We start from the raw sequence: 72,089 nt of genomic DNA on the forward strand, positions 1-72,089 counted from the left end.
TTACACAATCTGAGTTGAACGAACTTTACTACCACTTTCAAAACTACATCAATTTTTGGCGCCGCTGCCGGGGAATTCTAGGAAGACTAAAGGAAAGAAACTATTCCTTAGATAGATATGTATCTTTCAGAAGAGTTTCTTGCCTTTAGTATTCCTAGAATTCCAAAAATAAGTCATACAGAGACCCGTGCAAAACCTGACTTCTATTTCTTTTTCCGGCTATTCTAGCCAATTTGGGTTCAAACAAAAGACTTCACCAGGCCTGTTTAGGCCTAGGGAGTAATCCCAATCAATTTTAGCCATTGAATCACTCTGGAAAAATTGATCGAATTCAATCCCCAACTCTGCCAGTTGCATGCATATTTTTCCCGCCAAAAACTATAAAACTTGATTCATCTCCTGCAGATTGTCTAGCCAATTCTGGGCAAAAATAAGACCATTACCAGCCCTGTTTAGCCAAGAGGGACAAACCCATTTGATTTCAGCCATTGAATCTCCCTAGAACACCTTCAATTCTTCAACCCTAATTTTGTTCTTATTTTCCCTCCAAAATTCAAATTTCAAATGAAGAAGATGACCTCCCCTTATCCAAAGTGAGAGTCTGTATAGTAATTTTCTCCCACGAGCGCAAAAACCACTTTTTTAGCCAATTTCGCCGCAAAAGCTTATTTCTCCAAAAATACCTACAGGGGCATAAAAATAAATAATAAATATAAAATCGAGCACTAATATATATACAATTGAGATTATATAAGACACAAAAATGTGCCTATCAGATACGTATATCGATCAAATGCTAGTGAATCTTCCAATCGAATTTTACGAAAAATGAAAAATGATAATGGGAATGGGATCTTGCATTAAAATGATTGTATATTGACCCTGCAGCGAGATTATCTTGGAAGAATCCTACTATGAACAATCACTTTGGATCAACCATCTGGGAGTCTTCTCATGAACCATCATTGCTCGTCTAAGGAAGCTATCTTGGAACAAATAGTTCAGGTCAATCAACTCGGAAAGCAAGGAAGTAGTATCTGAAGCTGCAACTACTCGCGCTAGATCACATCGGGGCACATACAAACCACTCGGATTCCAGCCAGTAACGTCTGTAACCAGCATATATCGGGCATTCATCATTTTCGGGCGATAAGCGAGAACACTTCTCCTAACTAACGCATCCCAGCACACAAAAGCTCGCAGAAGTTTGAAAGGCCAATAAGAAGACTCTAATCACGTGGAGAATCTACACAATGGAGGCACGACCAAATTAGACAGTCCGCTTAAGTCTGCGAAGTTCATTAGGATATGCCAGTCGGACTATGAACAACAATCAGTCATCTCAGGACAAAGCAATATACCAAGCTGTTGCGCTTACTCGTGCCAACTCGTATTGGGGCATATCCAATCCATTTCGGGTCCTAGCAGTGAACACTTCCTCGCAGCGAATGATCATAGGGATATAGCACCCGATCAAAATGATGATGGTCAACAGACTCGATTGAAACAACCACTTCGAACAATTTCGTCACAACAGTCAACCAAGCTTCATCGAGATATATCAATCAGTCGGAACTTTGAGGTTAATCGGGCGAGATATGACGGCAGCATGATGGTGAGCATCGATATTGGAGTGGTCGTGAACCGAAATAGCAGCTATCACTTCTCTTCCCAATTAGTCTACAAGCGTGGGAGATTCGGTGATACATGGAGCAATGTGTGACTGAGATATTCCTCTAGCGTGTGACGCAGAATGGGCAAGGAGCAAATGTTGTTCCGAAGATAATCACTTGGACCGCAAGGCTATGCCAACTACGTTCAGTACTCAGGTACTTCGGTCCAGAAACGCCACAGACCAGTGTATATAAGGCATCATCTATTTCAGAACCTACTCGCGACTACTTACTTTCCGTTTTGATGAGTTGGGAGCGACTCAGTTAGGGTCAACATGCAATGACTTGGACGCACCCTCGATCGGTGGACAGTGAATCATCTCGGGCACCATAGGTATGAAATTGATTATATCGCAACAACAGCCGACTAAATGAAAGGACTTGCAAGTTGTGGCAACCAAACAGGACTGAAAGTGAATATCTGTGGAACATAGTATATTAAATGAAACGTACAACGATAAGGCGATAATATGACAAACGCAACGATATACCATTCGTACTCAGGCCATCAAACGGAATGGCCCGGGATGGTCTAAGACTTATGACTCCAACTTAGACTAGCAGACTTTGGTAAATAATAACCTGGGGGACGCCTTGGGTTGTTAGTGTACTGTAACACACAGGTCATTCGTACTCGGGTCATCAAACGGAATGATCCTAGGTGATCTAACTTGTCATTTATTTCTTTAAAACCGTGAGGGGCAGGAAATATGACATGAGCGACTAATGGTCATTCGTACTCGGGGCAATGCCAGTGTGGAAGTACCGAGGTGACTTACACTCAAATGGTTATTCGTACTCGGGGCAATACCAGTGTGGAAGTGCCGAGGTGACTTACAGTCGACTGGATATTCGATACTCGGGGCAGTGGCAGTGTGCAAGTGCCGAGGTAGCCTAAGGGTTCTGGTGGTTGGAAACCAGTAAACGATTATCAAGGCACGAATACTTGATAGTCGAGCATACAACATTTCTCCCATCGCAAGTGTGATCGATTATCAAGGCATGAGTACTTGGTAACTCACTTGATCCGGGATAGTCGTTTGATGGCACCCAGGATATCGAGCTATAGATCTTAGGAATGACTGAATCCCTTCCACTAGATCAAAATGACGCTGATGAGATACCTCAATCGGGACATGGCATTGGGCCCGATGACCCTCCCTGTTGAGTGTGTTCGACAGATATGGAATATTAACTAATGCCTACTCTGAAATGATTAGTATTGCAGGAATATATATATGCAAAGACTATGAGCGGTTATACATGAAAAGGGGCAACACAATGGGGACGACGGATCTGTCGGGTCATCAGCGTGTGAGACTTGAATAAAATACGTACATGGGTTTTACAAGTCGTCAGTAGCAGAGGCTACTTCTAAGCACATGGGCGAAAAATCAGAAGTTTGTATCATACCGAGACACATCTTTCAGCTCGTGAACAAACAACCTCAATAGGGAAACTTCAACAGGGAAGCTTTCTTACCTCTTCGCCTTCAATGTTAGACATTGTCTAGTGGCATTTACCATAGAAACTCATGAGAAAGCACAACAGATGCAATGAATATTTGAAAGTCGGAAAAGCATGTGACTGATAACGTATTTTTATTTAAAAAATTGTAAGCATTAGCAGGAACGTTCGATGGAAACCGAATTTATGCCAGAATAACACGTATAGGGATAAATAGTGCATGGAGGCTACATACAGGGGCACGAAAGCTAGGGAGAATAACTGTCTTGGTTATGATCGTGTCCAAGAATTGTCAGCAGCAAAGCTACGGACCGAGATCACAAACCAAATGAAGGAGGCGACGACATCATGGAGTCTCACAAGTTTATGAATCAAGTAAAGAGTTGCAGGAACGAACCGTACCGTATCAACATTACTGGCAGCAAACAAGTTCCCAAGCAACTATGCAGTCCAATTATGAAGCAAGTAATGTACGAGTCCATCCTACAATGAGCCTTTTCACGCTGTTGTAGAGTATGGCAGAACGGTGTACTCGAATGTATTGACTTCAGCATCTTTCAAAGCCAAAACTTACCGCCGAAAATGCAAGGCTTAAGTGTCTCATCCCACAGGTCCGAGGCATGATTGTTGTCTCGAGACTCCGCAAATGAACAGGGGCAAGTACGCGTACTAGGAAGGTGCTGATGGTATTCCTTTGCGCAGTCCCTTCAACAACAATCATATAATTACAAGACTGACGCAAGAAAAATGCTTGGGAGTGGCACGGGAACACCTTCACCGTTTGAAGCAAACCGGGGATGCTAAGACTGTCAGCCGATTAACAAGAAAGATAAGTATCATCCATATCGAGAATTGTCTATTGTGTGCATTCAGTGGTTATTCATTTGCGTAATCACAGTGACTAAGGCACTCGGATATTCGAAAACTTGACAGGCCATGTTGGGTCGCGCATGCCTTTCTACTTTGGATACATAGTGTCTTGTTGACGCATACCGTGATCATGCTTAGTGAACAGTATTGCAGGAACCGAAACAATCGTTTACATCCTTACAATCGCACAGTAACATGCTTGGCCGTAGAAATGCTATATCTAGAAGACCCTCTCCTTCGTATTGAAGTTAAATATGAACTTCTCGAGGCTTATCGTGAACCTTGTGCAAAATGGTTAAGACGGAAAACCCTTGACAAATAGGACAGTAAGGGACAAAGCCTACAACTTTACATTTCTCTTTCATTCTTGAACTTTAGTAACCAGTACACAGCTTGATTTAACTCTATGAAAGCATTGGACGTGAATAGTACTCCGCTCCTGTCCTAATCTGTGAACAGTCTGTCATGTCATTATGATAGACGCATTTATGTGTCTAATTTGTCCTCAATGTTTCATATTGTTAGTACTCGGTTTCGTACTTATTATGGTGTTTTGTGTGTTTATAGGTATTTTTTGGAAATAAACATTGTTGGAAAATTCGGCTCGAAAAGTTGCTCGGGACACCTCCGAAGAACATTTGTTATACGGATCCCAGATTTGGATAAGGGGCACCCATGGTTATGTGTAGCCCAAATTCATCTTCAGCACCCAAGGCTATATGTAGCCCAAATTTGTCCACATCTCCCATTTTTTATTGGCACCCAAGCAGCTGGTTAAGGGGCACCTTCATCCCCTTCGTTTGAACTGAATATTGGCGGGAAAATATTTTTATTCACTGTCTGATTTCAATCAAGGATTTGGAGGTGTTATAGGGAGACTAAATGGCTGAAAATTTATGGGATTGTTCCTGGGACATATACAAAGCTATTACAAGTGTTTTTGGTCTATCAAATTTGGCTGAAAAATCCGTGAGAAGAAATCAGGGAAGCACGTGCATGAGAGGGACAGTTCACGGGATTACATGAGTTTTGGAGAATTTAAACGTGTTCTGCTCATGTATGATGACTCTAGCAACACTTTGGACCTTGAAAAAGATAAATAAGGAGATTTTGCAGCTGTAGAAACGCGTGAGAAGCTAAATCAAGGAAGAAAATATTCCCAAAATATTTTCTTTACTGCCCGAGTTCAATGAAGAATATTGAGAATCATGGCGTGATTAAATGAGTCTAAGAAGTATAAATAGGTGGATGGGATCATAGAAAAGGGGTGTCGAGAGTTTGGGGGGATGAGGAGAGCCAGAGAAGAAGAAATTCGAGTTTTCCCAAACTCGGTTTCTGCTGCTGCTGCTGTTGATGAACATGAAGAACACGAAGAACGGACCATCCAAGACCGTCGTTTTCCAACAGTAACAACGAATCACAGCCGTGGGTCGTACATCATAGGCAGACTTATTTGTCAGCATTTGCGACACAGAGCCGTGGGTCTTAGAGCAACAGTATCAATGACACATACTGTGGGTCGTAGTTCTCTGGTTTGTAACAAATATAATTGTTACAAACCCGGTTTTGAATTATTTCTCCATTTTCATCATTTGTAAACACCCTTTGAGCAATAATAATGATTTTGGAGCGTGTTTCCAACATGATGAGCGGCTAATTCTCCCACAACCAAGGCAATGAGGAAGCTATTTACGCATGAATAATTGGTAACTATTTTATTTTCTCTAATATTTAATTATAATTCACTCAATCACTGCTTTTGCAGAGTTTTAAATTGTTTTTGTAATTTTCCTAATCAGTTGTGATTCAATTAGATAGGTTATGCTTTGTTTAGATAATCTATGATTAAGGGATACAATTGATGTTTGAGAATTTGCTTGATTATTAGTGAGTTAAGATATAAAGGACTTAAAAGATAATTAGAGTTTTGGATTATTTACCATCATTAATTTATGTGTAATAGTGGAATCAGTGTCTTGGTTATTTTCTCATACCTCTCGCCCACTTTGTTAATATTTTTGTATATAATTTTATGAAATCTATAAATTTAATCTTCACAAGTCCGAGAGTTTGAACCTCATTACTACAACATCATCAAAAAAATATTATCACATTATCACTTGATTCGCTGTGAACTTTATGCTAATATTAAGGTTTTTGAATTTGTATCATAAATGTACTTGAGAAATGGCAACTACCACCTTCCTTCATGAGTAGCAGGTACCCTCGTTCCTGTAAAGAGCTTCAGAAACTATTATTTGTTAAGAACTGACGACGACTGAACCGGACAAAGAGTTGAGCATTGACTACCAAGGCGTGATCGTGACAACTTCGAACAGGATGAGTGCATGACCATATTTTCAAGTGTCTGGTCAGTTCAAGAATGCTTCATATACTTCAAAAAAGAAACTATCAAGCATCTCGGAGCGAGCTCCAACAATTACCGAGGGAGATAGATAGCTCGGGGCAAATGTAGTGATCCGCAATTGTTAGTGGAGCCCAGCCAGTACGATCCTACAGTAGCGGAGTTACAAGGAATATCACGGCATGACAACAACAATCAACAATTTTTGATCCAAGAATTGCTTTGAAACTTCGCACAAGAATAGGGGCAAGTATGCATACTGCAGACGCATTTTGTATTCTTCTGCTCAGTTCCTTCAGCAACAGTGAAAAGCTCACTGCAAAGTACATCCGATGCACAATTCAGCCAACATTATCAACTTAACCAAACAAAAGCATACACCACCGGACTCGTATCAGAAAAGGAAGCCCGATAAAACCAAAAAGAGCTGCTCAACAGCAGAATATCCCAACAAGAATGCAACATAGAAGCGATAGTCAGCAGCACCGAGAGACCTTATCACCAACTGTATTCAGCTGTTTCGAACCCAACCCATCAAGACACTCCAGACACCAACACCACCTTGAGCAAGTGTTAAAACAGCTGTCACGAAGAGAACTGCTACCATCCAAGAATTTCAACTCCAGATGCAAGTTTAAGCCGAGCCAGAAGTATACCCAAGAAGTTCAAATCAACCAAAGTGGATAGATCTTACAAGACGAGGCACTTGGCTCCGAGCCGGCATAACAACACTAATCGTCTGTAATGTCAAAGAAAGCCAGAGCCGAGTAAAGAAGAAATAAGTACACGACATCGGGTTAAGTGGAAACATAAGAAACAATCGGGAAGTACAACCTAGTCGGGAGGCATGCTTGTAAGAATCCCAAATTCAGACAACTCGCAGCCCAACGAAAAGCCCAAGTCGCTACAAGTTGATAGTCCAGTAACAACCAGTTTGGGTACACATAGAATCATCACCAAGCCAAGACCCGAAGCAAAGATGTCAGAAGAAAGCGATCAACAACAACGCAGACCTAGTATTTTCTTAAGGATTGCTTTTCGCAAACCTCAAGAAAATGGGCATAAATATAGGAGCAGAAAATATAACCGATGTGTGTCCTTAGATTAGAGCGGGAGTAGCTTAATTAGATATAATTGTTTGTAGGGAATAAGACCTTGCTAGCTCTTATCCTACCTAGTCAGCCCTATGGGCATTATGATAACTTGGTGTGTATCCCTACCCTTTATAAGGGAAAGAGAGAGACGTTTTTAAGGGGGCTTCTTCTTCTTCTTTCGAAAATTTAGAGCTCGAGAAGAACTCAAATCCCTTTTAATGAAGTTTAGTGTAATTCTTCCGACTTTATAACAATTCCGATCATAGTGATACCCGTGGAGGTAGGCTTCATTAATGGACGAACCACGTAAAAATCCTTGTCTCCGTATTTACTTTGATGCACTTCATTTCTTCTTTGTTGAGTAGATCTTCATCTTAGGTGTTGGATTTCATGGGGATGGTTGTTAGGATTTTAGCAACTACAATTTGGATGAGATAAATCTCTCAGTTGCATTAAGTGTTCATATGTATAGTCACTGGGCTGAGAGTAGAATACAGAGAGATTCACATCCACACATTTTCCTAGATTAGATTCGAGCAAGACTTTAGAAAAATGAAAAGAATACAAAAACGATATAAGAACAAACAAATGACATCAACGTTTTTTACGTAGGAATATCTCATCACCTATGAAAAGAAAAAGCAACCAGACAAGAGTCAAGCAAGACTTAATTAAAAATAACGGTCCACATAACTTCAAAGTCATCACTATCCATCCACAAAAAGCCCATCAAAATAAAAGTAACACAAAAACCCCATCAAAACAAAATTGATACAAAAACTCCAAACCAAATTTTGAAAATTGGGGTTTTTGTATCAATTTTGTTTTGATGGAATTTTTGTATCGATTTTGTTTAAGATTAAGTTTTAATGGTTCCCAACATTTGAGTGGGATTTTTGTATCACAAATTTGGTTACCTTGATTTTTTGTCAGTAGTTTTGTAAAAATAAACAAAAATTTTCTCCATGGAAAAATGCTAACAACCACACACACTTGAATCTTATCAACCAATGAAGATTTTGATCGGGACAGTGGAATTGGTTGTCTGCCCCGGTGAACACGGCGTGGACCACGTCCATGGCTCCATCAACTACTTACGTATCAATCCAGTCCTCCTAACGTATACACTGGATGATGAACTATTATTTCAAAGTTTTAATAGCGTGCGAATAGTCAATGGTGGACATACCCTTGAATGAGCTAGCGGTTGGACCTTTTCCACTGAGAATAGAACCGCTTTAGAAGGCGAGAGCTCTGGGTCAAGGCGATATTTCGTGCGACGTAGACTTTTGTCAACTCTGAATTCTCTTCCATCTTCTTCGATCAATTCTTTCCATGTTTATCAAATTCTTATTAGTTCTTATAATTTTCTAAGCTTCTCCTGTTTCTAATGGCTGTTAATTTATAAACTAGTTCCTACTTTTTCTGCTTCCTTTTGTAGCTTTTTCAAAAAACCCTAATTTTTAATTTTGGGTCGAATTCTTTAGGCTTTATGGATGAATCAATTAGGTCTCGAAAATTGAAGCTTTCAAAATCTTTTGCTCTCTATTTTAAATGTCTAAATCAATTTTTTAACGTATAAATTTCAATTATTTTTTGTGATAAATCTTGTAACTAACTGTTTAAGTTTTCCCTTTTTTGTTTGTCCTTAGATTAGGTCATGAGCTAAAGGAGGTAGCATTCATAGGGTCCTACTAGTTCATCATCGTGAGATTATTTTATGAAAGAAGATATGGAGTTTTTGGTCTGTGTCGCTGCTTGGTTTAATTTTAATTTTCATCTTCAAAGGATCTCTTAATATTGGATTTTGTCAGAGATGCTCAGCTATGTCAGGATAAATCAAAGAAGAATGGTCTGAATTGGAACTGCTCTTTAGCGTCATGAGATCCTACTTAGGTAGGGATTTGTTATTCTACCTAGATTTTGTTTCTTCCTCTTGAGAATTTTAAGAAGCTAATTATATTATTACATATTCTAAGCTGATTTCCATATACAAGCTTTGTTTCATGATTTGCCTATTATCATAGACTCTATGAGATGTTCTGTGCACTTGGCAAGTGGGTTTTCTTGTAGAACATTTAGTTAGAAGGGATGGTGTCTTAGTAAAGCCTTTATTGTTAAGCTCAATTATTCATTGGATTTATATATTCTTATGGTTTCAATTTTCTGGGTATATTATTACATTGTTTAGGTTGTTTTTGATATTCAAGAATGATTCATGATTTACCTATCTTCATAGACTCTTTGAGTTACTCTATGCAATTGGATGGTGATGTTTTTCATTGTGGAACAACTTTTTAGAAGATATAGTGTGCTAGTTGAGGCTTAATTGATAATCTCAATCACTCATAGAAGTTCTGCTGATATTGAATTTCTTATAACTGAAGATTTTTTTTATTGCAAGTTAAATAATCTTAGTGGATTTTTGGTGGATTATTGGTGAATTTTAACACTTCTACTGAGATGAACTATTCTTCAGATATAGTACTCTGACAATTGCTATGATGAGAAATTCAGTACCTGAAGATTTCTTGGTTAAGGAAGTTGTTCCTGAACCTACTCCAATTGCTATTCTACCTTCAGAAGCTATAGTTGCTGATGAAAAAGGAGGTTAACCTCATGATGGTGGATACTAAGGACACTATGGATGCTGAGCCTTTTATGGATCATGACCTTGTAAGTTAATCAATTTCTCTAAAGCTTTTTAATCTCCTTTATATTTAAAGTTACAGTGTTTTTCCTTTTTCATTTGTTCTCTTTGATATCATGAATTTTATTTGCTGGAATATGAATGGGTGCTGTTCTGATAAAAAATGGCTACATCTTCTAAATTTGTATAAAAAACATAAGCCACATGTTGTTTGCCTTCTGGAAACTATGGTCGATAATGAAACCTTTAAAAAATTCAGTCACCATCTTCCTTTTGATTCATGGTTTGTTGTGCCAGCTATTGGAAAATCTGGTAGCTTAGCTTTAGGTTATTTTGCTAGGTCTAATATAGAAGTCATAAGCAGTTCTCTTAATATGATTCATATATTAATTATGTGACATAACACCTACTATCAAGAATTGTATGGTTTCTTTTGTTTATGGTTCTTTAAATAATTCTGGTATGAAGAATCGGTGGAACTTCTTAAGTCATATGAATGAAGATGAAATCAAACCTTGGTTACTTTTAGGGGATTTTAACTTTATTCTCCATAGCTCTGAAAAGCAGGGAGGTAATCCAGATTCTTCCTTGGCCCCTGATTTTATCAAAAATAAAATAGTTGAATTGAGATTGAATGAAGTCTTTGCTTATGGTAATCCTTTTACTTGGTGTAATAGAATATTTAATAATCCTTCTAACCTGATATTTGAGAAGCTAGATAGAGGTTTTACGAATGATGATTGGGTCTCGTTGCTTCCTCAAACTCGTATTACTAATCTAGCAAGACTTTATTCGGATCACAGTCCTATTCTTCTCAAAAATTTCATCATGAACAAAAACTTTACATTCCTTGTAAATTTTTCAAGTGTTGACAGCTAAGTCCTGAATTTAAAGATGTTCTTAGAAATTCCTGGGACAAGAGAGTCAATGGGTCTCCTAGTTTTATTGTGGCAGGAAAACTTAGAAACCTGAAGTCTGATCTAAGTAAATGGAACATTGAATCCTTTGGTCATATTAAAAATACTATCAGTAAGATAAATGTGGAGATTGAGATTGCAAATGTTGCCATATTCCCCTGATATTTGAGGCTACATCTTGAATTACTCAAAACAATTAGATTATTGGTATGAAATAGAAAATTCTTTCTACAAACAAAAATCCAGGATTGACTACTTTACTCATTACGATAAGTATACACAGTTCTTTCATAATACAGTCAAGCTCAGGAATATGTACAACACTATTCACACTATTAAAGGCAATCAAGGAAATTGGTTGGAAAATAGAGATCAAGTTGTTTCTCTCCTTTCTAATCATTTTAAGAACATTTATACTTCTTCGAATCCTAGTAACAATGATATTGAGGAAGCTCTTAAATATGTTAAGCCAATTACTACTAATGAAATGAATTCTATTTTGGTGGCTATTCCAATTGTTGAAGAAATTCATGCAACAGTAAGTGACATGGCACCCTGGAAATCACCAGGGCCTGATGGATTTCCAGCTGGTTTCTTTAGGGAAATTGGCAAGAAACTTCGAAGGAAGTCATTGATCATGTTCAGAACTTTTTTCGTTCAAAATTTCTTTTGAAACAACTCAATCATTCCTTCATAACTTTAATTCCTAAGGTAAATAATCCATCTTCGCCTCATGAATTCAGACCTATTAGTTTTCCTAACACAATCTACAAAATTATCTCAAAAATCTTAACAAATCGTCTCAAACCTTTATTAGATTCTATTATTTCGCCATTTCAATCTGCTTTTATTGCCAATAGGCAAATACATGATAATATAGTAATTAGTCATGAAATCCTGCATTCTTTTAAAAGGAAAAAGAAAACTGAAAAAAATGGTTTTATGGCCATTAAGGTTGACCTTTCAAAAGCATTTGATAGACTGGAATGGTCTTTCATTCTTCCGGTTTTTAAGAAACTAGGTTTCTCTGATGATTGGTGTCAGATTATAAATCAATGTATTAGTACAGTGTCCTATTCTGTTTTGGTGAATGGATCACCAGGTGATGTCTTTTTTCCTTCTAGGGGTATTAGGCAGGGTGACTGTCTATCACCTTACATCTTTATAATTTGTATGGAAGTATTGTCTCAACTTCTCTTGAAAGGTGAAGATGATAATTTGATACACGGTTTCAAACTAAGAAAAGATAGTCCCTCAATTTCGCATCTCTTTTTCGCTGATGATTGTATGCTTTTATCAAAAGCTTATTTATTGTATGCTAGAAATTTGATGAAAATTATTAATGTTTTTGCTAAAGCTTCTGGGCAGGCAATTAATTTTGAAAAATCAGGGTTTTTCTCTAGTTCTAAAATGCATCATAAACATAAGAAGCTTCTTTCATAAACCTTAGGGATTAAATTCATGAGTTCTTCTGAGAAGTACCTTGGTACTCCTCTTTTTGTTAATCGTGACAAAACTAAAAAATTTCATTTTTTGATAGATAAGTTTTATTCCAAATTAGGAAACTCAAAAACATCGAGTCTAAATGGTGCTGGTAGAACTGTGATTACAAATCATGTGTTATCTAGTCTTGCAATCTATCATATGGCTTGTTTCCCTCTTCCTAAGAAGATTACTTCTAAAATTGATGCAATTCAGAGATATTTTTGGTGGTCTAAGAAAGATCCTAAGCATGCAGCATATTTTCGTTCTTTGGGGGATATAGGTAAGGATAAAAGGTGTGGGGGCCTTGGTATTAGGAATACTTATGCTGTTAATAGAGTATTTATAGCTAAACTGGGTTGGAGGGTCATTCAACATCCTGATCATTTGATTTCTAAGTTTCTTTAAGACAAGTACTTCATTAATCAGAATCTGTTAGAGATTGATAAAGCAGCTGACTCTGCTTCTTGGATTTGGAAGGGTATTGTAAGTAGTTGTTTTTCTTAAGACCCAATATAGTTTTCAGGATAAATGATGGTAACTATACTAGAATTTGGGAGTCTGTTTGGTTTCCTGGTCTTTCTTCTCCTCCTTCTTCTTTGAATTCAAGCTATAATGATTATATTTTTGTTAATGATTTGATTGATAAGGATACAGGTATATGGAATGTTGATTTGTTAAACTCTCTGTTCTCTCCTGAGGATGTTATTAGGATCAATACTATAAAGGTTAATCTCCTTATTAAAGATCAAATAATGTGGGCACATACTAAGGATGGAACTTACACAATAAAATCTGCTTATAGAGTTTATAAGAATGAATTCAGTAATGAGGAAGATGCTTTGTTTTGGAAAAAGGTTTGGTCTTTGAATTGTTTGCCTAAAATTAAGTTTTTTATGTAGAAGATATTTGCGTATGCTGCCAGTAAATACTTTACTTCAAAACTACAATCATGATGTTGATGATTCATGTCCTCTTTCCAAAAATGATATTGAAACGGTTACTCACTTGTTCTTTCACTGTCTTGTTGCTGCTCATGTTTGGTTTGGTTTATCACTTCAACATCTAGTTAAATTTGATCTGGATTGTGCTGAAGATTATTTTCTAGAATGGTTTGATGATAGATTAGGATTATCCCCTTTTACAGTTAATTAGCCAAGTATAGGTGCAATTATTATGTGGTGTATATGGAAATGTAGATGTGATGTGGTTTTCAGTAAAGCCTCTATTAATATGGATAATATCATTCTATATGCGAAAAGAACGATAAACACTTACATTGCTCCTCCCATAAAGATTCGGAAGGCTATTATGGATGTTAAAATCCTTATTGAACTTGTGGATCATTTTCTATTTGTTGATGGTTCTTTCAAGAATTTTAACATGGGTGTTGGCATGATTCTGTGCAATAATGCAGGTGCAATAACTCAATCTCGTTCGGACTTTGGATTGGTTTCGGATGTTGTAGGTGCTGAGGCAACAACTCTTTTTTTGGCTATCTCCTGTGCAAAGGAGATCAAACTATCCAAAGTGGTGTTCATCAGTGACTGTCTTCAAGTTGTGGATTTTATCAATGGAGGCAATGTTCGTGTCGAGTGGAGATGCTTGGATATCTTGGTGGACTGCAAATCTTTACTCTTAAGTAGTAGTACTTTTAAGGTTGTTTATATTAATCGTACAAGAAACAAGATAGCTGATCGACTTGCACGTCGAGGTAGGAAGTATTGTATTAAAGATGTATGAGTCTCTTATCCTTCTTTTTTGGACAATTTGATTAGAAGGGAACCTTTTTAAATGTTTGTAATTTTCTTTTAAGTTAATATAGTTATGGTGTTTTCTTAGCAAAAAAAAGAAGTTGGACCTTTTCCCCATTATTTAAGTTCCGGGTAAGAAATAATGCCATGGGCACCAGTATGACGTTATCCCATTCGGACACCCGCATAACCTTTTCAAGAATACTTTTATTCTTATACCTGTGTGAGGTGTGCAATTTTATGAGAGCAGTACAATAAATTTAGTGCACACCTTTTCAAGTGTACTACACCCTTCTATAGCTAAATAAGTCATACTACACCCTGCAATAGCTAAATAGGTCAGAGAGGTCAATCCCCGTTCCCCTTAACTCTGCAGTCAATACCGTTAAATGAAGGGCATTTCAAAATTTCCATCTTGGAAAGTGTAGATACCCCAAAAATATCATAGTCGGAGAGAGCCCAATCATAAAAAGGAAATGGGCAGTTCTTGGCGAACCAAGGCAAGGACTAGATTTTAGACAGGCAAGCAGCTGTAGAGACACGCCAAACCGGGCTTAGAAGACTTGGCAAGGACTAGTATTATGTTTGCTGTGTAGAGTAGCAGTGAAGTACACAGGAAAATTTTGCCGTAAGCCATGTCATGTTAGCATATACCAATCGAAATCATGGTAATAAAATGTGGATTAACCACCAAGCATAATCAGAGCTAACAAATTACGAGCATAAAACCACGTACATATAGTTTGATATACGACTAAACTAGTACATTTTTTTTCTGTCTTTCTGATAAACACTTGGTCCTGTCCATCATTGCCACACATGCTTAGTGTTTTGACAAGGAAAACGTATGAAAGTCCACAGCATAAGGGCTAGAACGCACCTTGATTAACTTGCGGACATTTGGTATTTAGATTTCAGTTTTAAATAAAATTGTTTTAAGAAATAAATAATTATCAAATATAACTAATGCATATTATGTATGTCAGATCTAACGATACAATCTGCCATCTTATTATTCGCCATTAATTAGATCCCAGTCTGGAGAGATATGCATTCTTGATTGATTGCAACTCTTTCACAACCTGTGCCATATCCATCCGTTCGTTGGGCGATTCAACTGAACACATAACGCCAAGATTGAAAATCCTTGCCAAAGCCTCGCATAACTTGATCTCATTCTCGACATTGATTAGAGCTCTGGTGTTGTTATCTTCTTCGAGACGGAAATGAGCAGGCAGTGTAGAATCCACAATTTCCAATACATGATTTTGAAGAAGGGCCGTCTTAGCAAAGGTATGAAGGTTCAAACCATCTGTGAATATGTCATCTGTAGGTCTCCTTCCAGTGAAAATCTCTACCAGCATGATCCCATAACTGTAGACATCTCCATGAGTCGATACGTCTCTACCCATTCCATACTCTGCATGCCAGTACAAGACAATGGATTATATGTTTTATGGTTTTTAATACTATAATTTTTCTACTGTTTTATCAGAGGGAGAGGAATATTTTACCTGGGGCGGCATAGCCAACCGAGCCCCTTATCCCTACTGAAGTACTGGCGGTATGATGTTCAGATTCAACATTGATGATGACTCCACCAAGAAACTTCGCTAATCCGAAGTCACCAACACGACTGTTCATGTCATTATCGAGTAAAACATTGCCTGGCTTCAGATCACAGTGAACTATAGGTGTCTGACGATGATGATGAAGATAATCCAAAGCAGAAGCAACATCAATGGCTACATTTAGTCTCTCCATAAAAGTTAACGGTCTCCAGGATGATTGTACGTCATTTGGTGTTGGGTGCAACCAATCCTCAAGACTCCCATTTGGCATGAACTCGGAAACAAGAGCTTTGAATTCATCTCCTTTATAATCAGTAGAAGAACATGATGTCAACATCTTCACGAGATTTCGATGCCGAATACATCTCATTGCTTCACATTCAGCCATGAAACTTTTTGAAGCTCCCCGCCTTCGAAGGTCTAGTACTTTCACTGCAACAACTGTTGTTACCTCATGGCTTACCGGCAACAATCCTTTGTAAACAGATCCGTAACTTCCAACTCCGACTAAATTTTCTGCAGAAAACCCATTTGTTGCTTCAAGAAGTTCTTTGTACATATTATCCAAAGGATTATGTGAAGGTGAAGAAGTTTTCTTTGTTGCTTTTCTCCTGCAGAACCATATGAGGAAGGAACCCAGGAGAATAACACAGACAACAACTCCGAACATTATTAGCAGCAATCTTTTGAGAGGGGATCGCTTACTTGCTTTTTCAAAGCTAGGTCTCGGGCAACTCGGCAGATGAAGTATCGGAATTCCTCCACAGAGCTTGTCATTCCCAAGGACTGAAAATGCACTTATGTTCTGGAAAATCCCTTGTTTCGGTACTTCACCTTCAAAGTCATTGGAAGACAGATTCAGATAGTTGAGGGACACGAAGGACTCCAAATACTCCGGAATTTTCCCAGAAAACTTATTGCCTGACATATCTAACTTTTGGAGTCCCTTTAGATTTTTCATGGATGGAGGAATGACCCATTCGAATGAGTTACCGGCTAGGGTAAGTTCTTCCAAACCAATACATTTCCCTAAAGAATCTGGAATTTTCCCAGATAATCGGTTATTTGATAAGAAGAGTTGAACAATCCTCTCCAAGTTACCAACCTCTGATGGCAACTCACCAGTTAACTGATTTCCCGATAAGTCCAGCCCACTAGTTATTGAAGAAAGACCAATGAGTTCTTTAGGTATAGGACCGGTAAGTTGATTTTGGGAAAAATCCAATATCATCATGTTAAGACAGTTGCCAAAATTTGGCGGAATTCCACCCTGCAATCTATTGATACTAAAATCAATTCGGTTCAACTGAGTGCTGTTGCAAATGTTGGACGGAATTTTTCCTGAGAGTTCGTTATCCGATAGAGAAATGTATATCAAATTAGGAAGTTTTCCTAGAAAAACAGGAATACTTCCATTTAGCTGGTTACCCGAAAAGTCTAATGCATTTAGGTTGACAAGGTTCTCAATTCCAGGAGGAATTTCACCAAATATCTTGTTGTACCCTACTTCCAGTCGCGTAAGCTTTGTCGAGAGGTTAGCTATGGAATCTGGTAGTTTCCCTGAAAATTTGTTGAATGAAATAAAAAGCCTCTCTAATTTACTGCAATTCGTTAATGAGTTAAGAAAGCTAAGGTTATCTACTTCCCCACTTCCAAAATAATTTCCCTCAATGTTTAAAATAGTGAGATTTTTCAAGTTACCCAAACTAGGAGGTACAGACCCAGTGAACTGATTACTGGAAAGATCTAATGTAGACAGTCTAGAAAGATTGGATATTGAATTAGGTAGCACACCAGAAAATCTATTGCCATTTAAAGCAAGGATTTCGAGATTTGGGAGAGTAGTTCCAATGTATGGTGGAATGGATCCGTGGAATTTATTGAAGTTTATAGTAATAATAGTGATCGAAGAGATATTGAAAAACTGGGGTGGAATGGTTCCTGATAAATTATTTAATGAAACTCCAAAAAGAAATAATCTTGATAACTGGCCAAGCTCGGATGGGATGTTACCGTGTAAATTGTTGTCTGCTACATCAAATAAAGCGAGAACCGAAAGGTTTGATAGTGAAATCGGGATAGTTCCTTCAAGGTGGTTGGTCGAGAGTGACAAAATTCGAAGCTTAGATAGGGAACCAAGCTCTGTAGGAATTCCTCCTACTAAATCATTATTAAATATTTCCAAACTCTCCAGATTTTTACAGGATGATATATTCCTAGGAATTTTCCCTATAAGTGTATTATTTGCCACAAAAAAAGTTTGGAGGCGAGATAAACGACCAACTTCTTGTGGAATTTCGCCTCTGAACTGGTTATCAGACAGGGATAAATATCTTAAGAATGAAAGATTGCCTACGTATGGAGATATAGAACCTACCAAACCCATGGATTCCATAACCAACCTAGTGACCCTGCTTGGATGCCCACGACTGCATGTAATTCCTGTCCAATTGCTGCAATGAGACGATGCATTCCATGAATTTAGTACTCCCAATGGGTCATCGGTTATCTTGTCTTTGAATGCAAGTAAAGCTAGTCGATCAGTTTCGGCGATGATAGATTGGGATGTAGGTAGGATATTCCAGAATGAAACAAGGGTGAACAACATGAAGCTCGTCTTATAATTAAACTCCATTGATGTTTAGAAAATAGTTGGATGATATATTTCTCTTAGTTCATCAAAAGTGTTCATATTTATGGTCAGTGAGAGTATAGAATACAGAGAGATTCATATCCACACATTTTCCTACACGCAAACTGTTGCAGTCTTGGGGAAAGACTTGAGAAAAACGAAAAGAATTCGAAATTAATATCTCATCACCGCTACCTGCAAGTAGATTAGAGTCAATTAAGACTTTGAAAAGACACAAAAAACAAAAATTTTCTACGTGGAAAATCCTATCAACCACACACACTTAAATCTTATCAACCAATGAAGATTTTGATCGGGACAGTGTTGTCTGCCCCGGTGAACACGGCCTGCGTGAGCCCAAGTCCATGGCATAAATTTGAACTCTTCTCCAGAAAATATCCCCCATCGCTCCGTCAACTACTTACGTTTCAATCTGGTCGTGCGTATGCACTGGATAAACGCTGGGGCTCGACGCCAATAGGGCAGGATAGCTAATCTCGCCCCAAACCTTGTTGTCAGTTTTTCTCCCCATCCCTGGCCTGTTCCTCGTTCCAAGTTCCAATTGGGCGGGTCGGGACGGCGGATAAATGGGACGGGTTCCCCTTCCCCGTGAGAACTGCCAAATGGGATGCAGAAATTAATGTTTAATCCCATAGATTTAAAAGCCGAAGCATTTCAGAATCTGCATTTGGAGAGGATAATTATGTAAATGTAGTAAATGTTAATGGTAGTTTAGGTTCTTTCAAATAGACAAATAATAATGTAATCCAGGATTTTACCAAAAAGTTTTACAAGTTGGAAATGCACCTTTATGCTTAGAGAGTCCGATGAAATAGCTAATAGCCTAGCCAAAAGGGCTAAGAATTTTAGAGCCAATGAATATTGGACCTCACTTCTTCCCATATAGTTGAAATCTCTTATTAGAGATGAACTCACACTAGTGGAAAATGGGTGTTTAGCGACCTACGGCAGAGACCCCCGGTCACAGTAGTTGGGCCGCTGACCCGTAAAAGCAGTCTCTGATATGATAAAAACAAGGAAAAATTCCGAGAGCATTAATAGCCGTCTCAGAATAATTACTATTTTACCCTAAATCTACTACCGATCCCGCGACCCTTCCAAACCGATTCACATTTGATAATTTTTTTATTATTTTATGGAGCATATAAATACTTCTTTCTCTCACCCATTTCCAGTCTTTTTCTTTTTCTTTTTCTTTTTCTTTCTCTTTCTTCTTCTGCTCTTGGTCTCCTCTCTAACCTAAGGAACTGGCTTCATGGAAATGGAGAAATCAATTAAATCGTCGCTCTTAAACATAGCCCCTTTCCCCGTCAGGAAGAAATCCATCTATTGTTCTTGAACCATCTTCTTCTTTTCATCTTTGCGGTTTAGGAGAAAACTGAAGAGATCTAGAAAGATCGTGACGAGATGTTGAAATTGAAAGAAGATGAGTTGGAGATTCAAGGGAAAGAACAGCTGAAACTTAAATTGAGTTGACGAAATTGCAGAAGTTGAAGGAATTTAATCCTACTGTGGTATAACTTTCTTCATCTCTGGTTTTTAAATTTAGGGTTATAAATTTTTCATAACGGGTTTCCATATCTTGATCTTTATTTGATGAATCAGAGTTTCTGATTAGGGGTTTTGATTTTTAGATAAAGGGTTTTCGTTTATTGATCATGAATTGTTGAAATAGAAGTTTTGATTTAGGGTTTTGATCTTGATATTTATTTCTTTTAGATTCAGGGTTTGGCTAATTAATAAATTCTGAATTAAGGGTTTCAATTTCTTGATCTTAGATTTCTGAATCTGGGTTTAATTTTGATTTGGGGATTTTTTTTTGTAGGTGCAGAGTCTTCCACTGGTTCAATCTACTGAGAGAGAAAGAAGCAGAAGAACCCAGAGATGAAGGACTGTGAAGGTTGTGGTGTGGGATTTGCTCTTGGTCCTCATGTTTTTCGTTCCTGATAACATTATCTCATTATACGGTCTGTGGGTGTATTGACTTGTCTTTTGATTTATGTCAGTAAATGTTCTTTTTTGAACTTAGACTAATTTATTTTTCCTTCTTTCTAGGTTCATAGTTAATGTTCTGAATTCTGTCTTCAAATGCGTGTATAAAATACTTTAAATTGGTTTATTGCTGCTCTATGCAAACAAATAATATGCTTGCTTCTCATCCTGAAACTCGTACACTGAATTTGCAGGAACATTATCAAACTTTAGATCGGGGTTGTTTCTTCTGGTTCCAGTTATTATACTGCTGGATGCCACAAATACATGGAATGATGTCTGGGTTGAGAGAGGTGAACGCAAATGGTACGAAAAACATTTCCATCTTATCCTCTTCATTTTCTTTCCAGTACGCTTTGACAAGTATATTTCTCTAATTCTCTTCAGTCTTTGCTTTATATAATTGATGGGTTATTGCAGGTGCATACCGTTACTTGTTGTATTTGTGTGCTATATAACAACACTTACAATATCAGGACTAATGTTCGCTTGGTTCAACCCCTCAGGCCATGACTGCAATCTTAATGTGTTCTTTATTGTCATGACCATCATTCTCGCATTTGGTTTTGTAATTATTACATTGCAGGTATAGAAAATTTTGACTCTTTTCCCCCCTATAGTGAAAGACATCTGATTCAGCATTGCATCAGAGATATTCTTCAATGCTCAATTATAATGCTGTGGGTTTTTGGGGTTGATACAGGCTAATGCAAGTCTTTTGCCATCTTCTGTTATTTCTGTGTACTGTTCGTATGTGCTCTACAGTGCTCTCTCAAGTGAGTCTCGAGATTACGTGTGCAATGGTCTCAACAACAGTTCAAAGGAGTAACCACGCGTAAGCTAATTCTTGGTATGCTCACAACAGTTATCTCTGTCTTGTACTGTGCTTGCCGGGCTGGATCCTCGCTAAAGTCAGGTACCTTCAAGGCTTCATCTACAGACCCTTTCATAGTAATATGATAAGAACATGCTATCTTTTAGGAAGATATAAACTTCCATTGTAGGATGGTTAAGTTCTGTTCTCTGGCGATAAACAGTCATCAAAAATGGAATTCGTATGTGCCCTCTCAAAACAGCACCATTTTCCTTGTGTTTGTTTCTGACCATGTTTGACCTTTTGGTGTAGGTGACAGAAACCCTTTTGTGAACTTTGAGCAGAGAAAGGACAGAGAACCTGATGTTGTGCCATTTGGTTATTCCTATACATTTTTCCACTGATTTTCGCGTTCGCTAGCATGCATTCAAACATGCTTATTACAGGTTGGACTGGCTCACCGTCATTCAACTCAGAGTTGATTAATGTTAGCTGGACATCAACTTCAGTTCAAATATGCACTCAATGGGCCACTGTTGTTCTTTATGTTTGGTCTCTTGTAGCTCCTTTGTACTATCCTGATCACGTATTTTTATTCATGGTTCACAGTATCAGCTAATACTCGAGCCTATCAGCTGATACCCGATCATATTGATGCTGACCGGTACTATTTCGGTGCACCTTTATGGAATATAGAGCAATATTAACAGATTCACTCCACAGTTTTTCTTCCATTATATTTTCTTCTTCCAACTTAAGTTCCATCTTTTTCTGTTTTCATTCTGTTATGGGCAGTACATCCTATTAGTTTATATCAGGAATACCAGTAGCTGTACCGGTCACCTGAAATACTTGTACAAACTAATAATTAGGAGGAAGTTAGAATAATCTAATCCCTGTCACATTAACTTATAAAACTTTTTTTTTGAATTCTGATTTTGCAATTTTTGATTTTAATTTATGTGAATTAATGCTATAAATTTTGAAATTCAAAATCCCCTTCACCTGGTAGACGTACTTCCTTTTTGTGGTGATTTATTTACTTATCATGTGGCTCCTTTAGGTTTTAACGAGTACTTGTTGTTTTGTTATACGTGTTATGACATATTACTATGACATGACAGGCGATCTTGTTGAAATCAGAGGGTGCGTCATTATTAGCACAATTGAAATACATCTGAATTATTTATCTCATTTTTATTGGAAGTACAACTTAATGGTCTTTCCTTACCAGAATGGCACATCTGAATTATTTATCTCATTTTTATTGGAAGTACAACTTAATGGTCTTTCCTTACCAGAATGGTTAGTTTTTCAATTGAAAAATTGGTTTTTTTTGTTGATTCCAGGATGGTTATTGGTCTAATTGTGTGTTGGTTTTCTCTTCTGCAGTTTGGCCTCGTTCTTTAAGGAAATTGAGGTGTGGAAACAAAAGGCAATCTTGAACAAAATATCAACAGAACTCCACATTAAGTGTTAGAGAAAAAGCCTGAAAGTACAGAAAAAAAGGTAAAATTCTTATTGCATTCTCATTTACTTCAGTAATGGTAGGGATGCGATGTTGGTGTTGCATGATAATCTTGCAGGCTGTGGTTTAGTCTTGGGACTTGTTGGTTTTAACTTGATTGGGTTATTTTTTTTAATAAAGAAGTTGCATTCTTTATGTACTATGTATGGTGCTCAAAGTTATGGTCATTGTAGGGTGCTCAACAATCTAGAACACGTTATCATTATTTTTTTCTTTCAAGTGTGTCACAAGTAGAATTAAATGGATGCACTGGTGATGGTTATGCTTAATGATTTTCTTTGGGGAACTGTTTATGCTTTGGATGACTCGATTCAAATCACTTGACTGACGTCTTATAAATTTATGGAGTTGTTTGTAGCTTATATGTGTCTGCAAAGTGGTCCATGAAATTACTTAAGCTACCTATTATTTGTCCTCTCACATGGCTTAATATGATGCTAGTTGTATTAAATAGGGCACTCTTGCAATGGCAGTGATGTTCTGAGTATTTTAACCGCTTGTATTCCACTATATATAACATGTTGGATGTTGATGATTTATAATTTCATATGCATAATCTTGGATGTCTTTAATGAACACTCATATGCATTCTGATTTCTAATTTCTTGTATTACTAGTTAAGCCGTATTCGTGAGGGAAATTGCTTGTGGAAGTGTCTTCTTCTTCCCCTGTGATGTTGTTACTTACAAAAAAAACATGAGCTTCCAAAGGATTCAACCCATTTCTTTGTATCAGCTTTCGATTGCCCTGAAGCTCTTGTTTTGTTTCAAGCTTGTCCTTTCGTAGTCATGGTTGTGGGATAACTTTCCTGCAGTGTGTGGCCAATACTTCATGTCTTGATGGTCATCTTCACCCGAGATAGTATTATTAGTTGTTAAGTTACATATGCTTCTAGTGGAGGGCAGTTTGGAGTCCAGATCATTGATTGAATTCTGTAACATATTACCTAACTTACTTTTAATAATAATGTCATCTCTAGTAACTTATTTTGCTCAACCATGTATGATGAACTAAACGAAGTTGTTGATTTGCTTTGCAGGAATGATGTTCTTTGTCATATGTGAACCAGGGACAAATACATGGGTGCTCTACTTGATATCAATCATGAAGTATTGTCTAAGTTCATCGTTATCGGAGGTGCTTATCGTTTTATTGTTTAAAATGTTGTTATTAGAATTTACTATCTAGCTCAGCCATGTATTGTTATGAACTCAGAATTTCATACTTTTTTGTGTTGTTTTAAACCCAATGGATAAAATGAATGAAAGTTGAATTCATAGTTTGAGTTTAAATTTGAAGTATCATTCGAATTTCAGTTTGTGTTCCACTTAATTTGACTTGACTTTGATGCAGTCAGATTATTTCAGATTTAGCCATTCAGGCATTTCAGCAAATCTGAATCTATATTTTTTTTTTATATTATAATTTAAATCTGAGACCCACGGCTAAGGGTCTGTACCTCGGTACCCTTGAAATCGGTTGTTATTTTGAGACCCACGACTCAGGGTCGTACGAGACAGCGACGCTTTATCACAGACCCCAACAGAGACGGTTGAAAGTAGTCGTATAACACGTATATATGACATGTCCTGACGGTCGCGGAACTTCTGTTTTCCACTAGTGTCAATGTATACTTTTTTTAAGTATATCAATGAATCTTCTTTTCTTATTGAAAAAAAATAAAAAGTCCCCTATCTATAGAAGTTAGTCCAAAATTTAGACGAGACAATTCTTTTTTTTCCCGACCCAAAAGAATAGATTTTTTTCTATTACCCGAAGTATCCATGAAACTATAATATTCGTTTTGGAGGAGAGGAAAATCATATCAGAAACAAAGAAGAAAAAGAAAGAGAGAAAAGGAGAGTGACGATATCGAAATCGAAGTGAGTTGGGGTACCGGCACGTAAGGAGGTAGATTTGGGTCTCCTTGCTAGTAATGGCACTTCTGAGACCAGCGGACATTCTCGTACTTAATTGGGATAATGGTCGTGATGTTTTGCTTGGATGTGACTATTGTTTCACCCTTTGCTGGAGTTAATAGTCGCACTTTGGAGTTGGGACAGGACATCAAGGATGTTGTTATTCGTAAGACAAGTATTTAGAAAAGTGCACCTCCCAAGGTTATGGTTTTCAAGCCTTGGATTTTACTACTCTTGATGAGCTTGGGGTCGAAACCACAGACTTCATTAAACGTCTTCGCAACTACATGGCTCGCCATGATGCTGATGTGCGTATGGGAGAGTTCCTCTTCCATAGGTTAAGTGTGGTAGTACAGAGCCCAGCTTGTGGTTAGGCTCCCAACAAGCTTCTTGTATGATGTAAATCCTTTAGATGATTTTTTCTAGCAATTAAACTTTAAAAAAAAAATTAAAAAAAATCCAAGAAAATCCAAAAAAAAAAAAAAAAAAAAAAAAAAGAAAAATTAGGTACCCCTATAATAACGTTGACAAAATCGGACTCAGCCAGCAAGTACTAGTAGTATTATTATTCGTGTATCACCGTTCTCGTATGTTCAATGTATTCCTCTTCTTTTACCGTGTTCGAGCATTATTAATGAGAGGAAGAACAACACAAACAACTAAAGAAGAAGGAATCGGAGGGGTAGGAGGTGGAGGAGGAAATGAAGAAGAAAGAGATGATGATGATGAATCAAAAACAAGAAAGATTTCATTAGCAATGAGAATAACAAATCTAATTACGTACAAATTTGGTGTGTTTTGGCCATGTTCTTTCATTATTTTCTCCTTCCTTCTTCTTCTCTCTTCTATTATTATTCGTTCGAGGAATTCTGTTTGTGTTTCGACTCTGGATTCAAGAAGTTTGATTGGGATTGATGGGTTAGATTCATATTTTGGGACTCTTGGTGTTCCTTGGTGTAATTCATTCTTTTACCCTTGATCTCTTTCAATTTCAGTTACCCCTTTTGTTCAGTTCTTGGATCTTTTAATTTTAGGGGTTTCTTGGTAGATTTGATGTAGTTTTTCGGTATCTTTGTGGGTTTTTGTGTTAGATTTCATGAATCAAGAGAGGAGTGAGAGAGAGATTTGAACAAAACTCACATAAAGATTACATTGCTTAAATCACTCTACACTTTTCGTTAATCAAAATTAGCCTTAAATAGGCTTTTACATGCACTGAAACACTAACCCACATACTAACTGTCCCACTAACATTTAGCTCCTAAATTGTAGACTTGTAACAATTCAACAAACACTAAAACACGTTTAAGTCTCCCTAATTAATAGGAGATAACATTTACTAACTCTAAACATAACACATGTTTTTTAACCGTGTTTGGATTATAAATCCCAATACCTTCCCTTAATTCACACGTTTAATTCTTCATCGCATCATTAGTCATTCATCATCATAAATTAGCAACATCTTCGATTGTTTGTCATCATCATCATCATCATCATCATCATACCATCATCATTATCATCATAAAATCATCGTCGTCACGATCTTCATCATCATCATTATTCGTTGATCATCATTACAACTAACCTAACAAATTATGCAAACCATATGTGCATCTTCATAATTTTTCTTTCAAAGCAGAATATCAAACACCTGCAAGACAAAATAAACAAACCCATTTTTTTTTGAACCATATATATTTAAAAAAAAATAATCCTCATCAATTTTCTTCATAGCAATTTTCCTTTCTCATTTTTTTTTATCACACTGATTTTCCTTCTCACATAAAGCTTTTTCCACCAAATAAACCATTTTTGAAACTCTTAGACATTTTCTTAAAACTCCAGACATTTGTTTTATGAACTCTTCTAAACACCTTTTTCTTTATAACCCTCTCCCTCAACTCAACTCTCAACCCCAGCTCTGATACCATGTTAGATTTCATGAATCAAGAGAGGAGTGAGAGAGAGATTTGAACAAAACTCACATAAAGATTACATTGCTTAAACCACTCTACACTTTTCGTTAATCAAAATTAGTCTTAAATAGGCTTTTACATGCACTGAAACACTAACCCACATACTAATTGTTCCACTAACATTTAGCTCCTAAATTGTAGCCTTGTAACAATTCAACAAACACTAAAACACGTTTAAGTCTCCCTAATTAATAGGAGATAACATTTACTAACTTTAAACATAACACATGTTTTTTAACCGTGTTTGGATTATAAATCCCAATATTTTGAATGTGGGGTTGTCACTAATTTTAGGGTTTTTTACTGAAATTTGTTTGATCATCAGAGAATGTTGGTACTTGTCACTGTTTTTAGGACTCTTCTTAAGTTCAATTTTGTGGTGATTTGCTAATTAGGGTCTTGCAGAACTTGGGATTTCTTGATTTGGACATTTGTTTGGAAATTGGTTATCTTGAAGTAGAATGTGGCATCTGCATTTGTTTAGTTGTCACTGGTTAGCTCATTAGAGAATATTGATTTGATGCAGTCTTTTTTTATCTTTGTGGGTTTTTTTATGGGATTTTGGATGTGGGTTTTGTCACTTATCTTAGGGTTTTTACGCAGAGAATATTGCAGATATTCTCTACTTTTACTCTAATTTGTTTGATAATCAGAGAATATTGGTATTTGTCACTGTTTTAGGACTCTTTTTTTAGTTCAATTTTATGTTGATTTGCAAATTAGGATCTTGCAGAACTGGGGGTTTCTTGATTCGGACATTTGTTTAGAAATTGGTTATCTTGAAGTAGAATGTGGGATTGTTACTAGAGTGGCATCTGCATTTGTTTAGCTATCATTAGAGAATATTGGTGTAGAAGTGGCATTTCTCAATTGATTTAGGACTTGGTTTTAATTGATTTGTGTAGTGATTTGCTCATCAAGATCTTGCAAAACGTGGGGTTTTTTGACAATTTGGCAATTTCATTTGTTCGGTGCTTACTGATTAGCTCATTTTTAATGTACCAAGTGGCATTAAAACCCCACCTTTAATTTCTTATCCTTGTCAAAAGGCAGATCCAAATCGGGACAAACGGTGGAATGGACAACGAAGGAATTATTAAAGGGATTGGAAGAGTTTGTGCCGATCTATGAGACACGACCAATCAAGAATAATCAGTATGGGATGGGTTTTGATCATAGTTTTGGACTTTTGTTTATGACTAGGTGGTTAAAACCTGATCTGATGATGGAGAGTGGTGCTTTTAAAGGGCATTCAACATGGGTTCTTCGTCAAGCAATGCCAGACACACCGATACTGTCACTTACACCTAGACACCCTGAGAAGTATCTTAAGAAGGGGCCTGCTTATGTTGATGGCAACTGTACTTATTTTGCAGGGAAGGATTTTTTGGATTTTGGAAATGTTGATTGGAAGAGTGTGATGAAGAAACACGGTATTACTGACTTAAGTCGGGTTCTTATTTTCTTCGATGATCATCAAAATGAACTTAAAAGGTGCATTTTCCAGAAACTTGTTTGTTAAATTCTACTTATGTTAGGGCTTATAAGTTTGTCTTTCTTGATTGCTAATTTTTTGTTTTTATATATTCGTGTTACGATTGAAGCAGGCACTGAAAGCATTTGATCTTTGAGGATAATTAAGATTCTGGTACTGGTGATCATTATTCTTTGAGGCAAATATGTGACCAGTCCTGTATCATAGGTGAATACTCATACACACTTGGCATTTGGTTAAACTAGGTTATAGTTGAGAAATATTGTCCTTGTAATACATCTCAATACCATTACTTGCAACTATTGTGGATTGTTTATGTATATTCTGTTTTAGGAAACTTTATAAAGCAGTGTTAGTTAGTCTGATAATAATTGTTCTGAAGGAGTAACTATTCATTTAGTTTACAGTTGTTTAGTGTTGAGCTAGTATTACTTAATTATAAGAATTGAGATAGATAGGAAATGCTTGAGTAGTTATGTAGAATAGAAGGAACAGGTTCTAAACAATCACCTAGTGACGTATCCATTCACATCATGTGATTTTATCAGTGATGGGTGTAAAATTTTGGAAGAAATACATCTCTTTACACTGTGATTTTATTGGTGATTGGTGTATCCTCTGAAAGAAATGCATTTCTTTATCAAATGAAGAGTGAGGAACCACTGACAGTCTTGTGTTTGCTAGAACCCAGCTTGATTAACTTGCGGAAATTTGGTATTTAGATTTCAATTTTAAATATAATTGTTTAAGAAAATAAATAATTATCAAATATAACTAATGCATTGTCTTGAAGTTATAGTAGCAACAGTCATTCATGACCATACTTTTAAACCGAGAACCACAGTGTTTGCTAAATCTATCAGTGTCTTTCCTTAAAAAGAAAACAAGAATTACATATTATCTATGTTGGATCTAACGATACAATCTGCCATCTTATTATTGATCATTAATTAGATCCACTCTGAAGAGATATGCATTCTTGATTGATTGCAACTCTTTCACGACATGTGCCATTTCCATCCGTTCTTTGGGTGATTCAATTGAACACATAACGCCAAGATTGAAAATCCTTGCTAAAGCCTTGCGTAACTTGGTCTCATTCTCGGCATTGGTTAGAGCCAAGTGAAATGCACAGTGTTAGTCGGGTTATGTTGAATCTTAAGAAGGGTCCTGCTTATGTTGATGGCAACTGGGATGAAAAGGTGGAAATGTTGATTGGAAGAGTGTGATGAAGAAACACGGTGTTAGTCGGGTTCTTATTTTCTTAAATCATCAGTATGAACCCAAAAGGTGCATTTTCCAAAATATCGTATTCCGAGTTATACTTATATTAGTGCTTATAAATTTGTCTTTCTGGGTTACTGAATATGTCTTTGTACATACTCTTCTGAATAGATTGAAGCAGGCACTGAAAGCTGGGTTCAAGGCATCAAGCATTTGCTCTTTGAGGATAATTATGATACTGGTACTGATGATCATTATTGTTTGAGGCACATGTGACCAATCCTTAACATTTGTTACCATTACTTGCAACTACAGGGTATTTGTTACCCAGAAAATAAAGTTGCTTATATGTGTGTTTATTCTTTTTAGGAAACTTTATAAAGTGGTAGTTGTTAGCCAGAAAATAATTGTGAAGGAGTAACTGTTCAAGTAGTGGTGCAGTTGTTTGATGTTGAACTTGCACTATTTAGTATAAGAATCGAGATAGACAGATTGGAAATGCTCGATTAGCAATGTAGCATTGAAAAACACCTAGAGATGTATCTCTTCACGTCATATGACTTTATCCATGATGGATGTAATTCTGAAAGAAATAATCTCTTTACATTGTGTAACTTTATCAACGGTAGATGTATCGTCTGAAAGAAATGCATTTCTTCATCAAATGAGGTACCACTGACAGTCCTCTTTTATTCGCCTTTAATAAAACCAGTAATATATTCCCTTCAAGACTGATCATCTTACGACCTGATACGCATCACTTTCGGGATTGAATCACATACTTAGAAATGATATCTAGACCAGTTGTAGGGAGATGAACATGCAATCCTCCATAGAATTTGGTAACCCCCTACGGCGATCATGTGAAAAATGCCTAACATTCAATTATTGAGCATGTAGTCAAGGCGTGCTTGTTAAGTTGATCTCTTATACACACACACATGCGCCGGTTAGTATCATGTTTGTTATGTAGGGTAGGAGTGAAGTTAGACATGAAAACTTTGCCATTAGCCACACGTCATGTTAACATATACCGATCAACACCATGGTATGAAAATGTGGATTAACCACCACGAATAATCAGAGCTAACAAATTATGAGCACAAAACCGCATATATTTAGTTTCATATACGACTAAGCTACTACATTTTTTTCTCATTTTTTATCTTTCTGATAAACACTTCTGTCTTGTCCTTGATAACCACATATGCTTAGTTTTCTGAGAATGGGACATAAAATTTCACTAGGTTAAGGGCTAGAATCCGACTTGATCAACTTGTGGAAAATTTATATTTAGATTTCAATTTTAAATATAAACCGTTTTAAAATAAGAATCAAATATGAGTAATGCATTTTATTGAAATGTATAGTAGCAACAGTCAGTCATGACCAGATACACCGATATTTTTTCCTTTTAACCCCGTACTTTAAAAAAGAGAACCGTAATGTTTGCTAAAAGTATCAGTGGCTTTGTTTGAAAAGAAACATAGAACTATATATTATCTATGGCGGATCTAATGATACAATCTGCCATCTTATCCCAGTCTGGAGAGATATCCTTTCATAATTGATTGCAGCTCTTTCGTGACCTCTGCCATTTCCATCCGTTCGTTGGGTGACTCAATTGAACACATAACGCCAATATTTAAAATCCTTGCCAAAGCCTCGCATAACTTGGTCTCGTTCTCGACAGTGATTGGAGCTATGGTGTTGTTACCATCTTCGAGACAGACATGACCAGGCAGTGTAGAATCAACAATTTTCATCACATGATCTTGAAGGAGAGCCGTCTTAGCAAAGGTATGAAGGTTCAGTCCATCTGTGAATATGTCATCTGTAGGTCTCCTTCCAGTGAAAATCTCTACCACCATGATCCCATAACTGTAGACATCTCCATGAGTCGATAGTACATCTCTACCCATTCCATACTCTGCATGCCAGTAAAAGGAAAATGGATTATATGTTTTATGGTTTTTAATACTATAATTTTTCTACAGGTTTATCAAAGGGAGAGGAATCTTCTACCTGGAGCAGCATAACCAACCGAGCCCCTTATCCCGACTGAAGTACTGGGGGTATGATGTCCAGATTCAACATTGATGATGACTCCACCAAGAAACTTCGCTAATCCAAAGTCACCAACACGATTGTTCATGTCATTATCAAGTAAAACATTGCCTGGCTTCAGATCACAGTGAACTATAGGTGTGAAACTTTTTGAAGTAAAACGATGCCGAATACATCTCATTGCTTCACATTCCGCCATGAAACTTTTTGAAGCTCCCCGCCTTTGAAGGTCTAGTACTTTCACTGCAACAACTGTTGTTACCTCATGGGTCAGCGATAACAATCCTTTGTAAACAGATCCGTAGCTTCCAACTCCAACTAAATTTTCTGCCGAAAATCCGTTTGTCGCTTTGAGAAGTTCATTGTATGAGACCTTTTGAAACATATTATCCAAAGGATTGCTCAAAGGCGAAGAAGTTTTCTTTGTTGCTTTTCTTCTCCAGAACCATATGAGAAAGAAACCCAGAAGAATAACACAGACAACAACACCGAATATTATTAGCAGCAATCTCTTGAGAGGGGATCGCTTACTTGCTTTATCAAAGCCAGGTCTTGGGCAACTCGGCAGATGTAGTAGCGGAATTCCTCCACAGAGCTTATCATTTCGGCGGACTGAAAACCCAGTTACATTCTTGAAAATCCCTTGTTTCGGTACCTCACCTTCAAAGTCATTGGAAGAGAGATTCAGATATTTGAGGGAAACAAAGGACTCCAAATACTTCGGAATTCTCCCCGACAACTTATTGCCTGACATGTCTAACCTTTGCAGTCCCTCCAGACTTGCTAAGGATGCAGGAATGACCCATTCGAATAAGTTACCGGCTAAGGAAAGTTCTTCCAAACCAATACATTTCCCTAAAGAATCTGGAATTCTCCCAGATAATTGATTATTTGACAAGTAGAGGTAGACAATCCTATTCAAGTTACCAACCTCTGATGGCAAGTCACCAGTTAACTGATTTCCAGACAAGACTAGCAGAGCGGTTATCGAAGAAAGACCAATGAGTTCTTTAGTTATTGGACCGGTAAGTTGATTTTCTGAAAAGATCCAATACCATCATTTTCTGGCAATTGCCAAAAATTGGCGGAATTCCACCTTGCAATTTATTGGTACTAAAACTAATTCTTTCCAACCGAGTGTTATTGCAAATGTTTGACGGAATTTTTCCTGTGAGTTGGTTACCCGACAGGTCAAGTGATATTAAATTAGAAAGTTTTCCTATAAAAACAGGAATATTTCCAGTTAGCTGGTTACCCCGCATGCCTAATCCATTTAGGTTGACAAGGTTCCAATTCCGGGAGGAATTTTACCAAATATATTGTTTGCCCCCACATACAGTATCGTAAGCTTTGTCGAGAGGTTAGCTATGGAATCTGGTAGTTGCCCTGAAAAATTGTTGAAAGAAATCGAAAGCGTCTCTAATTTACTGCAATTTGGTAATGAGTTAAGAAATCTAAGGCCATCTATATCCCCTCTTCCAAGATAATTTCTCTCAATATTTAAACGAGTGAGATTTTTCAAGTTACCCAAACTAGGAGGTACAGACCCAGTGAACTGATTACTGCCAAGATCTAATGTAGACAGTCTAGAAAGATTGGAAATTGAATTAGGTAGCACACCAGAAAATCTATTTCCACCTAAAAAGAGGGCTTCGGGATTAGGCAGAGTAGTCCCGATGTAGGGTGGAATGGTTCCGTGGAATTCATTGACGCTTACAGAAAAAACAATGATCGAAGAGATGTTAAAAAGTTGGGGTGGGATGGTTCCTGACAAGTTATTTGATGGGACTGCAAAAAGATTTAATCTAGATAACTGGCCAAGCTCGGATGGAATGTTACCGTGTAAATTGTTGTATGCTTAATCAAATAAAACGAGAACCGAAAGGTTTGATAGTGAAATCGGGATAGTTCCTCCTAGGTGGTTCACGGAGAGTCCCAAATTTTGAAGCTTAGACAGGGAACCAAGCTCGGTAGGTACTCCTCCTACCAAATCATTCCATGATAATGAAAAAACTTCGAGATTTTTACACGATGATATATTCCTAGGAATTTTCCCTATAAGTGTATTATTTTCCACAAAAAAAGTTTGGAGGCGAGATAAACGACCAATTTCTTGTGGAATTTCGCCTCTGAACTGGTTGTCATACAGGGATATAACTCTTAAGAATGAAAGATTGCCAATGTATGGAGATATAGTACCTACCAAACCCATGGATTCCAGAACCAACCTAGTGACCCTGCTTGGATGCCGACGACTGCATGTAATTCCTGTCCAATTGCTGCAATGAGACGATGCGTTCCATGAATTTAGTACTCCCAATGGGTCATCGGTTATCTTGTCTTTGAATGCAAGTAAAGCTAGTCGATCAGTTTGCGCGATGATAGATTGGGATGTAGGTAGGATATTCCAGAATGAAACAAGGGTGAAACAAATGAACAACATGAAGCTCGCCTTATAATTAAACTCCATTGATATTTAGAAAATAGTTGGACGATATATTTCTCTCAGTTCATCAAGAGTGTTCATATTTATAGAATACAGAGAGATTCATATCCACACATTTTCCTACACGCAAACTGTTGCAGACTTGCAGTCTTGGAGAAAGACTTGAGAAAAATGAAAAGAATACGAAATTGATATAAGAACAAACAAGAGTTTCTTGCATGGGAATATCTCGTCAACCATGCATGCAACCAGACAAGAGTCAAGCAAGACTTCAAAAGAAACAAAAAAACAAAACCTGATGAAAATTTTCTACGTGGAAGAATCCTATCAACCACACACACTTGAATCTTATCAACCAATAAAGATTATGATTGGGACAGTGTTGACCGCCCCGGTGAACACGGCGTGCGTGGGCCCACGTCCATGGCATAAATTTGAACTCTTCTCGAGAAAATATCCTCCATGGCATCAACTACTTACGTTTCAATCCGGTCGTGCGTATGCACTGGATAAACGCTGGGGCTCGACACCAATGGGGCAGGATAGCTAATCTCACCCTAAGCCCTGTTGTGAGTTTTTCTCCCCATCCCTGGCACGTTCCTCGTTCCAAGTTCCAATTGGGCGGGTCGGGATGGGGCTAAATGGGACGGTAAATTCCTCTTCCCCACCCCCATGGGTACTGTCAAATGGGATGCAGAAATTAACGTTTAATCCCATAGATTTAAAAGCCGAAGCAGTTCAGAATTTGTATTTGGAGGGTGATTGTCTAAATGTAGTAAATGCTATCAATGGTAGTTTAGGTTCTGTCAAATGGACAAATAATAATGTAATCCAGGATTTTGTCAGCGTATTTTACAAGTTGGAAATGCACCTTTATGCACAGAGGGCCTTAGCTAAAAGGCTAGGAATTTTAGAGTCGATGAATATTGGACCTCAGTTCTTCTCATATGGTTGAAATCTCTTATTAGAGATGAACTCAATGTATCCCTGGTCCGTTCCTCGTTCCAAGTTCCAATTGGGCGGGTCGGGATGGGGGCTAAATGGGACGGATTCCCCCACCCCCATGGGAACTGCCAAATGGAATGCAGAAATTAACGTTTAATCTCATAAATTTAAAAGTCGAAGCAGTTCATAATCTGCATTTGGAGGGTGATTGTCTAAATGTAGTAAATGCTATCAATGGTTGTTTAGGTTTTGTCAAATGGAAAAATAATAATGTAATCCAGGATTTTATTAGCGTGTTTTATGAGTTGGAAATGCACCTTTATGCACAGAGAGTCTAATGAAGTACTCCCTCCGTTCCTTTTTAATAGGCTGGTTTCCCAAAATAAATGTTTCAAAAAATAGGCTGGTTTCCTAATTGGGAAAGTCAAATGTTACTTTAGTTTTCTGGGACCACTTTTCTCTTAACTTCTTTTGATGACAAGTGTCATGTGGACCATTTCACTATACTTCTTTTGCTGACAAGTGTCATGTGGACCATTTCACTTCACTTCTTTTATTGACAAGTGTCATGAGGACCACTTTCGATGATTAGTTCTCTTAATTTCCTTAATTTTCTCTAAAAACAAAACCAACCTATTAAAAAGGAACGGGGGGAGTAGCTAATAGCCTAAAAGGGATAGGAATTTTAGAGTCGATGAATATTGGACCTCAGTTCCATATGGTTGAAATCTCTTATTAGAGATGAACAATGTATCCCGACCCTTTTTAAGTCGATCAATGAATCTTCTTTTCATATTGAAAAAAAAATAAAAAAATCCCCTGCCCATAGAAGTTAGTCCAAAATTTAGAGGAGTCAATCTTTTTTTTCATCGACCCAAAAAAGTAGATTTTTTCTATTACCCGAAGTATCCATGAACTACAATGTTCGTTTTGGAGGAGAGGAAAATCATATCGGAAACAGAGGAGAAAAAGAGAGAAAGAATGGAGAGTGGCGATATCGAAGTGGAGATTCAGAAACAATTGTTTTATCTAGATTTAATTCAAAACAAGCACGAAAAAAAACCATCATCAACAACACTTGTTCTTGAAGATCTACTGGAAATTAGTGTTGAAAACGTGATGAGCATCATCATCAACAATTGAACCTAACGATTTTCGTCAGCAAAAATGATTATGAAGATAAGTTTCATCTTCTCTTATCACTAATTTCTATCTAGAGTTATTAGTTTAACGTTTTTGATATTGAATTTTGGCTAAATTTTTTCTAGGGTTTTTATAAGACTGAACTCAAGTTTTCTTTTAATCAACATTTTTGATATGAAATTATAAAATTTTGTTTTTGTTTTAGATTATATCTGAGAGGTCCGATTTTATATGAGGTTCATAGAGAGAGAGGTGATTTGTTCATGAGATTCACATATTGATTTTTGTTTTATGTTTGCCTATTGATAGATCAAATATATTTACACAATGTTTGATCTCTTGTTTCAGTTTTCTACCCGTTTCTGAGTTGTTGTTTTTTTGTTCCATTCTTGATCTATTTTTTGTATTCACAAAACTTTAATTAACAGAAAAAATCACATGTTTTATCAGTTATGTTATTGAAAGAAATCTCAAGCATATAATCTTGATTGGACCTCATGTATAGATACCTATGTTTGTTTGAATGGATATTCGATTTTATTTTATTTTTTGTAATTGTCTACATGTTTGTACACTGAAATGATATGTGATGAATAAACGGGTTGTATTGTTTGAACTGGTGCTCTATTTGGTAGTTGTGTACATATGTGTACACTGAAATTCTCTACGATGAATGCATATAACTTGTTTTGTTTGAATAAATGATTTATATTCTTACTTTTTTTGTATATGTGTACATACTTGTACACTGGTATTCTCTTTGATGAATGGATGGCCACCACAGGCTCACGTCAAGCACCACCCCTTGCAGTTTATCTATGTATCTCTGTACGTGCCATCAAGTAAACATTAGAAATAAAGCCAACATCCAAACCTGTACTCTTGAATCCAAATAAACCAAACTCATTCTCCTAAACGTTATACGAGAATGAAGTTGTTGTAAGGGCATTTAGAGACAAATATTTTTGTCACAGAACTACCTTGTTTAGTCGCAAAATAAAATTTGGAACAAAAAAAAAGTTGTCGTCTAATCATTGTCGTGGAAACTTTTTATGGTAAAATAAGATAATTTAGGTGAAACCAAAATTCTTGTCGTTGTATATGTCTTTCAATGACTACGATAAATTATCTTCAAAGTTCAAAATTAACGTCAAAAATTAGGTCATCAAAAGTTAATTCTGGCAATAAAAAAAAATTCTCATTAAATATTTTCATTACAATTTAATTTTGTCCTAATAATAAGCTCCAGCGACAAAAGACTTTGTCTTTAAATCATACTTTACCAACAAGTATTTTTGTCTCCAAAGATAGCTTTGGATGATTGGTACGGCCGTTTTTAAAAATGGTTTTCGAAACGAATATTTCAACCACTAAAAAAGAGTTTTATACACAAAGAAAATTGGTCTCGAACTTTTTTATTGACTAACGCATTTAATCTGCAAAGATTCATTTCATAGACAAAAAACATTGGTTTCAGAATAAAAAATATTAGTGACAGAAAAAGAATTGCGCCAAAATTAGTTTTTTGTGTCTAATATATTTGCCGTTGTAAAAAGAGTTTATAGACAAATTTTGTTCGTCTCATAAAGCTTTTTTCAGGGATAAAATCCACTTTCTTTAAGAAGCTACGAATTTTATCTATGAAAACAGATTAAACAGACCAATGCTTTTGCTTGCAAATAAATTTGGTGACAAATACATTTGCCTTTGACGAAAGATTTGGTGATTAAACGATTTTCTTGTTTCCAAATAATTCTTCTAGGCGAGGATAAACTTTGTTTTCAATTTTTATTTGAAGACAAGTACCTTTTTTTTGCAATCAACTATGTTTGTTTCCAAAATGTAATTCATTAAGATGTGAAAATGATATAGAAAAGAAAACCATTTAAACTGAATAATATTCTGAGAACTTGTGAAGTAATTGCACTCATAGTTGCCGATTGAACTATTTAAGAGACAACACTTCTAAAATACTGAAGAAAACTAACAAGGAGTAACATAAATCTAAGTAGCGTGTCAAAAAACACAAAATTAAGCACTAAGCAGCTTCTGGATCTTCAATGGTTGGAGAATCAGCTGGATCAAGATATTTAACCGAGTGCACTGTGCCTGGAACTTGCATTGGGCTTCCTTAATTTGTTCCATTTTCTCTATGTATAGATTGATTTTTCCGTCACGTGAAACTGGCAACGTATGCCCTTGAAGCCTTTGTCGTCCCTTGAACCTGACAATGTACGCCCTTCAGGCCTTAAAATTCTCATGACGATCACGACATTTCTGAAATTTAAGACTCCAGCACTGAGATTCCGCAATTTGAATAATGGAACAGAAAAAAGGAACTAGAAATGATGTTTCACTTTATTGATTGTGATATTACCTGCTGCTGCTCTTCTTATACCTTCTTTATTTCCTTGTAGGGGTTGTAGATAGGCATAAACCACAAAGATGTTTCACTTTATTGATTGTGATATTACCTGGTGCTGCTCTTCTTATACCTTCTTTCATGTTAGTCATTTACACACAACGAGATCAACAGATACAAAGCCAAGGAATTGATCACAATATATAAAACTAAAAGAGATGAAAGAAACACAAAGTGGATTTAAATCAGTCAGGAATCTTACCGGAAGTGGTTGGGATGGTTCAACTTAAAAACCACAGAGATGAAACTGATAGATTGTCCAAGCAAGCAACCCACTTTTCGTTGCCACAACCAAAAGAATAAGTATCCTAACTGCATCATTATAGAGGGGAATTGCCACAATCCACTTGTTGCCACTATCCAAAATGTTTCAATGCCATCACAACAATGACACTGACAAGAATCTGCAGCACACACGAGATATTGATGTTAGAAAGACTACCATGGTCAACTGAATCACTTGACAATAGAAAATAGACACACTTAGGGAGATAGATGCGACGGGTCATCGGATATTAAGTGATTACGAATAAAAGAGTGCATGGAAGCTAATCTAAGTATCTGTTCACATACTAACTAAAACATTGCAACATAATAATCCTTGGGATAATTGTACACAATATCGACCCTGCTTTGCGGACCAAACACATGACCAAACTTTTGAAGCAATCTATACATGAGCTAATCACGACAAGGCATGATTGCATACGCTTTAGGCAATTAACCACACCAATAGCATTATCCTTAGGTGAACTTAAACGAACAATTACTGGGAAACTTAAGGAACTACAAACTCATAATGAAATTATTAGCCTTAAATCCATTGCAGAACAGAAAAAGGCAAGCCAGAAAAGGGAGAATTTTACAGCACCAGTTCCAGGAGCGATGTTTGTACAACTTCTTAAGAGAACCAGCAGTAGATCCAGACTAACAAGAAGGCTCAGACGCATAAACTATAGTTGTATCACATGGACTCCATGGACAAAGCTTAACCGGGATTTTCTGGAAGAAAATAACATGTATTTCATTAACTGAATGAGAAGTCTACATTCCGGATAATACATGGAAGAAAAGGTAAACATCAAATGCATAAAAATTTAGTCTTTATAGATGAATGAAATGCAAAAAAAGATCCAGAGTGACAGAGTATGGACCAATTAGAAAAATATGAATCATGAGAGAGTGAGAAGCCATTAGCCGGACTGTGAAAGGGATGCGTTTACACCTATCAAGACCAGGTAACATTTACAGTCAGCTGGGGATGAAAATAGGCTTCAGTCAGCTATTTCTTGTTCGGTTACTTGGAGATCGAACTCCAAAAGGCATACAAAGTAAAGAATAACAAGAATAATGGTGAAAGTAAAGAATAACAAGAATAATGCTGATCTTGACAGGTGTAAATGTTGAAATCTAACGCCCAAAACATCAAACACTACCCGTCTCGACATTTTAGAACGATAAAGCATTTACCTCTTTATGTTCTTAAACGGCTAGAGCAACTCCATATTTGCAAGCAAAAATCAAACAGTGACCCTGTTAATTAATGAGGAAACAAAATATAAAACGAACTTTATAACAAGCAAAAGAGTATTATATGCAGCCCTGCAAGTAGGTTAGTAACACTAGAGTACACTTGACTAGAGTTCCATCGGCAAATGCCGTTACAACAGCTAGGAAGATAGACAAAAGTAATACCCTGCAGATGCTAGTAGTTACAAGACTTATTATTGTCTTATATCATGACACATATATAGTACGTGATGCATAAAATATTGAAGACAATACAAATATAGGGCCTCACCTGTCAGCACTGGTTAGGTCTTCAAGCTGTGTGTTTCATCAATCATCTGTAAAATCAACAAGAAAAAATATCAAAACCATATGAAATTGGTTATTAAACCACAAAAAAAGCTTAACAAACACAAATTCTATAAATTTAAAATAGATATAGCAGACCTGTATTTGCATCTAGGATGCCAATGATTAATGGTTTCATCTACATAAATTAGTTAATCCAAAATCTTCCCTGCTCATCACCTTCTTGTGTCTCAAGTTAAATTTATCTGGTTTCAGAAAGGGGGGTTAGAGAGGTTAAGTAGCAGATCAGACTACTTATTCTACTTCACAATTCAAACACACATATTAACCATAGGTCCACAGAGTAGCATTCATTCCACAAATGCCAACTTTCTTAAAGATGATAAAATTTCAAGACTTCACTCAAAATCTAGAAAAAACAGACACAAGTCTGAACTGTAATAACCTAACCTTATGAATCATCTTCCTCTGCCACAAGAAATTTTCCCCCAAATTTTCCCACTAGAAACTATAACATCTGCATCATTTAACAAACAAAATTAACACTGGAAACCCTATAATTTTAATTAGCCTTCGAGCACAGTTGAGACAACTAATGCTAATGGTAAAAAAGTTACCATAAAATACCAATTCCTTGATGTCTATGCTTTGAGTTGTCGAGGAATCAGAAATAACCTTAAATTGAAACCCATTTTTAGACCTTTTTACATGGCGAAATCTGCATAATATATGCTCAAATAGTTCAGAACCATGAAATAATCGTTATGAATCTGAGTGAAAACCAAATAAACTACGAAAATTAACATATATATAGATATAAGAGAAGATCAAACAAACCCTAGATCTTTCTTCAATCTTTGAGTTTAAGTTCCTAATAACGCCTAAGGATCAGATCCAACGCCATGTATGTGATCTCTGCTTTACGTATTCGTAGTTCGTTTTTTTAGACTTTGATTTGGAAATTTTGTTAGAGATTTGGTTGAGGCGGAGTTAGAGAGGAAAACAGACCGAGAAAAAGAAAGGAGGAATGGGAAGTGGAAATTGAAACGGGCAATAACCTTTACCTTTTATGTTTTTTTATATTCGCTCCATCCATAATAAGATGACCTCGTTGTAGTTTGCACAAATTTTAAGAAAGGAGAAAAGTGGAGTATATTTAATTATTTTTTACAATTATACCCTTATGGACAATAATTAATAAAATTTAGAAACGATTTATCTCTTAAACTATACCACGGTTTTTTATAAATTTTATAAACATGACTATCAAATTATACATATTTCTTATAGAAAAATAATCAATTAAAATGGTAGTTTTAGAAATATCCCTTGATTAGTGAAATACGTCATCTATTTATGGGACAAAGTTTAAAACCAAGTAGGTCATCTTATTAGGGACGGAGAAAGTATAAAATATTTCGCACGGTAGAGTTGGATCCCCAAACGATTTTTTTTTGGGGTATTTTGAGTTTCCTCCCCTTCCAAGATTGCTAATTAGCGTTTCCTCCCCAAAAAGATTAAAATTAGTGTTTTCTCCGGTCGTTAGTTTTCCATCCAAAATCTAGTTACCTGAGTCAGCAGTATTATCCACGTGGAAAATTTAATAATATTATTTACAATCTACCCTAAATACCCTCTTAAATTTGTGCGAAATATGTGTGTCAAACCTAATTCATTTCTCGAAATATAACTAGAGCAACCCGATCACTTGAGCCTTCTCTCAAACAAGTGATATGCATTTCACAGATGGTCACAGGAGAACTCTGTTGGTCGTCTACTTCTTTACTAAATTCCTTCCCTACAAAATAAAATCCATAACAACCCATTGATATCTACAAACCCGGACTCTTAAGCATTCATTAATTTCATCCTCAATCAAACTAATCTCTTTTCTGTTGATTTTATGTAGTTCTAGGGTTTCCTATTTCTTCTGTTGTATATTTAAAATGGTTGGGGCTAAATGAAATCTTCTAAAACGATTGAACAAAAAAAGAAGCACATCCAAGAACATGTTCCTGAAATTGATCCTAGGTATCACCAACCTATTTTTCATCATTTGTAATTGATTTCTGATATCACTATTTTGGTTTACCACGATTGAATGGGTTTGCAATTTCTTCGATCCCAGGTATCAGAAACTCTTTTTAATCATTTGAATTTTGATTTCTTATATCAAAATTTTAGATTGTCGTCGTTTAATGGGTTTACAAGTCGTTCTAATTTTTATTGAATTTAGAGGCTTTAGATTCTGCCATTAATGGTGATTGAAAATGGAAGTAGAAATTAGGGAAAGTTTCTTTAGATGGATTTCAATGCGGTAATTGTAGATGATTGGTGAAGATTACTAGAAGTTGATGTTGTCGTTGAATTAATGGGATTTGGGGGTTGATTTAAATTGCGGAGATGGGTGTTGCTGAACACTGTTTGATGGAGATGAAACTATTGATATTGTGGTTTTTGTTTGTTGAAGACTAGAGTTGAGAAATGGGGTCAGGTGAAATTAGGGTTTTTGTTTGTTGGTAGATTGAAGAAATAAGAATTTGAAATGGGTTTACGGAGATGGAGGTTGCAATGAATTTACCAGATGGGTTCAATTTTGCGTTGTGCGAAGTCGAGAGTCAGGGAGCGAACTGGAAATGGAGGTTTATTTCAGGGAGGAAGAACATGCTAATGGTTTGGTTTATTTCAAGGAAGAAGACGAGGGTATTTATGGAAGTTTGTTTGACAGGTGAATATTCCTGCCACGTATTTACTCTCGTTGACTCAGCTAACCGGGTTTTGGATGGAAAAACTAACGATGGGAGGAAACACTAATTTTAATCTTTTTGGGGAGGATACGCTAATTAGCGATCTTGGGAGGGGAGGAAAGACAAAATAGCCCTTTTTTTTTGGAAAGAGGGGCTTTGGAAAACCCTTGAAATATTTATTGAATTATACCTCATTCAAATTGAGGTTTGGATTGTTACATGACAGAAGTGGTAGATAAACATATCCTCTTGTGTCATCATTATACATTGCACACTGATACAACCAATTTATAATGTTAATTTTTTGATCTACATGAAACCAAGAAAAGCAGAAAAGACTAATCTGATTAATGATATATTTTGATTAATCTTCAACCATTTAGAGGTTTCTTCTTCAGTGAGATGAAATCTGTTGTAAAAGTAGTTTCCACTAATCATTGTAATCGCGATCCATTCTGATAGCCATTGATCTTCTTTATATAAAGCATGATCATCGTCATGTCGGAATTGATCGTCTTCAAAGATATGCTTGAATCTCTCATCGGATTTCAATATAAGAGCACAGAGGCTATAATAAATCTTGAGTTTCAGATAACGAAATGATGAAAAAAGAAATTCTGACATTCGAGGTTGAACACCCATCTGAAGATGTATTTGACCTACACCAGACTGAAGATTATCCTGGTGAATAGTAAACATAAGCTTCTGAGATCGAACTTACATCAAATAATATTTGGATATAAGCTGCACATATATATATATGTGCAGCTTAATTCAGAACAGATCTTGCGGTTCAATGGTACATTTAGAGATCCATTAAAGATAATCCTGGTGATCGGAGAGATGATGAGGAATATTACGGTTCACATTGCTAGAGATAGACCTCCGGTCTACATTCTGATCAACCATATATGAAATAAAGCAGATTTTTTAGTCGAATAATGCATTTAAAGATCCGGCATAGATATTCTGGCTAATCTGAGATGACACAAGACATACACTGGTTCACATTGCTAGAGATAGACCTCTACTCTACATTCTAATCAACCATATATGAAATAAAACAGATTTTCTGGTCTAATGATGCATTTAGAGATCTGGTATAGATATTCTGGATAATCGGAAATGACACGTGGCATACAATGGTTCACATTGCTAGAGATAAACCTCTGGTGTACATTCTGATCAACCAGAAATAAATAAATAAGATTTTCTAATTTAATAATGCATGTATATATACAATATATATAATTTGGTTAATCACAGATGACATGAGACATACACTGGTTCACATTGCTAGAGATAAATCCTTGGTGTACATTTGATCAGTCGGATATGGAATAGAACAGATTTTGTATAAATGACCAGATTATCGTACATTGCTAACTGTGGTTGTTGATCAATTTAACATATGAAAGAAATACCTTTGCAGTGGTGGTGGTTTGTGGTTGTGATAAGTTTTATTTCACAAGAGAAGTATACCCTTGTTTCGTTCAAAAAAAGCTATAATTGTCTCAAATGTCACACCATGAGCTTCCTCTGAAATCTCTGTGAGTATATCGAAGGTAGAGGAAAACCACGGTTAAAGATAGAAAAGTTGAACTACTATAACATAAAAAGTGAAAGAAGGCGCTCAAAATAGCGGTGAAGTAATAACCTAAACGCTACCAAGCCATTATTTACATGTAAATAACATGAATGCTTAAGTGCAACAAATATGTGAAGGAATGTATGAGCATTTATTATGCACACAAAACATTCAATCCTAAGAACACGATGAGAATTAATCAATCATAAAAAATCAATCAGAACGATAAAGGATTTGGGTTCTTTGAGTTCAGCTTCAGAACTTCGTTCTCGGTTTTTTTATCTAACAACAATTGAGAAGAGAGATAGATACTGAATTTTCTTCTTTATCGTCCGGGTCCTTGTGGAAGAATTGGAAAACTAGCCAAGTTAGGATTCGGTTTCCATATCATCTTGGTTCCGGGATATAAGTTATTCTAAGGTTCTGGAACTTAAATTGGTTCCAAACAAAATATTTATATAGTCTACTCTATTTTACATATTCTAAATGTCAAAATAGATTATTGTGTTAACTATTTCTAATGATGTTAGTAATAAAAATGATAAAAGAGTTATAACATGGGGTTCATGTTCATTTTAGTATACATCAAAAATACTAAGCGACCGGACGAGGCGAAACTGAACCGCAAGAAATCAAAAATGCATCGCGAAAAGGCGGGGCAAAACCTCACAACACCTAATCAAAAATACACGATAGAGCGAGGCGAAGCCACGTCATACCGAATTAAAACTATGGTAAAAGAAAAGGACACCTGTGTCTAGTATCTTTTCAAAGTAAAACGGAAGTTTAGTTTCTTGCAAATACGAATTTTTTATAAACCTGAATGTTTAGAGAATCTCCAATGCAAGGGGTAGAGGTCTTAAATTAGTATGAAACATAGGATTTAGTACCTTTTTCACCAAAGTTTCATCTCCAATGCAAATGTGAGGGTCATAGAAAAGATGACATGGCTAAAGTTGGGGTAAAGGAGAAAGTCTAAATATGACTTTCTTTATGACCTTGGGTCATAAGTCCACATCATCTTTTGTGTCTAAATTTTTTAAAAAAAAAAGTGTTAAATAAGACCTTGGACATTGGAGATGGAATTTAGGCATAGAGTGTTATCTTTGTCTATTTTTGTCATGTAGTAAGTGACCCACAACCCAAAAGGTATAAATAAGACATCCATATAGGATGACCTTGACCTCTAGCATTGGAGATGCTCTTATAGACAAATTAGGAAATCTAAATCGATAAGTTTTTGGTTATTTTTTTTATTTCCATAATACTCTGGCATCAAGACATTTCGTATAGTGTTGCAAAGTCGACAACTTGGTATGAGCTTTTATAGCTCAATTTTCTATTCAAATTCGAACCGGAGAAAACCCACCTATCTTAATCCTACAATTTCAACAACAACACCTCAATTTCATGGCTGATTTCTCACACCCAAAATTAACTTGAATCACAAACTTCGAGTCTTCCTCAGGTCCGAGTCGTTCTTAGTTTCTCATACTTAAGTCTCATAGGTTGCTTCCCCACCATGACGTGTTAAAAAAGAACTTCAGGAAGATATGGATGAACAAAAAAATACCGATGCGGTTGCAACCATCAAAGAGATACCGGTTTTAGTGGGTTGTTTCGATTTAGGATAACTTCTCAATTTTTAGCGGGATGTAGATCAAAAGCAAAATTCCTTTGGAGGGATCCTTCCCGCATCCCTAAGATCATTGACTTGACTCACAAAGTTCATATACATCACCTCTGAAAGACGGTATTGTTCTTTCCAAATTTTTGTTAATTCTTTAATTTTCTAGATTTATTAGTAGATTATAAAGCTTGATTGTTTATCTCAATGAGAAGATTTTTTTTTTAATGAATGCATCATCTTATTTCTCTTTTTTTATGTTGTTTAATGAATGGATTAATGGTTTAAATCATGTTGGATGATGGCTTTAAATCTAGAAAAACTGATGATAATGATTTTCTTTTTCTTTTCATACACCACCTCTTGTACTTGTTTTTATTGATTGGAGTGATTTCGGAAGTATGTGGTATGTGTGACAAAGGATCGTGTTAAGGGTATTCTTACAGCTTTGTGGAAGAGCGCATTAACGGAAGAGTGCATGATTGAGTAACTTGTACACAGATAGTTTCTTTGCGCTTGATTCTCATCTTTGGACACATATATATATATATATGATGTTTCCTTATGATCTTGTTTTTCTCCTTAATTAGGTTTACAAACTACTAAGACATAATGGAACGTCTGGAACGTTTGGGTGCTCCAAATGACGCTGGTATAGTTCACTAATTAGAAAATCCATTGCCTTTTTCTTTGTTAGCATGTATGTCTCAAGTCAGTGTTTATGGTTTCGACAAATGATTACAGTGGATAACGAGACGTCTTGCTTTTTGAAATGTCAGCAACCATTTCAAAATATATTCATTGTTGTTTTTATAATTGTAGGATCTGCATTGGGGAAACTGAATGTCTGTGGACGATCACGCGGTATAGATCTGGATGATTGGGTCGCCCATCATGGAAAATTGCCTATCAAATTCTCAGATGTTACGGGCGAACCAATCTCCACAAATAGTTGCAAATTATCTACTTAATTCGGCATAATTGTTCATGACTTTGCTCCGATGCAATATACGTCTTGGATGAAAATTCCTGATCGAGACAGGGTTGTTCTAGTTGAAAGTGTCAATCTAGGTAGAACTCTTCCAGAGATGTATTTTGAGATGTTTTTTTTGTTGTTTTTGATTGTTTTGAGATAATTTTGATCCACATATCAAACTTTGTTATGTTATTGTAGGACAAGTTCGAACTGGACATTACGCGGCCCTCTATCAAGAAATACCTAAATGATTGTATGGCTAGAAGATATAGAAACTACATGACTCAAATGTCAGCGCACTTCAAAAAGTGTAAAATTATTGAAGAAGCTCGTTCGAAGCCATTCGAGAACGTCTTAATTGGTTATGGATGTGGCCCGTGTGACCGTTTTTCTTCACAGAAATTTAAGGTAAAGTAATTGGTTCTTAATTGGTATTCTTAATTATAAATTATAGGTTATGCATATTTATTTTAATTCCGTTTTTAAATTTTAGAAGTGGTCTGCAACATGGTCGAACAATCGGAAGAAAGACGAGTACAACCACTTTGGGGGTTCTCGGGCGTTTCAAGTGTGCCAAAAGAAGGTATTTCTGATTAAAAATTAGTATTGTGTAAAAAATATTTATGTTTTTCTTTGTCGATACTCACACGCATATCAAAGAGGATCAGCGTGTTTGGATATCTGAAAAAGCTGGTGTTCATTATGTAAGTTGAATCAACTGAGATTACATTTCTAATTAAAGATTCTTTGTGGACTTTCTATAAACCTAATTACAGTTTGTATAGTATTTTTAAAGTGTCGGGTCTTTTAAACATTTTCAGTAATGTCAATGAAGGTCTAGTTGATTTTTTTAGAAGTGTTTTTTTCCCCTTTAATGGATTAATTTATTATCTTGTCACTTCATTTTTCTTTAATGGTATTTTATATCTTATTCGTTTTATTTGTTCTAAACAAGTGCCAACTCTTCTTGTCTGACTATGGTCAGCGGCCTTATTGATGACTCTACAAACTCATGGAATGTTTCGTGTTTGCTATTTTGACTCTTGATATTGCTAAGGCAGTAAGGTTGTAATTAGAATTAGACATGGACAGAATGACTCTGTTATATGGAATCTTTCGGTATACTCTTTAATGAAACCTTTCACTAATGATAGCAAAATATCTTGGGATAGGGTCTGGAATATCAAAACTGCTCCTAGAGTTCAAATGTTCATCTATAAGAGTATTCAGAATATGCTCCCTCTTATCTCTATTCTTTCTAGATACACTAACAATTGTACTTAGTAATTGTACTTTTTGTGATCACCACGACGAGACAATGGAGCATCCTTTTCTCCAATGTCATTTTTCAAGGAGTGCTGGTTTGCCAGCACTGCCAACCCCTTGTCTTCAGGTAGGGGTGCCAACGGGTCCCATCAGATCCGGGTAGTATATTATCCGGAATCGGACCCGTTAATTTCAATCGGTTTCGGGTCCTAACGGTTCCGAGTCCGGTTCCTATTTTGATGGATCCGGAACCGGACCCGATAAAAGTCTTAAATACCCGTTGGATCCGGATATTTATCAGGTCCTCTAAAATCAACCAAATTTTTTTTAATCTATTTTTATATTTTTTACATTAGCTTGAATCTAATAATTTTTCATATAAAATTATTACTATATGTATCTAATTGTCCCAATTAAGGTTAAACATAAGAGAATAGAGGAAAAATGAAAAAACAATTTAGAGAAATTACACAAAGTCTTCCTATTTCAAGTAGGGCTGTCAATGGGTACCCATTACCCGGAATCGGAACCGGACTCGCTAGATTCGGGTCCGGTTCTGGGTCCTAGAGTTGGACTCATTAGCAACTTAGGACCCGGTGGGTAATTACCCGATTGGACCCGCATATTAAAGGATCCAAACGGGTAATACCATTACCCGGCGGGTACCCGCGGGTAATGGGTACCTGGTTATTTATTATTTTATTCATCTTTTTAGCAAAATTATAGGTGTTTTGCTAGTTTCGGCTTTGATTTTTTTTTTCATTTTTCATTTTTTCCTTACATTTAATCTTTATTTAACACATTAATAAAGAAATAATAATAAATTTGTATAAAAATAATATAGATTCGAGTTAAAAAAAGAAAGAAATTAAGTTTTTAAGATTTTCACTATAGTTTTTTTAATACCCAACGGGTACCCGGGACTTTAAAAGGGTCCGTTTCTGGGTCCACAAATTTAGGAACCGAATTCGGAACCGTTAGGAACCAGAACCGACCTTTATAAGTAGGGTCCGGGTCTAGTGATACCCGGGAGGACCCGGACCCATTTACAACCCTAATTTTAAGTAAAAATATTAAGTAAAAGATAAATATTTGGGTACCCGGCGGGTAAGACCCGTTAGGACCCGAAAGCTTACCGGTTCTTAACGAGTCTACCCGTGGGGTAATTATTTTGCTAATGGGTCCAATCTTAAGACCCGGAACCGGACCTGATAGATCCGGGTCCGGTTCGGTTCCGGGTAATCGGGTACCTGTTGGCAGCCCTATCTTCAGGCTTGATGCCTATTTCTGTTAAAAATTGGATTCTTGATTGGAATAGTAACCCTGCCTTTTGTATCTCAGTTCTCTGACACATTTGGAAGGCTAGATGCGAGAAGATTTTCGAGAAAACACGTCCTAACCCAGGAAGCATCCAATCTATGGATAGAACTTTCAAAAACTTATATTCCTACGCAGCAAAATGTGTTGACTGCACCAAATGGGAATTGTGGAGGCACTTGTTTGGGAGATTTATTTTGGAAACCAAGATATCATCATAGAGTCCAGCTGCAATAATCTCGTTAAAAAATTCAATGGGATGGCAAGCAAAGTTACTGGAAAGACTATAAACCACAAACCTTTTGAGTAATGATAGCTTTAAGAATTTAAAAAAATCATGTGTTGAAGCCTATTAATCAGGCATCTTTTGCATTAGCCCGCTAAGTTAATGCAAACTCTACCTGTTCAAATGGCTCTTATCCACGGAGTGGGATTTTTCGCATTTTGAGCACAGTCAGGATAAAGCTATTGAACTGGGCGACAGCCGAATTACAGTTACCTTTATGTAATTTTTCTTTTGCTTATCAGAAATAAAAAGAAAGAGAAAAAAAAAACAAAACAAGTGGAGGACTACAATAAGAACTATGTAATGTGCAGTAGCAACAGACAACAACTAAGCTTAATATGCACAGGGATGAAATTACAATGGCCGATGTACATTTTTTCGGGCCAGTTGGGCTTCTGATTGAATTTTGAATAGTGGTAAATAAGGTTGTCGTTCACTCGGACTTGTTGAAATTGATTCTAGGCTTAAATATAAAAATACTAAAAATAAGAAATTATATACAAAATATGTCACAGGATGAAGAATTCACTGGGACTCAGGATTTCACTGCTTTCATATTCAAGTGGTTCAAAAATTAATCCTAGACATTTATCGCTCAAACAAAAGAAATATCAACTCTAATATTTTGTCAAGGATAGATTTCGTAAAACATCAATTGTAAATTACAAGCATAGTGTATCTAAAGCACCTAAGACTAAGCATACACTATCTAACAAGATGACAACTGATTAATAGAAATCATAAATCATTTAAAATCGGTGCAAAAAGTAAATAAAAGAATTAATCAAATTACCACATTGATGAAATCCAGCTTCCTCCGTCATCCCAATGTTGGATTTAGCTCATTAGGTTAGAAACACGCTCGAAATATAATTTAATTGCTCAAAGTGTTTACAAATAATGAAAATGGGAGAAAATTATTAATGCAATGATTTTATTTTCTCTCCCCAACTCTCCCCCTCAAATGTGCTCTCTAGCTCTCTATTTATATACACAAATACACATTACTCAAATATATTCTTCCATAACTCCAAAATCTTCTTCTTTTTAATTAAAAATATCTTCAGGAATTTTTCCTTCTTTTATTCTCCATATTTCTTTACTAAACTCATATCTTCTTTAATTCGCAGAATAAAATCCAAGATAAAATCTTCCAAGGATATCTCTTTTGTTTAATACAAGATAACTTCCTTTTTCTTCAAATTCTTCCTGTTTATAAGGCAAGAAGATATTCTTATCTTAAAGATAATAAATCCTTTACCGGTGGAACCAAATTTCCCGCAAATATTCTTTTGGAATGTTGAAGATGAAGCGTGCCTCTTATCCTTCTGTTGGGGTGCCGATAGTAATTTGGGTGTTGAGAACAAATTTGGGTTGCACATAACCGCGGGTTCTCCTTAGCTAAATCTGAGGTCCGCTTAGCAAATATCCTTCGGGGGTGCCTTTAGCAGTTTTTCGAGCCGATTCTTCCAAAAACGTTTATTTTCCAAAAATACCTACAAACACACAAAACACCAAAAAAAGTACAAAATCGAGTACCAACATAGAGAAAATCGAGGACAATTTAGACACAAAAATGTGTCTATCAAATACCCCCAAACTTATTATTTTCTAGTCCTCGAGCAAATTTATTCTAGAAAATAAAGTATACACTTAGCATGAGCAGCAAGCCGTTAAACCGCTAGGTGGCCCTAGCGGCGGAGTGTTGTCTCCGGGGGGTTTACCAGAGGTGTACCCACAAAATCTTTACTCCAGACCCTACCTATCTACGCAGAACCTTGGAAGGCATTAAAGAATCTCCTTGGTTGGCATACTTATTGACTACAGGAGGAAGTACCCTGATGCGAAATTCCAATTGATGTACACGAGTTTGCACTCAAGCATACTAAAATTCATATAAAGTTACAGAGCTCTACTCAGATAGTTTCTGGACATCATAAACCGGAGTCAACCAATCACATGGATAGATTAAGAAGATAGATGTAGAGAAAAACGTAGATGATGTTGACTAAGGTGAACATATCCTAATGGACTGAGATACTGGTCTGGACTAATATCAACACACTGGCAAATACAAGGGAACCAGTGGTCGATAATCCTAACTCTAGGTCAACTCACTGGAAAATACAAGGGTACCAGTGGTCGACTTTATTGTATTTATTCTGGTTGGTCTGGTGGTCTGGTCTCAATTTTTTTTTTTTTGTATCTCAGTTACTTTATTTCACCCTATTAATAGTAAAAACAAAAAAGAAGTGATTAGGATTCTTTCGATGTTTCCATCACGAGGATATGGCGAAACTACCATGTTTTCTTTTCTAACACCTGAGCTATGTGCTTTTATGAATAGACTCTTCTAGATGTTTTCATCTAATCAGATTGGTTCCTCAACTCCTACAACCAAAATGTTCCCATCCACTTAGATTGGTTAGTGCAATCCTTAATAGGCATAAAATTTCTAGGCTCTGGAGTTTATTTATTGCAACTAAAAAGTTTCTCCCATACCCCCAAACTTAAATCTAACATTGTCCTCAATGTTCTAAAGATAAAATTAAAAGCATATGAACAAGGAGAAACTGTTACCATTTGAAGAAAAAGAGTTAAGGAAAGATATTACCGTGTTGCATGAGATTGGGTTACCTCCCAAGAAGTGCTAAGTTTAAAGTCTTCAGCCAGACATCGGAAGGAATTAGTTACCTCATAGAATCATATAGAAGTAGTCGGAATAACTGTGGGTCTTCTGGATCAAAAAGTGCTAACCACAAGAAGAGGAAACTGCAACAGACCAAGAAGATACCAAACATACCCTTGTTTAAGACAACTATATCTAGCTGTGGTTCAGGTTCAGGTTCTATAACAGGGTCTAGATAAAAAGCTTTCATTGGTTGGATTTCCTCAAAGGCATTATGAATATCAGGTTGAAGAATCTGGAAATACTTAAGTAAGAACTTAGAAGCGCATAACAAAAGCCTGAGTAACTGGGGATCCTCTAAGTCAATCAGATTTGACTCACACAGCTGACCACAATGAAAGAGGTGGTTTTCCTTAAGAAAATATGTCGACCCTATTCTCCTAAAGTAATTAGGTTTAGTCTCAAAACTTAATAATTGACACATCTGAAACTTATACGTTCCCACAATTCTTTGAAAAAAATTTGGTGGGAAAACAAAGTCAATCTTGATATCATATCCTGGGTTAACCACATCAATCAGAGGATGGGTTTCTAACAACTGAACTTCTTCCTGGACGTTATTAGGTTCGGGAGAACTAGTATGACGGTAATCTGGCATAATGCTTGAGGCACAAATATCAAGTCCCTAGTTAGGGAGCTTTCTAAGAGTTAAAGCACATGGATAATGATAATCACCCCCAAACTTAGAGTTTTCAGTGTCTCTAGAAAGACTAGTCACAACTTCCCTAATTTCAAGGTCATTAGATTCCTGAAAATGGTCAATTAATTTTTCTAAGTCTGGTTCATCCTCACTCATCTCTACGAGTTCATTATCTTTTTCTAAGACTAATGTTTCTAAATCGTAGACTCTAAAACAATATTCTCAAAAGAAACTCGTTCCTCTAAACCATTATTAGCATCGTAATCAAAAGGAAATACTACATCGTCTAAAACGGGGGTATCTCTAGTCAAATCCCCGTCCTTTTGAATAGGTGAATAATTATTAAAATTATTTGGATTTGAACTAGAAATAATATTATAATTAAAGAGCTCATTGGGAGTAACAGATTCCTCAGCATTATGCCTATATATTTCAGATTCTTCATCAATACTATCCTCATCACAGTCCTCATTATAATAACATGAAAAAGGTCGAACCTCATCAAAACAAGTAGTGTTACCAATTCTAACCTCGTCATCTTGATTATGTGAATAAAAACTTTCATTATTTTCAAGGGTGGTATTGGGAACATTATATTGGAATTTAAGACTATCTTGAGCAAATCTTTCCATAATCCTATTTGTACTTTCAGTAAATTGCTTGAGGGAATCCTCTAGAGACATCTTAGTTGTTTGCTCTACGAACTCTTCTGGAAGCGGAATATTATAAGTCCCTTTCATAAATAACTTCTGTGTTGACTCATTAAAACTCTTGAGAGACTATTCTAAAGAAATAGGAGGATTATTTTGCTCGTATGACCTGTGCGCATGTGGATAGTAATTTGGCTCACCATGGTATGACCCGTAACCTTCAAAAGTTTCGCGTTCCCAATCACTATTCACACTATGGTCATAAAAAGGATAATGTCCAAGCTGCTCAGTCGGATAATCATTGTATTGGCTATCAGTTTGACATCCTAACTGCAAGGGAATTATAAACAAACACAAAGAAGGCTGACTCGACCACAACAGGCCTATTTTATCTAGCAAACAAAAAGCATGATGGCTCCACTTAGATTGTTTCTAGACCAGCTTCTATTATTTTGAAAGGGAATTCGTTACAATTTTAGCAAACCCCTCTGGAATCAATCCGAGTCAAAGTAAGTTGAATAGAGGCGAGGGAAGCTGCGTGGAGCTTTGATTCCCAAGGCCTCACCACATTACAAGGCGGCGCAGTCACGCATTCAACTCACAGAAACCATCATGAACTTCGAAGTATGCTTAAAAGAGTAACCAATATTTTTCGAATGACTTTCCTATTAAGCTCGTTACCCTATCGGTCTCTTTCTAGTCAAAATTTTAGGCAGGTTCGCGTTTGGTTTCGTTTTCCTAAGGCGGGCAAGAAGAGAACGGTGATGAAATCCGAACCCTTATCTTTTATGGCCAGGCCTTGCCCTTTACTAGGAAATTAAAACAGCCGTATTCGATTCCTCAACATATATGCATACAAAATCATCCAGTAAACCCGCTGACAGGGGATTCGCGGGTGTTTAGAATTCTTATCTCCCGTTCCAGACGGGGGATGAACCGTTGAAGTCGACTCGGGCCACGACTCCTATGTCATGTACGAACCCGAGGGGCCGAGGCGATATCGTAATCGTCGTCCTTCTCTGCACACAGTTTATTTAAAACTACCCTTCCTTAGGGTTTTTAAAAATATAATAAAGTCCAATGTCCAAAAATAAAGTCCAAAAAGAAAAAAGGTCCAAAAATAAAAGATTACAGAAATAGAAACCTTAATTACAGTTTCTAAAAAAAACAGAATTATTTACAAAATCTTTTTCTTCACTCCTTTTGGATTTCTCTTTTCTTTCCTTTTTGGGCTTTGCCTTTCTTTTCAACACTTTCTCCCTTTTCTTTAGCTTAGCTCCAAATCTGAAAGCAAATATGAAATACCAAAACGCATAAAAAAGAACAAAAATAATAAAAAGAAAAAGAAAACCTAAAAACAAATTCGCGTCGGCGGCGCCAAAAATTGATCGAATTTTGAATAGTGGTAAATAAGGTTGTCGTTCACTCGGACTTGTTGAAATTGATTCTAGGATTACATATAAAAATACTAAAAATAAGAAATTATATACAAAATATGTCACGGTATGAAGAATTCACTGGGACTCAGGATTTCACTGCTTTCATATTCAAGTGGTTCAAAAATTAATCCTAGACATTTATCGCTCAAACAAAAGAAATATCAACTCTAATATTTTTCCAAGGATAGGTTTCGTAAAACATCAATTGTAAATTACAAGCATAGTGTATCTAAAGCACCTAAGACTAAGCATACACTATCTAACAAGATGACAACTGATTAGTAGAAATCATAAATCATTTAAAATCGGTGCAAAAAGTAAATAAAAGAATTAATCAATTACCACATTGATGAAATCCAGCTTCCTCCGTCATCCCAATGTTGGATTTAGCTCATTAGGTTGGAAACACGCTCGAAATATAATTTCATTGCTCAAAGTGTTTAAAAATAATGAAAATGGGAGAAAATTATTAATGCAATGATTTTATTTTCTGTCCCCAACTCTCCCCCTCAAATGTGCTCTCTAGCTCTCTATTTATACACACAAATACACATTACTCGAATATATTCTTCCATAACTCTAAAATCTTCTTCTTTTTAATCAAAAATATCTTCAGGAATTTTTCATTCTCTTTATTCTCCATATTTCTTTACTAAACCCATATCTTCTTTAATTCGCAAAATAAAATCCAAGATAAAATCTTCCAAGGATATCTCTCTTGTTTAATACAAGATAACTTCATTTTTCTTCAAATTCTTCCTGTTTATAAGGCAAGAAGATATTCTTATCTTAAAGATAATAAACCCTTTACCGGTGGAACCAAATTTCCCGCAAATATTCTTTTTGAATGTTGAAGATGAAGGGTGCCTCTTATCCTTCTGTTGGTGTCGATAGTAATTTGGGTGCTGAGAACAAATTTGGGTTGCACATAACCGCGGGTTCTCCTTAGCCAAATCTGAGGTCCGCTTAGCAAATGTCCTCCGGGGGTACCTTTAGCAGTTTTTCGAGTCGATTCTTCCAAAAACGTTTATTTTCCAAAAATACCTACAAACACACAAAATACCAAAATAAGTACAAAATCGAGTACCAAGATAGAGAAAATCGAGGACAATTTAGACACAAAAATGTGTTTATCAGCTTCTTTATTCCGGGGTTCTTTCTCCTTTAGAAATTTATTCAACGGAGACCCCCGGTTACCTCTTATCAAGTGATGGAAATTCGTATTAACTATCATACATTTTTATATTAACCCGAATTTGAGAAATATTAACAACCAAAAAAGAAAAAGAAATGTCTAAAGGTGATCCGTTTATAATTTATTCTAGATATATTCTTTAATATCTATATTTATAATCCTTGAAAGCGAAAAGGAAATTACATTCAAAACAATAATATTTTATATGTCATCCGTATTTGTTTTAGTGTCTAAAATTTGTTGTTGTAAGTTCAGATTTTACTGTCAAATATTTTTTGTCTCTAATGTATAAGTAATCCAGACAACAAATTATTTAGTCACTGGAAAATTTTTGTTTGTGTCTAAAATTTGGTCACTGTAAACATATTTCTAGGGACTATTCTTGTTTGCGGCAAAAAAAATCACGATAGCATTAATATTGTATTTCTCGCCTAAAATTTATATCGCGACGAAGTATTTTAGACACCAAAACACTATGGCGACAAAGTTTCGTCTCGTCACAATTAAAGGTTACTAACGACCGATGGGTATTGTCCCCATATATATTTAACGAGAAAACAAAATAGTGGTTACAAATTAAGTTTTTTGCGACCGGTGTCTATCATCGTCAGTATAAGTAAAATTCGTGACTAGCAAAATTCTCGCTGAACAAATCATTGGCGACAGAGAAAATTGTGACAAGTTTTTGTTGTCATCCATAATTTCCTTGACAATTCTAAAGACGAAATAGTTTTTTCGGCGCAAAAAAATTATTTATACCGACAATTTTGCGATTCGTCACATGTGAGTATGTTTGCTGACAAAAAAAAGTTTGATGGATAAACATTTGTCACTAAATGCCCATTGTAGTGTTATCAAGATCGTGGTGCAAGTAGGTAGCGCTTGATAGTGATTTTGGTCGAGAAGGTTATAAAACTAGTGATAGTTGTGAATAGATAGAAAATTGATTGTTCTAAATCGATCAATCTTAATAAAATCCAAAATCTGAATTGAATCATACACCGATTTCAGAAAATCCCCACATCAGATCCCCTAAATCTTTAATCACATGTATAATTTCAATCATACCTATTTTTTCATATGACCAATTCAAGAAAAACACCTTTTGATTACAAAATTTTTATCCAATTTTTAATTTACGCTTAGTTTGGTATTGCTGCGGCTTTTGTAAAAGTACTTTTTTGTTGTGCGTTGATGTGATGTGAGCAAAAAACAATTAGACGTTTGGTAAAAAATTAATTAAAGCTAAAGCTGGTTAAAAAAACTATCAAACTGTGTTTGGTAAAATATCAAATTCAACCATCGTTGTTGTAGCAAATGACAAAAACATGCTTATCTCTGAAAATTGTTTTACTTAATTTTATTAGCTTATAAATAATTCATTTTTTTTATTATTATATTATAAATATAAATAATATTAAATTTATTAATGGTCACTATTATTATGATTGTTAAAAAAAATTAGTACTTAGGCACTTTGTAAAACAAAAAATCAAAGTTAAATTAATTAATTTTTATTTTTAATAGTGACAAATTGAAGGAATTGGTATATAAAATAATTTGAAAATAAAAAGTAATAATTTTTAAAGAATAAAACACAAGAAATTAAAAACTGATTTTATATAAATTTAAGGGCAAGTTTTGTCTTTTATAAAATGAACTAGGGATAAGAATGATAAATCAAGCATTAAATTTGGGTGGGACCACAACTTATGCTTTTGTAGCTTTTAAAAGCTCCTCCTTCCCAGCTTTTAAAAGTTGAGGAATTTGGCAAGTGTTTTTGATAAAAAGCACTTTAGTTTTTTTTTTACCAAACACTAATTTCAGAAATTATTGACATATATAAATTTTGAAAGTTCTTTTGTAAAAATAAAAGCATTACTAAACCCAGCCTTAATGGTGTCTTTCCTAATAAACTTACTTGCCTAAATGTTTTAAGTATTGAGCAGATTCATTCGTAGTTCGAGAATAAAGAAGACGCAGAGGTGATGAAAAAAGTGTGAGGGTATTTTTGGGTTTTGGAAGTTTCAATATTTTATTGGCTATGCCACGTTTTTGTTTTTCCACTTGTGCACAGCTGGTGATTCAGCTTACTGACTTTGGACGGAATATTGGACGAAAGGAGGTTTTACTAATTTTATTTATGTAGGGGAGGCAACTCAAATTATAATCTTCGCCAGGGGAGGTAACGCAAATTACCCCTAGTTGGTTTTATATGTGTTAAATTCAGGGACTCATAAGCTCAAAATGGTAGAGCACCCTAGCCTATTACAAGGTTTTCAGAGGCTGATGGTTCAAATCTATCCGAGTTTCCATGTTATATTTTATACAATATGTGTAGCGTTATTGGTGCTTAGGTACAAGATTCAAGTCATGTGTGTACAAACTGGTGCACCTTATCTTTGTTTCATGAATATATGACATGCTTTGTGGGTATGAATGATGAATTTTCTGGATTTTGTAGATGTGTACGTAGTTGTACACCATTGTCTTGTCTCATGGATATATTGCATGTTTTGTGAATATGGATGTTGGATTTCCTGGATTTTTGCAGATGTGTACAAAGTTGTACACAATGTAAATTAAAAAATAAAATAAAAATAAAAATTATATAATCATACCACTCATACGGGTATTCTTTTATGGATCTCGGAAAAAGTTTTCCGAATATATAAAGTTTGCTAATTTTGGACAAGTGGTTCGAAAGATAAATTGTTTTCTAATAATTTTTATATTATTTAATATTGCTGACATCATCTTGAGTCACTTTGGACTAAACTATAAATATTTAAACTAATTGTAAATCAAAAAGGTTATTGTGTACTTTCGATATTTCAAATAAAAAAAATGACTAATTTGTGTCTAGTCGAATGAATCAGGATCAACTAATAATTTAGATGAGATTTTGGACTAAACCGTATTTTTTCCAAATGAGACCCCTCCCGATCTTTAAACCAGTAAACCTATACATGCAAAAAACTGCATATTTAACTTGACTCGCTAGGAAAATTATAACCCTAGATTACAGAAGAGTTATTTTCCTAATACAGAAGGAGTATGTTTTATCCAACTCCACTTTTGCATCAGGATTTCCATTTATCAAAATCTAAGAAATGGTACCTTAATTGTTTCTTGACAGTCGACAACCAGAATAAACTAAACTTGAGGTATAAAGCGGGTTATGTCAGCATGTAACTTCATCACCTTCTGTTCCTTGTTAGCTAGCTAGGACTCTTATTTATTGCACAATACTATAGGTCAAAATTTGAGCACACCACGGTATCATCAGGTGTTACTTTGATGTGCTAGATAAACTGGCATAATGACAAATCACAACACGCAGGGTAAATAGGAAACACACGACTGACATCATGCTATGAAGGTCTATGCATCCATTTAAGCCCATGAGTAAAGTTAGTGACCAATACCACCAACTCTTATATATGAGAGAATATCATATGCTACAGAATTTTGTAGTAATATTTTTAATAAGGATTATTTAACGTTTGGTACCCAGTAAATGTCCAACACCTAATTTTGGTACCTAATATTTGAAATATTAGCGGTTGGTATCTTGACTAGCCGTTGACTGTCAAGTTAAACAGATTGACTAATATTTAATTATTATTGCTAATTATCATTTTAAATAAAATCTGATTTTACAGATTTACCCTAAAATCAAAAAGAAATTCTTCCATATGGAAAGTTAACAGTTGCATTGCAGATTTCGGTGATAGAGTCAACTCGTAGATCACCACTAACTCTGCCTATAACTCCATCAACCACCACCATCGATTTCATAAAATATCATCAATACCAGCATCCTCTGTTTTCACCACTTCATCAACACTGCCACTACAGCCTGAACCCAGCCATCAGTCGAACATCACCCACAGTTTCATAACCCATCTCGTCATCACTTCCAAGTCGAGAAAACGGATTTTCTTTCACAACTCATTCTTCCTCATCGAAGGAAGAAAGAACTTCTCCCCTGTTTTCTTCTCGTTTCATTAAACCATCCAGCAGCTCAGCTCCACCTTCTCTGTTCATTATCGTTGGCCGAGAACTAGAGCCTATTATTTTTTCCCCATCTTCAATCATGGCAGCAACGACCAACTCCATCTCAATCCTATCGCCAACGACAGCAACAACATCTATCTCCACCATAGACTCGAGAGCATCATCATCAATCGCAAACTCGAGCACCACTTCCTCACTGCCGTTTATGGCAGCAACACCGCAATCAAGCTCTTCTGAATACCACACACAACCCACGTCCTCAAATATCCTTATAAATCCATAATTCAGTTGAATTCGAAATCCGCTCAAATCAGATTAACCACCATCAAGATGATGATCATCCGAATTCAATCACGGCTGCACATCTGTCGTGAGATAAAAAAAGAAGATAGTGGTGGCCCAAGCATGTATCTCACCTAAAATTAGACCCAAAGACTCGTGTTTGTTCATTTGATTCCAAATGGATTAAGTTAAGTACGCACCTTTACCTGTTGGAAACAATATAGAAAATTCACAAAAATAAATCTCAAACAGCTGAGTCGCGGACTAGGTCGCTATCTTTAAGGTGTTTCGCGACTCTGCCTCTTGATTGTGCTAGCAGTCAAAACTTGTCGAAAACCGTATGGGATAAAACAGCTGATACTCTCTTGTTCGATTTCTCTGCACTATGAGAAATCGGACCAACAACTACTCTTTCTTCACTTGCTCAGAACTCAAAAATAGATGAAAAACAATGTATTTCATCTTCTCCAGAAACTGTTCTTTTATATCTCAAAAAGAAATCAAAACGGTTTTTAATGAAAATAAATTTCGTAATTAGTGCTCACTGAAAATCCTCCATAACATTCATAAAACGGTAACAATATAATTACCAAAAATTAATAGAGTTAATTAGAGAATATTAAGTAGAAAACCGTTTTGGAAATCAAGAGTTAAAACCTGCAAAAAATCAGTTTCTGAATCACCAGACCTCCCGGATTTTATTAAGTAATATATATATATATATATATAATATACCTAGTCAAATGTATGGGGTGAGACTTGAACCCCAGTCTATAGTGTGGGAGCCCAAAATAATACCACCGAACTATGTCTCTAAGTTTGGTACAATATTACAAAACTATGTTTTTAAATATATATCCCAACAATCCCCCACTTATATTTCAAAACATTGAGCAAGTGATATACAGTTGTGCATAAGCAAAGGTGCCTTTCGACTTGAACCTCTACATAGTGTTAAACTTTCTAAGTATCAGGTAGAGTGTCTCGCGTCTTGAACTCTAACTAATACTAGATTATTCAACACACACAACTATATCTAGAGTAAAGTCCTTAAGTTCGCACATTAAGGCCATGTGCTTATCCCTTTTTTTTAACGAACGGTCTAGAGAAGTGCCCAAGTTCTCATAGAAGGAGGCCACACCTTCACATCCGTATAGGTGAGTCTATCAAGAATACTCATGTGTATCCCACTCTAACTTAAGAGCTATAGACATCATTAAGAGTTTAAACACTCAGCATGTTTCCCACTTCAGGATATCATGTTATGGGAATGCATGACTCTATCATATCATTTGTAACTTCGTCTAGTCCCTTTGAACCTATTTCTAGGTTGGGTATCCATTACAAATGACTCAACTTCTCACGGGCAAAAGTCCCATACTTTTAGAGATATTCCATACCTTTTATCTTGCTAATCCTTTCGTCAAAGTATCAGCTATATTTCCTTCAGACCTTACATGATCTACTCTAACAACACCAGTTGTGAGAAATTATCTAACTGTGTCGTGCTTTCGACGTATCTGTCGATTCTTATCGTTATTATAAAAATTCTCTACTACTCTGATAGCCACGGTACTATCGCAGTGGATCAAAGTGGCTGGTATCGGTTTTTCCCATACTGGAATGTCTGACAACAGACTCTTCAGCCATCCTGCCTCTTCACTAGCTGCTTCTAGTGCCATCAATTCAGCCTCCATCGTAGATTGGGCTATAATTGTCTTTTTATTTGATCTCCAAGATACAACGCCCCCAGCAATAGTAAAAACATATCCACTGGTAGACTTGGAATCATCTGATAGAGTGTTCCAATTAGCATCGCTAAATCCTTGAAAGACTGCGGGATACCTCTTATAGTGTAATCCTAGGTTTGTGGTTCTTTTCAGATACCGCATAACCCTGTCAATATCATCCCAGTGTGCCAAACTAGGATTACTGGTAAACCTGCACAAAACTCCTACTGCATAGGCAATGTCTAGTCTAGTACAATCAGTTGCATAACGCAGACTGCCAATTATACTAGCATATTCAGATTGTCTAACACTTTCTCCAGTATTCTTAAACAATTTCAAATTAGGATCAAACGGAGTACAAACAGGTTTACAATCAAAATATTCATACTTCCTCAGAATTTTTTCAATGTAGTGAGATTGATCTAAAGAAATACTACTATCAGTTCTAGTTATTTTGATTCCCAAGATTACACTAGCTTCACCCAAATCTTTCATGTCAAAATTCGAACTAAGCATGCTTTTAGTTTCATTGACAATAGATAAATTGGAACCGAATATCAGCAAATCATCCACATACAAGCAAAAAATCACACACACATCATTCTCAGATTTATAATAGATGCATTTGTCACCCTCATTTATTCTGAAATTATTTGAAATCATTAAATTATCAAATTTCTCATGCCATTGTTTAGGAGCTTGTTTCAAACCATAAAGAGATTTCTCTAGCTTACATACTTTATGTTCTTGTCCAGGAATTACAAAACCTTCAGGTTGTTCCATGTAAATTTTCTCTTCTAGTTCACCATTCAAAAATGCAGTTTTAACATCCATTTGGTGAATAACAAGATTATGAGCAGTAGCAACAGCAATCAAAACACGTATAGATGTTAATCTAGTAACATGAGAATAAGTATAAAAAAAGTCTACGTTTTCTCGTTGCCTAAATCCTTTAGCAACCAGTCTAGCCTTGTGCTTATCTACTGTTCCATCAGGTTTGAGCTTCCTTTTAAAAACCCATTTACAACCTATAGGCTTACAACCAGGAGGTAAATCTACTATACGCCAAGTTCCATTAGACATGTGAGAATCCCATTCATTATCTACAGCTTCTTGCCAGAAACTAGACTCTGCAGAACTAAATGCCTCTTGTAAATTAGAAGGTTCTTCCTCTATAGCGTAAAATTCAAAGTCGGGATTTTTATCTTTTGTCTCAGTCCTAGCTCTTTTACTGCATCTAGGTTCAAATTCAGTGATCCTAGTTTCTTCACTTCTAGGTTCTTCTAATCTAGGTTCAGAATCAGAACTAGGTAAAGTACTTGGTATTGAACCCTCACTATTACCCCCACTATTTCTAGATTTAAAAGGAAATATCTCTTAAAAGAAATCAACATCAATAGATTCAATAATAACCTTATTATTAATATCAAAGAACCTATAAGCTTTACTGTTTTGAGCATAACCAATAAAAACACATTCATAAGCTCTACGTTCTAACTTATGTCTTTTAGGATCAGGTTTTCTAACAAAATCTAAACAACCCCAAACTCTAAAATAAGAGACATTAGGTTTTCTACCTCTCCAGATTTCATAAGGAGATATTTTGGTTTTATTATTGGGAATGTGATTCAAAACATGGAAAACAGTCAACAAACATTCACCCCACCAATGAGAAGCAGCACCGGAACTAAAAAACAAGCAATAGTCAATTCAGTAAGAGTACGATTCTTTCTTTCAGCTTTCCCATTCATTTGAGGATTATATGGAGCAGTTCTTTCATGTATTATGCCATTAGTTTGATAAATTTCAGTAAAGGGAGCAGAATCATATTCAGTGCCTCCATCACCACGAAACCTCTTAATTTTTCTACCAAATTGATTTTCAATTTCAGCAATAAATATCTTAAACTTTTCAATAGATTCATTGTTATGGTTCAACAAATAAACATAAGTATAATTAGAACACTCATCAATGAACGTCATGATATACCTTTTTCCATTTCTAGTTAGGATACCTTCATTTTCACATAAATCAGAATGTATTAAGTCTAGTGGTTTGGATTCTCTTACAACATATTTATGTGAGGTTTTGGTTATTTTTGCTTGACTGCAGTATTCACATTTTTCAAATTCATTTTCAGAAAATTCAGGGAGGACACCTAACTTGCTCATGTTATTTACTAACTTTTTACCCACATGACAAAGCCTACTATGCAAAACATTAAAATTGCAAACCATATAAGCAGAAGATTCAATTTTATTCATAGCATCAACATTAAGCTTAAACATTCCATCAGTAGCATAACCTTTTCCTACAAAACTCTTATTCTTAGTTATAGTGTAAATACAGACCCAATAGTTTGATACAACCCAGCCTTGTTGAGAAGATAGACGGAAACAAGGTTCTTTCTCATTTCTGGAGTGTAAAGGACATCTTTCAGCATGAGTGTCTTCCCAGAAGTAAACTTCAACTCTATCGTACCATAACCTTTCACCATAATGCTGTGAGAGTCTCCCAACAACACTTTCTTATCCTTGGTTTCAGCATAAGTCTTAAACATGGACCTATCAAAACAACAATGACGCGAAGCACCACTATCTATCCACCACCCATCAGATCCACCAACCATGTAGAACTCTGGATCAAAGACCATGGCAATTATAACGTCACCCACAACATTAGCTTGTGCGTTATTCTTTTCCTTGTTAAACCTGCAATTCCTAGCCATGTGGCTTGGTTTATTACAGGTATAACAAAGAAACTCAGAATTGGAATTCTGTCAATTTCTTGATGGGTGTTGGTTCTTGTTTTGATTAGGCCTTCCTCCTTTCTTTTGGTTCGGGTTAGGTTCCAGGTCCTTGTTCTTAGGTTTCAAACTAGGATCAGTCTTATTGTTAGAAACAATGAGAATCTCTTCCTTTTTATCCGAGCTTCTTCCTCAACCCTGAGCTTAACAATCAAACTTTCAAGAGAAAATTCTTTAGTCTTGTGACGCAAAGTATTACGAAAATCTTTCCATCTAGGTGGTAACTTGTCAATCATTACAGAAACTTGAAATTGTTCATCAGTTTTCATACCTTCGGTCATAATTTTGTGGTAAATTTTTTGAAGTTCATGAGCATGTGCAACAACGGACCTATCATCCACCATTTGGTATCTCAAATACCGGCTCACAACATACTTCTTTGAGCCAGCTGATATGGTTTTGAAATAGTGGTAAAAGTGGTTCGATTCTCAGACTTGCGAAGGATAAAATATAGACTTAAATTCTAAAACTAAAATAAAAACCAAACTAAAAATTGTCACAAACTCAATCAAAGATGATATAAATATTAAAAGAACACTGAGGCTAAGATTCCACTATTTTCAAAGTTCAAAGTGATTTAATCCCAGTATTTATATTTATGCAATTTTCTGGTTCAAGTTTATTCTAACTTACTGCAACTAGTAGATTCTCAAAATAACAAGTGTAAATCCAAAGCATAGAACATCAAAAACCTAGGTCCAAGTATGTTCTATCAAAAGAAATCACAATTGCTTAACAAGGATCATTCAAACAATTTTCAACCAAGGCAAATAATCATAAAATAATTGCAAATAAATAAATAAAATTCATCTATTGCCTCGGCAATGGGGTTTAGCTCCTCATATTAATCACTTGCTCAAAATATATGTTTATAGCTCAAAAAGTGTTTACAAGAGGTGAAACAGTAAAACCGAAAAATTGCAACAGAAATAACTGATGCAAAGGCACTGTTCAATTGTTACAGTGAAAGAAAAGGTGACGGACAGTTCAGATGTTATAGAGAAGTGATGTTGCGAATTTGAGACGATGTTCTTCCTTGCAACGTTTGTTCTTCAGCAGCAGCAGAAACACGTAACTTCCTGCAACTCGATCTTCTCAGCTCTGTAGTGCTCTAAACTACTCCAAACTCTTCGTCTCCCTTCTTGGGACCCTAAGCAACATATTTATACATCAAAGGACGATTAAATCTCTCCCAAATCGCTTCGAAATCTCTTATTTCCTTCCTTGGCAGTCACGGCAATAATCTCTTCCCTAATTCGTTTCACGCGTTTCTGAGCTCTCCCAATTATATCAAACTCCTCCTTAGATAGAATATGTATCTTTGGCACGAATTTCTTGCCTTTAATCTCTCTGAATGTCCAAAAACAAACTCGACAGGGGCCGTGTTTCCTTTTTTACTCTGTTTCCTTTTTCCGGCCATTCCATCCCAATTCAACCCATGAAATCACCCATAGTAGCATTGTATATCCATATCACGTCCATCCCATGAAAATAGTCCATTGAATCTCATTAAAATACGTCCAATAATCCAACCCTAAATCTGCCAGAACTGTTGCAACTTTTTCCGCCATTTTTTGCATTTGAATTTTGAAGAAGATGACCTCCCCTTATCCAGTTCTGGTGTCCCTTTAGCACATGCCTAGAAATGGGTTACCCCTTATCCAAAGCGAGAGTCCCAATAGCAAATGTCCTCCCAGGTGCCTTTAACAACTTTTCGAGCCAATTTCGCCGCAAAAGCTTATTTCTCCAAAAACACCTACAAAGAGATAAAATACCGAAATAAGTACAAAAATGGGTACTAACAATATACAAAATAGAGATGAAAATAGACACATAAATGCGTCTATCAAATACCCCCAAACTTATTATTTGCTAGTCCCGAGCAAATAAAAACTACAAAATAAAATCCTAACTCACTGTCGCAGGCATCCTCGATTGCATTTAGCGTATGCAATAAGCCTTTAAACCCCTAGGTGTCCCTAGTGGCCGAGTTATAGTCTCGGGAGGGATTACTAAAGATATACCCACAAAACCTTTACTCCAGACCTTAGCTATCTACGCAGAACCTTGGAAGGCACTAAAGAATCTCCTTGGTTGGCATACTTATTGACTACAGGAAGAAGTACCCTGATGCGAAATTCCAATTGTTGTACACGAGTTTGCACTCAAGCATACTAAAATTCATATAAAGTGACAGAGCTCTACTCAAATAGTTGCACTATGGACATCAATATCCGGAGTCAAAACTAATCACATGGATAGATCAAGAAGATGGATATAGAAAAACATAGATGGTTTTGATGGTTACTAAGTGAACGGCGTTTCCCATATCTGTCTGAAGGCCTCCGCCAAAATGAACCTATCCTAATGGATTGAGATATTAGTCTGACTAACTCTAGGTCAACACAACTGGCATATACAAGGGAACCAGTGGTCGATAACCTAACTCTAGGTCAACACAACTGGCATATACAAGGGAACCAGTGGTCGATAACCTAACTCTAGGTCAACACAACTGGCATATACAAGGATACCAGTGGTCGACTTTATTGAATTTATTCCTTTTGGTCAAATGGTTTGGTCTCAAAAAAATTTTATTTTTATTTTTTCAACTTTTTGGTAACTACCATTTTTTTTTCATCTCTTTTTTTTTCTCTTTTTCTTTTTCAACTTTTTTTTCATGGTATCTCAGTCACTCTAATTCACCCTAGCATTGGTAACAACTTGAATCGTGAGCCCCACCTAATCACTTAGAGTACATAGTTTAAAAACAAAATAAAATAAAAATAGAAGTGAAAATGACTCAACGAGATATGGTGAAACTATCATGTTATTTCTAACACCTGAGCTCTGTGCTTTTATGAATAGACTCTTTAGATGTTTCCATCTAATCAGATTGGTTCCTCAACTCCTACAACCAAAATGCTTCCATCCACTTAGATTAGTTAGTGCAATCATCAATATGCATAACTTTCTAGGTTCTGGAGTTTATTTATTCATACTTCAACTAAAAAGTTTTTCCCATACCCCCAAACTTAAATCTAACATTGTCCTCAATGTTCTAAAGATAAAATTAAAAACATGAACAAGGAGAAACTGTTACCATTTGAAGCAAAAAAGATAAGGAAAGATATTACCGTGTCGCATGAATGTTGGGTTACCTCCCAAGAATTGCTAAGTTTAAAGTCTTCAGCCAGACATCAAGTTTCATAAAATGGCTAGTTACCTTTCAAATCATATATCAGTAGTCGAAATAACTGTGGGTCATCAAAACCAAATAAAACTGCCACTAATATGAAACAACTGCACAGGATCAGAAAAAATAACATAAGGAGCACAACCTCATTGAAAGTTTCTTGCAAGACAACTGGATTGGGATTCATATGAGCGTCTTGAAAAATAGATTCATCCGAAAAACGGGACTTTAATAGCTGGATTTCCTCCTGGATAGTATCAGGAGGATCGGGTTGAGGAGTCTGAATAGACTCAAGTGATACCTCATATGCAGTAGGCTCGAGTCCCAAGTTAGGGACTTCTATTTGACGATCACTACCCCCAAACTTAGAATTTTGGGTGTCTCTAAATAGACTATTCACAATATTCCTAACTTCTAGACCATCAGGTTCCTGAAAAAGGTCAATTGCTTTCTCTGAATTATAATGGGGTGGTTCATCCTCTAAATTCTTTTGAGGTATACTAGCTGTAGGACTTATATGTTTCATATCTTGTATGGTCAACCCTAGAGTTTCTTTATTGTCTTGAAGCACGATTTCTGGCCTGCTGTCCTGATCGGATGCTATAATCACAGACAAAGTCTTAGATGGCCCTAAGAATGCATATTTAGGGTCCAACTTAGGAGGCTCTTCTAAACAAGGGATTAAGGTAGACTCAAAAGCTTGTAATGGTTCGAACCTAGCTTTCCATTTATCAGTATCTAACATAGGAATAGAATCCAACATAGCATTCACTTGTTCAATGTTGCTATCTTCATCTAAATCCATGTTAAAGTGGGCTAGACAACTCTCTAATGGATCTTCCGATGCGATATTTGGTAATGACTCCTGAACTAAGGTTCCTATCATGTTCACCTATTCAATGCACGTGTCATCTAGCTCAGAATGTATCTTATTGACATTAAAAATATTTAACTCAATAGTCATATTACCAAAAGATAGATTCATAATACCATTTCGATAGTTTATGATCGCATTAGACGTAGCTAAAAATGGGCGACCTAAAATCACAGGTATCTGGTTCTCTGGGTCAGGGACAGGTTGGGTATCTAAGACCACGAAATCCACAGGATAAATAAACTTGTCGACCTCAATAAGAACATCCTCGATAACTCCCCGAGGAATTTTGACAGACCTATCAGCTAACTGCAGTGTTATCTGAGTAGGTTTCATTTCACCAAGACCTAGCTGTAAGTACACATGGTACGGCAGTAAGTTCACACTGGCTCCTAAGTCAAGTAAAGCTCTTTCTACCCGATGTTTATCTATTGTGCAAGCAATGGTTGGGGAACCTGGGTCTTTGTACTTTGGAGTGATAGTGTTCTGAATGATTGAACTTACATGACTAGATAAAAAGGATTTCTTATGGACGCTAAGTTTTCGCTTTCGCGTACACATATCCTTAAGGAACTTGGCATAAGCAGGAATTTGCCTAATTGCATCTAATAAAGGAAGGTTTATGGTAACTTGCTTAAAAACCTCCAATATGTCATTAAAGTTCGATTCCTTCTTTGTTGATGCTAATAGCTGGGGAAATGGGGCTCTAGGCACAGAATCAGACCTCTAAGGAACCGAGTCAGCATCATTGGAAATTTTATCAGTCCCCTCAGTTAGCGGTCCTGAGGGATGAGATCTTGAGGGGTGAACTACAGTATGTTCACTATTGGGCATGTTTACCTGATTGTCTACTACTCTACCACTCCTGAGGGTTCTAATAGCATTCAACTGATTCGATGGTTGGGCACCTACTTCATGAGATCCTCTAGGGTTGGGTTGAGTTTGACTAGGAAACTTACCTCTTTCTCTTAAAGACTCATTTATATGACTAACCTGGGTTTTCAACTCGGAAATATCCTGAGAGTTAGCCTGACTTATTCTCTTATTTTCTTGTATACCTTGAGCAACAGATTGCTGAAACTGCATAGTGTTACGAGTTAACAAAGCAAGAGACTCTTCTAAACTCATAATCTTCTTATCCGGAGGGTTATGAAACTGTGCCGGGGCTGAAGGATTCTTAGTATAGCCAAAACCTGGGGGAGCTTGAGAGTTACTAGACTGACCTTGATTCTGTCCCTTAGACCAGGAAAGGTTGGGATGGTTTCTCCAGCCAAGATTATAGGTTTCTGAATATGGGTCAAACTTCTGACGGTTATCAAACCTAGTGTTATTATAGAGAGCATTGGCTTGCTCTTCAACAGTATTGCCTTTCCTAAAAGGCTATATTCTACCACTAGTATGACCCACTTCTAAAGCTTCTAACCTTTTTGTTATAGCAGCAATTTTGGCATCTAATTCGTAGCTTTCTTCTACCCTATTAACGTTTCCTCTGCCTAGAAGAATTGTTTTCTGGGGTACCCTATTACTTTCCCATTGTTGGGTCTTTTCGGCGATTTCATGCAAGTATGTCATCACATTATCAACTGTTTGGTTTTCAAACCCACCTGTACACATGGACTCTACTGTAGTTGTGGCGGGATAATCTAAACCCTCATAAAGGATCTGAACTAACCTAACATTTTTTAAACCATGATGAGGACATTGGGATAATAAATCATTGAACCTTTCCAAATACCTATACAAAGATTCTCCCTCCTGTTGTGTAAACGTGCAGATTTGCGTCCTAATAGATGAGGTTTTGTGCCTAGGGAAAAACTTGTTCAAAAAGGCGGATGTAAGTTGTTCATAGGTTTCAATTGATTCGGAAGCCAAACTATACATCCACGACTTGGCTTTATCTTTTAAGGAAAAGGGGAATAACCTGAGTTTTAAAGCATCATCATCAAGGTTTCTAATTTTCAGGGTACTACAGATTTCCTCAAAGTCCCTAACATGGAAATAGGGGTTTTCATTTTCTTTTCCTAAAAAGATTGGGATCAACTGTAAGGTTCCAGCATTAAGTTCATAATTTGCTTCAGTTTCAGGTAACTTGATACACGAGGGACGAGTAGTCCTAGTAGGATTCAACAAGGCTTTCAAAGTTGCCATTTCTGGCGCTATTGGACTATCAGGGATTTTCTCTTCAAACGGACGTTCAAAAACGGAGTCTTCACGAATCGGACTCTCTAAATTGAGGTAATCAAGACGCTTAGAACTACTAGGTTTCTCTTTAACAAATCTACCTAGGGCGTCTTTTTTACGTTCAGGCATGCAACAGAATAAGGAAGGGAATTCTATGCAAAAACAAAGCAAGGCTGACTCGACAAAATCAAACCTAAATTTCTAGCAAACAAAAAGCATGATGGCTCCACTTAGATTGTCACTAGACCAGCTTCTATTCTTTCTAAAAGGAACTCGTTACAATCTGAGCAAA

The 72,089-nt window shown here is 36.1% G+C and overlaps 3 protein-coding genes, 1 long non-coding RNA gene and 2 pseudogenes across 12 annotated transcripts; 2 read left to right on the plus strand and 4 right to left on the minus strand.

Annotated features, from left to right (window-relative positions):
- Positions 1-15,118: 15,118 nt before the first annotated feature.
- LOC113338037 (probable LRR receptor-like serine/threonine-protein kinase At3g47570) lies at positions 15,119-18,584 on the minus strand. The gene is made up of 2 exons (XM_026583558.1): positions 15,787-18,584; positions 15,119-15,692 (listed from the first exon to the last, which is right to left on the minus strand). Exons 1-2 carry the CDS (start codon positions 18,476-18,478, stop codon positions 15,295-15,297), a joined length of 3,090 nt encoding a protein of 1,029 aa, XP_026439343.1. The 5' UTR covers positions 18,479-18,584; the 3' UTR covers positions 15,119-15,294.
- Positions 18,585-19,193: 609 nt separating this feature from the next.
- LOC113337823 lies at positions 19,194-22,782 on the plus strand (annotated as a pseudogene).
- Positions 22,783-30,849: 8,067 nt separating this feature from the next.
- LOC113338039 (putative receptor-like protein kinase At3g47110) lies at positions 30,850-31,680 on the minus strand. The gene is made up of 2 exons (XM_026583559.1): positions 31,473-31,680; positions 30,850-31,377 (listed from the first exon to the last, which is right to left on the minus strand). The coding sequence occupies exons 1-2, from the start codon at positions 31,600-31,602 to the stop codon at positions 30,983-30,985; spliced, it is 525 nt and encodes a 174-aa protein (XP_026439344.1). The 5' UTR covers positions 31,603-31,680; the 3' UTR covers positions 30,850-30,982.
- Positions 31,632-33,984, minus strand: LOC113337824 (LRR receptor-like serine/threonine-protein kinase EFR). The gene is made up of 5 exons (XM_026583404.1): positions 33,662-33,984; positions 32,826-33,100; positions 32,570-32,733; positions 31,753-32,469; positions 31,632-31,646 (listed from the first exon to the last, which is right to left on the minus strand). Exons 1-5 carry the CDS (start codon positions 33,982-33,984, stop codon positions 31,632-31,634), a joined length of 1,494 nt encoding a protein of 497 aa, XP_026439189.1.
- Positions 33,985-37,912: 3,928 nt separating this feature from the next.
- Positions 37,913-41,338, minus strand: LOC113338049. Of its 9 annotated transcripts, none has more exons than XR_003354559.1 (10): positions 41,126-41,338; positions 40,906-41,006; positions 40,739-40,805; positions 40,427-40,533; positions 40,272-40,317; positions 39,941-40,003; positions 39,342-39,472; positions 38,673-38,874; positions 38,426-38,543; positions 37,913-38,325 (listed from the first exon to the last, which is right to left on the minus strand). It is a non-coding gene; the product is annotated as an uncharacterized LOC113338049 (long non-coding RNA). The 9 variants fall into 9 exon arrangements; XR_003354558.1 differs by adding an exon at positions 39,625-39,695 and having other exon boundaries at positions 38,426-38,874; XR_003354561.1 differs by having other exon boundaries at positions 38,426-38,874; positions 39,941-39,960.
- A 29,962-nt stretch (positions 41,339-71,300) lies between these two features.
- LOC113338145 lies at positions 71,301-71,400 on the plus strand (annotated as a pseudogene).
- Positions 71,401-72,089: the final 689 nt, after the last annotated feature.

This window comes from Papaver somniferum, unplaced genomic scaffold (genome assembly GCF_003573695.1).
Source record: "Papaver somniferum cultivar HN1 unplaced genomic scaffold, ASM357369v1 unplaced-scaffold_18, whole genome shotgun sequence".
Classification (NCBI taxonomy): Eukaryota; Viridiplantae; Streptophyta; class Magnoliopsida; order Ranunculales; family Papaveraceae; genus Papaver; species Papaver somniferum.

What these genes read in the sequence shown, in the direction of transcription:
- LOC113338037 (XM_026583558.1), bottom strand. Translation starts at nt 18,478, where the DNA reads ATGGAGTTTAATTATAAGACGAGCTTCATGTTGTTCACCCTTGTTTCA. An exon ending in GGTTGGCTATGCCGCCCCAG is followed by an intron (nt 15,693 to 15,786) that starts GTAAAATATTCC and finishes ACTGGCATGCAG; the next exon opens with AGTATGGAATGGGTAGAGAC.
- LOC113338039 (XM_026583559.1), bottom strand. Translation starts at nt 31,602, where the DNA reads ATGAACAATCGTGTTGGTGACTTTGGATTAGCGAAGTTTCTTGGTGGA. An exon ending in GGTTGGTTATGCTGCTCCAG is followed by an intron (nt 31,378 to 31,472) that starts GTAGAAGATTCC and finishes ACTGGCATGCAG; the next exon opens with AGTATGGAATGGGTAGAGAT.
- LOC113337824 (XM_026583404.1), bottom strand. Translation starts at nt 33,984, where the DNA reads ATGGAGTTTAATTATAAGGCGAGCTTCATGTTGTTCATTTGTTTCACC. An exon ending in TTCTTAAGAGTTATATCCCT is followed by an intron (nt 33,101 to 33,661) that starts GTATGACAACCA and finishes CAATCTTTCTAG; the next exon opens with ACTGTCTACATTAGATCTTG. An exon ending in GGGGGCAAACAATATATTTG is followed by an intron (nt 32,734 to 32,825) that starts GTAAAATTCCTC and finishes CTGTTTTTATAG; the next exon opens with GAAAACTTTCTAATTTAATA.